This window comes from Barbus barbus (genome assembly GCF_936440315.1).
Source record: "Barbus barbus genome assembly, chromosome: 1".
Lineage (NCBI taxonomy): Eukaryota > Metazoa > Chordata > Actinopteri > Cypriniformes > Cyprinidae > Barbus > Barbus barbus.
In genome coordinates, this window is record NC_136729.1 from 43,677,832 (window position 1) to 43,749,920 (window position 72,089).

At 35.2% G+C, this 72,089-nt stretch overlaps 3 protein-coding genes across 9 annotated transcripts in view; 1 reads left to right on the forward strand and 2 right to left on the reverse strand.

The window, feature by feature from the left end:
* Positions 1-1,101: 1,101 nt before the first annotated feature.
* LOC306872058 (excitatory amino acid transporter 3-like) lies at positions 1,102-15,290 on the reverse strand (the record flags this gene model as incomplete). Its single annotated transcript, XM_079420401.1, has 12 exons — positions 1,102-2,445; positions 4,465-4,599; positions 4,701-4,895; positions 6,047-6,169; positions 6,756-6,863; positions 7,867-8,051; positions 8,137-8,241; positions 8,318-8,360; positions 9,185-9,299; positions 9,379-9,471; positions 11,346-11,486; positions 15,191-15,290. 12 exons carry the CDS (start codon positions 15,288-15,290, stop codon positions 2,205-2,207), a joined length of 1,584 nt encoding a protein of 527 aa, XP_079276527.1. The 3' UTR covers positions 1,102-2,204.
* A 3,022-nt stretch (positions 15,291-18,312) lies between these two features.
* On the forward strand, positions 18,313-60,680 carry LOC306869272 (rap1 GTPase-GDP dissociation stimulator 1-like). Of its 2 annotated transcripts, XM_079415960.1 has the most exons (15): positions 18,313-18,677; positions 22,601-22,711; positions 26,067-26,189; positions 31,615-31,740; positions 36,263-36,409; positions 42,872-43,000; positions 43,121-43,246; positions 48,783-48,926; positions 50,743-50,874; positions 52,159-52,293; positions 53,172-53,297; positions 55,277-55,416; positions 56,566-56,692; positions 57,770-57,898; positions 59,773-60,680. In XM_079415960.1, exons 1-15 carry the CDS (start codon positions 18,674-18,676, stop codon positions 59,898-59,900), a joined length of 1,827 nt encoding a protein of 608 aa, XP_079272086.1. In that variant the 5' UTR covers positions 18,313-18,673; the 3' UTR covers positions 59,901-60,680. The 2 variants fall into 2 exon arrangements, with proteins under 2 accessions (XP_079272086.1, XP_079272087.1); XM_079415961.1 differs by lacking the exon at positions 36,263-36,409.
* Positions 60,681-65,608: 4,928 nt separating this feature from the next.
* LOC306875904 (tetraspanin-5) overlaps positions 65,609-72,089 on the reverse strand; it is a 26,115-nt gene continuing 19,634 nt past the window's right edge. For 2 of the 6 annotated variants that reach the window (XM_079426704.1, XM_079426705.1), the window contains 4 exons: positions 71,770-71,886; positions 71,641-71,702; positions 68,156-68,198; positions 65,609-67,258 (listed from right to left, as the gene is read on the reverse strand). In XM_079426704.1, the coding sequence (XP_079282830.1) occupies positions 68,186-68,198; positions 71,641-71,702; positions 71,770-71,886 (192 nt within the window). In that variant the 3' untranslated portion in view covers positions 65,609-67,258; positions 68,156-68,185. Of the gene's footprint in view, positions 67,259-68,155; positions 68,199-70,131; positions 70,313-71,640; positions 71,703-71,769; positions 71,887-72,089 lie in introns of those variants that run through there. The other 4 variants (XR_013784776.1, XR_013784777.1, XM_079426703.1 and 1 more) reach the window with 4 other exon arrangements.

Sequence of the window (72,089 nt, forward strand, 5' to 3'; positions counted from 1 at the left end):
TTACAATTATAAAAACATAATGATTTAAAATGTAAAGTAAAATGTTTGACATTACTACAAAGTGCACCTTTTAAAAGTGTGTTAAGAAACATACTTTAAGTGAAAATGATAAAATTACAATAAAATATTTTACTTAGTCAACACATTAAAATAGTGTACTTCAAAGCACGACAAAAGGTTATTGAAACATGATTTAAAAGGACTTTAAAGTAAAATGTGTAATTTGATAACATTACAAAGTGCACTTTTTAAAAGTGTGCTTAAGTGTGTTCAGAAACATTAATTAAAATGCCCTCTCTTTAAGTACACTTAAGTGGTCTTTTATTTCATTAATATTATAATATCTGGAAGTACAGTTGTTTAAATGTACTTTTTAAGGTTTGATGTGCACTGGTTTGCGTTTAATACAGACTCAGACTCATTTAAATACTGTTCTTTTTAATCCACAGATGAATCAGAGGACTGTGTGATTTCCTGTGGCATTGCATTTTTTTCCAATCAATTACGAGTGTGTTTGTTTGTAGTTGTGTTTGTATTGCAGCTTTGAAATGAAACAGTATATTTCTAGTGAAATGTGTGTTTTAGTGGAGACAGAGTGCAAAACGGACTCTTTTGACACTTAAAATAGTACATGTGCTTAATATAACCCTCATAACAAAAAAGGTTGGCTCCCTTGTTGGAGCTGTGGTGCAGCAATAGAACATAGTAAGGTTTGAGACCAACCTGCATTGTGTCACAATGCAAGTCCTATATAATGAAGGCAAAAGTCCATAAACAAAGAACTCAGCAAAAAAAAAAGAAAGAGAGATAAAATCAAAAGTGACAAATCAGTAGTGCTTTGATCACACATCCTTTGTTCCTCTTTTTAGCCTTTTTTTTTTATAAATGCTGCTCGTTCATTAGCAATTAAAATGAAATACGTGCTTTAGTTGATTGTCAAGTTCAAAAGGTTTATTCTGTTTGTATCAGGGAGCCGCAGGTGTGTTTTGTCTATGGCATTTCCCCTTAAGACTGAGTATTAAATGAAGAACATCTATCCATCCATCCATCTATTTAAAGTGAAAAATAAATGGAAAAAAGTCAGTTCTGGGATTTTTTCAGGTGTTGACATATTTGTCTTTATTATTTTGTGGATACACATACAGTACATGTTGAATCATACAGTATAACTAATTTGACTACTGTACTGTATAAATACAGTTGTACAATGATGTGCTTTACAGTGTTTCAGAACCTTAAACGCAGACCATTAATGCTTCACATTGATCGTTTTCTCTCATTTCTGATGTAACCCAAAGTATAAAGTAAATACTGTAAAAGAAAGTTCAAACTGGCTCAATGGCAGAAATTTGGCACTGACAACATCATCGGTGCAGTCTTTTCAAAATATTCTCCAGAATAGCTCTGATTCAACAACAAAAGAAGAAAATAATGAATCAGTGGCTTGCTGAAGAAACGATTAAGGCTTGCCACCTTCAGTATCATGACAAAGTAATTGTGTACAAAGGATCTGATTTTCATTCCAAAGGCCATTTCTGTACCCCACATCAAGGCCTTATCATGCAACGTTTGTATAAAAATGTTCCCCTTCATATCAACACATTCAATTTGGCACAAATCTGAAACGAAAGACACGCAAAGCTCATAAACATTTGGCTTTCAATAGCAGCAAATACAGAACATTTCACACATTAGGCTACTGAATTTGAAACTTGAACAAAATTTCGATAACCTTAAAATCAGCGTTTTCTGAGTACAATAACATTGGCTAGTCAGCAACATGCGTACGTTACACTAATCTGCCCGGGTTTCTTTCAAACCGATGCGCGATATTGCACAGAGCTCCTTCTCAAACACAAATACGAAAATCGCCTACAGCTAAAAAGCTATTCATTAGTACAAAACCAAAGGAAACAACCGCCGTTAATAAAAAGAAAATAGCAATTTGCATAATTCATGGCAACATGTTAATGAACTGTGGAAGCACAGTTTTCTCTCCGTCTAGCGCACATGTAAGTTCAAGAGCACGGTTGGGAAAATGAAGGAAGGAGAACCGCAAGGGCAGGTATTGCTAATGTCCGCACTCAATCATGTCCTCGCTAATCACTTTCCGTCTTAGTCATGGCACTGGTTTTATGAATGGCTCCTACCTCTCTGAACTCCTTTCACACCGTCACATGTTCAGCAGCGACCACCGCTCGCCTCTAGAACTGGGAGGTCTCGGTGAAGGAAATGGCGTCACTTTTGTCGATGGTGAATCCACCGTTGACGTAAGATTTCTTCTCGCACTCGTCGTCGTCCAGCGTGGTCTCTAGGGCGAAGGGGTTGGCCGCGTCCACGTCTGAAGTCAGGTCCATCCTCTCTAGTTCTCGCTTTGACAGCTTCTGGACTATTCCAGCGCCGTAGGCGTCTCCCAGCACGTTGATCATGGTACGGAAGCGATCGCTGGTTTGATGGGAAAAAACAATGGAAACTTCACACTATAGCAGCTATAGGGTTTTAGCAGCCATCACTCCAGTCTTCGAGTCACATGGTCCTTCAGAAACCATGTACTTCAAGTCATGTCAGAAGTTCATGTGACCCTGGACCTACTAGTCGTAAGGGTCCATTTTTGAAATTTGAGATTTATACATCATCTGAAAGCTGAATAAATAAGCTTTCCATTGATGTATGGTTTGTTATGATATGACAATATTTGGCTGAGATACATTTGAAAATCTGGAATCTGAGGGTGCAAAAAAAAATCTAAATATTGATAAAATCTCCTTTAAAGTCGTCCAAATGAAGTGCTTAGCAATGCATATTACTAATCAAAAATTAATTTTTGATATATTTACAGTAAGAAATTTACAAATATCTTCATGGAACATGATCTTTACTTAATGTCTTAATTATTTTTGGCATAAAAGAAAAATCAATCATTTTGACCCATACTATGTATTTTTAGCTATTGCTACAAATATACCCCAGCGACTTAAGACTGCTTTTGTGCTCCAGGGTCACATATTTAAGAACTCCAAGGACACAGGTGTCAAAATCAGTTCCTGGGGGGCTGCAGCCTAGGAAGTTTGTATTTATGAGTTAGGAAGTCGTAATTACTATGTCAGGTGTGTTGAAGTTATTTGGTCAGAGCAAGATTGAGGCATTTTTTTAAATTGCCAGATATAAAGTCAGAATTGTGAGATGTTATGTGTGTTATAAACTCCCAATTGCAAGAAAAATTAAAAATTTTGGGAAGAAAAGTAGTAATTGTGAGATAAAAATTTGTGATTACTTCATTATTTTTTATTCCGTGATGGAAACAAAAATGTAAACTCAGAATTCTGATAACAAAAAGTCAGAATTATAAGATATAAGCTTTATTAAATTACTAAATTATATAAAGAATTATTAATATAAAAAAAAAAGTACAATTACTACATTTCTTCCCAAAATTGTAAATTTTATCTGCAGTTGCAAGTTATATCTTGCAATTCTAAGTTTACATTTCACAATTCCGATTTTTTTTCTCATAATTTGGAGTCAAAATTGTGAAATAAAATGTCACAATTACCTTTATTATTTTTTTTATTCCATGACAGAAATGGGCTTCCATAAGATGCCAATGTACCTTTTATACAAAAAAAAAACTACCTATAAAAAATTATGAATAAAGAATGTGTAACAGTGAGTTTGTCCATTTATATGTGTTCTATGGTAATTGTACAATATTATAATATTTCTACAATATTATATTAATTATAATAATAACATATTTCTACAATATTATCACGCCCACAACTCATGGCTTAAAGGGGTCATAGGATGCCCAATGGTAGTGTAAAAAACACCCTTTGTACCCTGTCAAAATCAGCTCTGGTTTCAACAGCCGGTTTTGTTGCATGTCTCTTTAAATGCTAATGAGCTCTGCTGACCCCGCCCCTCTCTTCCGTGGAATGACGAGCAGACTGTAAACTTTAGCCGCGAAACTTGCTAACTAGCACATTATTAGGAAAGGCGATTTGCAAAGATTCATAAAAACCTTTATACTCATTTCTTCTGTAGATGAAGCTGGATCACGAATGATTCGCGTGAACATAGACGCATTTAGGCAGATCGGGATCGGTGCATTCCCTTAAAAACTAAAGTAACGTTAATCCTCTGCATCTTCAGCGGCTCAGATGTCAGGAGTAAATGACGACTGCTATATTCATTATTACATCCAACAACAAAACACCTCAATCGCTTAATCAGAGACATCTTGTCTTTCCCTGCACCGGAGTCACAGTGATTTTGTATTTAAGCATTAAAATTCCATTTTGTTGGAGTTTATTTTTTGCAACAATCCAAAAGCAAATGGAAAAATCCTATTGGGTTTTTGTCGTGACAAGCTGGGTCATATGTGTTGGCCTACAAAAATACATCATCACTACTGTATCATATTAATTAAACCTGACACTTTGGTCATGAAAACCAGATACTTACAGCAGCCAATCGACAGCGACGATAAGGGTGACATCAGTGGCAGGAAGGCCCACTGCCGTGAGCACTATCACCATGGTTACCAGTCCAGCATTTGGAACACCTGCTGCACCAATGCTGGCGACTGTTGCAGTGATACTACGGAATGAACGTTTAAAGAAAGCATCATTCGGGCCTTCGTCCTTCATGAAGCCACTTAACTCTATTATATCACACCAATTGGCTTATATCCCACTTACCTAATGGTAACAATCTGGCCAGCGTCCAGGTCGTAGTTGTTCAGCTGAGCTATGAATATAGAAGCAACAGCTTCATACAGTGCAGTGCCATCCATATTGATAGTCGCACCAACTGGAAGGACGAAGCGAGTGATTCTCTTGTCGATCCTGTTGTTCTCCTCTGTACATCGGAACGTGACCGGAAGAGTAGCTGAGCTGATACAATAAAGACACTTGTTATTGCAAAATAGCAGTTTTCTTTGATTGCTGTGGATTTAAAAAGTCTCCTTGTTCACATAAAACTGGAATGGCAGGTCTTCAGGAGCAGCCTTGCTATAAAAAGCTCAAAATTTTAAAGATTTTTTAAAAGAATTATTCATAGCATTTAAGAAATGTATGCCTTTTGCTAGTGCAGAATCTAATGGGACACTCAAGGCCCATCTAAAATGTTTGAATTTATTGCATTAAAAAAACTAAATATTATTGTTTGTTTTTAAATTGTCTTTAAAAAGTTCACATTATTTTCTTAGTATTAATAAAAATTAACTAATTAAGTTTTATATATAAAATATCCTAATATTACTTAAAAAAATACTTAAGTGCAAACGTTTTGGGTCACTTAATTACATGTTAATTGCATTTAAATGAAAATGTATTAGATATATATATTACATGCAAATTGACTGAACTTTTGTGAGCTTTTTGATTCATTAAGCACATCTTTATTATGTAGTTTCATAATTAATTTATGGTAAATTCAAATATACTTTTAAGTCATTTCTGTTGAAACTTGAATGTCACGTATTTAAATAATATTTTTTAATTACACTTTTGTAATAAAGTTGCAATTCAGCAATTCAATGTTTAAAATATATTTACATTAAATGTAATACTGAATAACACTACATTTAAAATTATGATAAAGCTTCACATGTGCTTCACGACGTACTTCTTTAAAGCATGTGAAAAGCTTACTTTACATTTGATATTATGATAAAGCATACTTTTTAAAAATGTACTTAAGTTTATTAGGAAACATAGTCATTAAAATGCCTCTCTTTATGTTCACTTAAGTGGCCTTTTATTTTTGAAATACACTACAAGTGCACATGCAATAGAATTACGTGCAAGGCTTTCCGGACTGTAAATCGGGCTAAAAATCTAGGTTTGCCAAAGTTTGTGTGAATTTGTTGTGTTCAAAATGACTATAATATCTATTAATGTGTGATCCTCAGTCGTTTAGTGTATATAAGCTCTAGTTTTTCTCTGTACCCATTTGCAAACCCAGCAACTGTATGATAGACAGTGTTTTAATTCTCTTATAACATATTCTCAATATACCAATGCTAAAATATTCATAGACTCACCTTGAGGAAATCATGAGAGCTGTTAGCAAAGCCTGTGCCATTCCCAGAGCGAAGGTGAATGGATTCTTCCTCACAAACACAAAGTAAATCAGGGGGAGGAATACGATGGAATGGATGGCTAGTCTGTGAAAGGAAAACATATTTTAAAACACAACCCATTGTACATGATCATAAGCAATGAACATTAGAATAGATCTTTTAAAATATTATTAAAATATTGAACTCCTTCCCCACTAAAGTTTTTTTTTTTTTAAAGTTTAAAGAGCTACTGCCAACATTTTGATCATTTCACAGCCCCAGAATATTCTGTTGTATGAATATCTGAACATGCAATATGTCAAAAGAAAAAACACTGCGATCCACTGCTTTAAAGGCATCCTGTATTTTTACCAAGGACACTTGGATTTATATCCTCTCTATTCGTAACAGCTCCACTGTATTCTGTTTGACTCAGCAGTGTGCTTTCAGTTCATTCCACATGAGTGCAGATGGCATTGGTTTAACTGCAGCTACAGAATCTCCTGACTGATGTTCGGTCGCCTTTATCACTCAAATTAGTGGAAGTTTGGAGTTTATGAAATGTATAATAAGCACATCTGCAGCTCGAGCAGTTTTAAATGTCCGTGGCTCTTATCTGTGTGTGAACAGAGCCGACAGTAAATCTGCTCCTCTGCTAATCAACAAGGGAACATTTGAGAAGCTTGTTCACCCGCTGAGCACCGTCACCATATACAGGCCCATCTTCCTGAAGATCTCCCAGTCGTCCACCTCCATGATCTTGGCAGCAATTAGGAACAAGATGCCAACGGGCATGTAACTGCCAGAGAAAATTCATTACATTTATTTTCAATATTACTCATAATTTCAAGAAACATATAATTTGTTTACATTTTCTTAAGAAAAAGTGAGTCGTGCTTCTTGTGGGGTGGTTACTAGGGTGTTGCTATGTGGTTTCTAGGGTATTCTGAATAGTTGCTAAGGAATTGTTATGTGGTTTCCAGGGTGTTGCTATGTGTTTTTTTAAGGTATTTTGAATGGTTACTAAGGAATTGCTATGTGGTTTCAAGGGTATTCTGAATGGTTGCTAAGGAATTGTTATGTGGTTTCTAGGGTGTTGCTATGTGGTTTCTATGGTATTGTGAATGGTTGCTAAGGAATTGCTATGTGGTTTCTGGTGTGTTGCTATGTGTTTTTTAGGGTATTCAGAGTGGTTGCTAAGGAATTGCTATGTGTTTTTCTTGGGTGTTGCTATGTATTTTTAGGGTATGGTGAATGGTTGCTAAGGAGTTGTTATGTGGTTTCCAGGATATTGCTATGTGTTTTTAGTGTATTCTGAATGGTTGCTACGGAATTGCTATGTGGTTTCTAGGTTTTTCTAGGTTGTTGTAATGTAGTTTCTAAGATATTCTGACTGGATGCTAGATTGTTGCTGTGCGGTTTCTAGGGTAATCTGAGTGGTTGCTATGTTATACCTAGAGTATACTAGGGTAGTCTCTAGGGACGTTCTATGTAATAGCTAGTTATTTCTAGGTGGTTGCTATGCAGTTTCTAGGGTACTCTGGGTGGTTGCTAGGGAGTTGTTAAGTGGTAGCTAGGGAGTTCTCAATTGTAGCTATGTGGTTGCTAGGGTGTTCTGGGTGCTTGCTAGGAAGTTGCAGTGTGGCTGCTAGGGTGTTCTGGGTGGTTGCTAGGAAGTTGCGGTGTGGTTGCTAGGGTGCTCTGGGTGGTTTCTTACTGACCTAGGTTAATAGAGCCCATCCTCAAGTCTGAGTATGAGCAATAATGACAGTGATTCTTGCCTGTAAGGTGTAAGAACTAACCACATAATAATCTGAACAAGTCTCATGGTAGCCTCATTCAGAGCATCAAAGAACTCCAGCAGGATCCGGCCCCTTTCTCCCATCTTTCCGATGACCAGACCAAAAGTCACACAGAATACGATCAGACCGAGGACATTAATGCCATCTGCATATGAGCCCACAATCTTGTAGTCTTTGGTCAAATTCTACAGCAGAAAGAAGCCAAAAATCAATACATACATTCTCCATTCTCCATCTTTACCATTCATTTACTCTTCATCTTTCTCTCACCTGTGCAACTGTTGAAATAATGGTGGTGAACGGTGGAAATGTAGTCGTGTTACTTGTGCTTATGTTGGTTTTCGATGGTTCAATCTCTTTGCGCTGTGTCTTATACTAAAACACAGATGATGTTTATTTAAACTAAATAGTATATTTAAATGACTTAACAAAAGTTAAAACTATATTTTACCTGCTGAAAACAGGCTTGCACAAGATTTTCAGGAAACATATTCCTATGAAGAAATGAGATACAGATTCATGGTCATATTATTGGTCTCACTATTAACGAGTTGCTCACTAGCGTGCATATTACTAGCATATTGGCTGTTTATTAGCACTTATAAAGCACATATAAATGCCTTATTCTGCATGACCATACTTTATATCCCTTAATCCACCCCATACATAAACTTAACAACTAACTATTAATTAACCCCAAATTGGGAGTTTATTGAGGCAAAAGTCATAGCTAATAGTGAGAACCAAATTATTGTATTATATTATCTGGACATATAAGTCATGCCTAACATGGTCATCTCATTGCACAAATGTGTTATTTATTGCAATGAATATCATGCATTTTTAAGTATTCCAAGGGGTCATGAACTGAGAAACCAAAATTGATCCCCTTGATATTTTGATATATAAGAGGTCATTGTACTATAAAAAAATCCTGTAAGTTTGAACTTTCTTGTAAGTCTAAAAACAGCTTATATTGAAGGCAGTCTGCCAAAACAACATCTTTTGGAATGTTCTACTCTATGATGCAATAGTGTGGCTAAACCATGCCTCCGCAGAAGAAGATCAACGCCTGCTTCTACATCACTGCCTGTTTAGCCCCGCCCACTGATTTGGGCATAGCGTATTACTTCTAAATTATGATTTTTTTTTATGTAAAAATCTTTATAACATTATAAGTGGATCTCAGAAAACAATACAAAATAAAATACAAAGACAGTTTATGACCCCTTTAAGTGTTCAAATATGCATGCATGCATATTATGTATTTTTGTATATTATTATCTTTCATAGGTAGACCAAGGTGTGTAATTTTTACCTAACCAGGTCCAGTAAGGTGTCAACAGTGGTCACATTCGGGGTACTTCCTGCTCTCTCAATATTATCAGCACTCTGAGACACCCCGGGTTTAATCGTCGTCACAAGAACGATTCCTTTTAAGCACAACATCATTGTTAAACAATCACAGTTTATGTCTTTAAAGCTTATTGATGTCATATTTACGTGACTCACCAAGAATGACAGCAATGATGGTAGTGGAGAGGTAATAAACCACCGCACGCAGACCGATCCTGCCCGACACCTCCGAGTCCAGCGCTGCCACTCCTTCACAAACAAGGCCAGAAGTTAATACTACTCATTCTTTCTCCAAAGAACACACTTAACAATACCAACAAAGAATGTTAACCAATGCAAGTTGCATTGCAATTGGGTTACACAGCAACAAAAAAGCTCTAGCTACAGTTTGGAAGCGCTGTAGATGTGAGGTTTCAGACATTATCAATAGTGTAACTCTTACAGCTATTTATAAATGATCTCTAAACTGTGCATTGATTGGTCTATTACATACTAAGCTTACTGGCAATCGGTCAGATAAATAAACCTGGGCCATTTTAATCCAGCAATCAAGCATTAGATCTGCCAAAGGGGCATGTATGACTGTGACGTGTATATATTGCCATTATTACAGTATCTAATCAAAATGAAATCACTATTGCTGATTTGCATTGATTACTAGTAGAACTGCTTTTATGCCCAGAAATGATAAGGATGGTGTCCAAAACACAAACTCATATTGTCCAAAACTTTTAGACACATTTGGGATGGCACTGTATTTCTGTGCATATTTCAGCAATAAAATATTTGGCTATACTATGCCAGTGTTTTCTAAACAAGTTTTATGAGGAAGCTGTACCTTTAGTGATTTAATTAATGAAATCACAAAATGTAAAATTAAAATAAACCACTTACTAAAAAAGATAAAAGATGTTGAGTTTTTACCTGAATATAACCATTAACCAACATCAAAGAACTGCGAATGGTTTGTTAAATTATTGAAATATTAACTTAAAATCTATATGGTGGTACTTCAAGAAAATATTGTAACTCAATTGGGCTCGAACAGCAATGCAAAGCTGATTCTGCGCTAATTTAATCTAATATGTAATGTTATGTAGCAAATGGGAATCAATTAAATTATTGATTATATTTTGAGACAAACGTCTTGTTACTGTTTTTCAGTTTTGCTTAAGGTAATTAAAGCAACAGTTCTTCAATAACAGAAGAATTTGAAAGTATGGTATTTGGGGTAAAAAGCACAATAATATATAACAACATGATAATTAACATGACAATAATAGCTGGCTGACTTTTCCATTTGTTGACATGCAATGGTTAGATTCAGGTGGTAAATATCATATATTAAGTTGGGTGTCCATCTTAGAGATAATCACCATATTTATAATTAATTAAACAATCATATTTGAAAATATGACATTAATCATGTCACATAATAAAGTATCATGTTGTACCTGATGTATTGTTGTTATTGTTAATATTTATGTTTAAATTGCCTGTTTTCACTTTTTATTTTAGTTAAAGTTTTAGTAATTTTATTGTGTTTTTGTCATTTGTATTTAAAAAAAAATATGTTCATATATATATTTTTTTATTTGATTTTATTATTATTTTAGTTTATTTAGTTGGAGTTATTTTAGTACCTCAATTTAAAATGAAAAATGTGTCCTTGTAAACTAGCTGAAATCAAGTCTGTTTTTTCATATTTTATTTTTATTTCATTTGATGTTTATTTTATTTCAAGTAATGATCTTTTTTTTTTTTTTTTTTATTATTATTGATGTTGTAGTTTTAATTAACAACCCTGCTTGGCTGACATAAATGTTTGGAAGTCATAAATATATATGACTAATGTTTCACATATTTAATGATTTTCAAATATAATATATATAAAATATAATATAATAGTGTTTTTTTTTTTTTTTTTTTATAGTGGATGATTCTGAAATTCTATGTGATTGCAAAAGACCCTGGCAGGGCTGCGATCAATCGTTTATGGGTGGATCCTCGTCCCTGAAGTTGGCCCTGGACACTGATAACATAAGGGCAACATTTACAACCTCCAAATTTTCACAGCCAGTCATAAATGGAGATACTGTGATGGGCTGAAGAGAGAGCGATACCTGTTATCATGCTGGAGACGATGAGAGGCAGGATGACCAGCTTTAGCATTCTCATCAGGATTTCTCCTGGGAAGCCAAAGTACTGCTTCTCCAGCTGGGACAGAGAGGTGTAGTCCCGCACCAGCACTCCCAGCGCGATCCCTGCAGACAGAAAGCACGTCAAACCGAGTGCAAATGTCAAACTCTCCATTGTGCCTAATCTACATAAACCCCAAAACAAGCCAGTCTGAATGTACAGAGCTACATATTCCAATAATATCTCAAGATCAACTTCATTTGCAATTACTACTGACTGTATCGAAACGATTAAGTGTCATCACTGATCTGTAAGTGTAAGAGACTCCAAATCTTCAATCTCACTGACATTTCGAAAAGGGTGCAATGAGAATAGCGAGCTGTAAATGCTTTGTGATGCACAAATAATATTCCTGTATTTGTTGCCAGATGCACAACACGAGATGTGCTGTATTAGCTGCATCTGTTACACTAAATAAAAAACATTTCAGACAGATGTGTCATTTTGAGTTTTGGATCATCTCAGTTTCATTCTTTTATGAAGATGGATATAGTCAGTTATATCAAATAAACTAAAAAGCCTTCCAATACACTTAATGAAATATGGTCTACTGCACTGCAGATACAGCAAATGACATTTATATTTATGCGTCTGTTTCCAATGCCCTTCTATAACATCAGGCAAAATTTTCAAAACGCTGCACACTTTTATCAAAAATCAGATCAAATGTGTGCTGATATGCAGTTGTCATTATTGTCATTCTTAATGAAATAAAAGGCCATTTAAGTGTACTTGAAGAGAGACACTTTCATGACTGTTTCTTAAGTCACTTAAGTAGATTTCTAAAAACTGAACTCTGAATTAAAAGTTTTACTTTAAAGTACAATATTAATCATTGTTTTAATAACGTTTTGTTATGCTTTAAAGTACACTTATTTTGACGTGTTGAATAACGTACTTAAGTACATTTTTTAATTGTAGTGTGTTATTTAATATTAGGCCTACATTTAAAGCAAATATTTTGAAATGTATTAAATTGCAACTTCATCATTACAAATATTCAAAGACAATAGAAGGAATTATGAAATTATATATAAAAGTCCTACTTAAGTGACACCCTAAAGTTCAGCTAATTGCATTTAATATAAATGTAAACTATAACACAATTTAATTTAATTAAAAGTAACATGCAAATCTGAAAACATTACATTCACTTATATATTTTTTATTCTAAAATGTATTATTTTTGTGCTAAGTATGCTAAAATGTACAAGGGATGGCTTCACAACTATTTGTGTATCTCAAATGCAATGCCATATCTGATATGCGTCTTGAATGTTTAACGAGGCTAAACCAAACCCAGGTGACCACAAATGCCACAGTCAATTATATAGTCTCTGTTGTACTGTAACATGTCTTTATTACATTTGAGCATCGTAATGTATTATAAGAGTAAATAAAAGATGTTATGAAACACTGAAAGAGTGATTGGCTTGACCTGCCTTTTGTTTGATTGTAGCTGACTGCACAAGCTTGCATGGCATCAAAACAATCTGTGTTTTGACCAGTGCACAAATATGGCCATATAAATCCAGAAAATAAAATAAATTAAACATAGCATCATTTACTTTAAATATAAACAAGCACACGACTGAGAGTTTGTTATACATAAAACAATAACCGCTAGTTTGGCTATTTTTATAATATAAAAATGCAATCAAAATAATATTATTAGGATAGCAATATTGCATATATCATAAAAGTGTATTAATTTTAAATAAAAATAGCACATGCTGTCACTGCAGTCAAGACTTTTCTTATTGTCTTGTCAGTATATATAGCGTATAATCTATGACCGCTGCTTAGTTGCCTCACCGATCAGCTCAGAAATGCCTAATAGAGCAATAGTGAGATTTTTATTGGACAGCCTATAAGTTCTGAGCATTTCTCCAAGCATTAAACCATTAATGTTGTGATGACTAAGCCTTCACGAACTGGCCAGTTTGTGGCAAGGCAAATAACTACCCATTTATGATTATTTACAATTGAATATACCATGCTTTTATTTTAAGAATTGTACACATTTGCTATTATAAAGTTGTTGTCGTAAAGACTTTTTTTGTACACTTCTGCTCAAAAATGTAGGGGAGAATTGGCATTCTTGTCTCAGTAACTATAAAGCTATACATTTTAATTGCACAAATGCCTCATCAAAACTGTATTATATTATTACATGTCGTGAATACTGGCCTCGAGATGCAAAAAAGAAACAAAAGCACACAATTAAACCATGCTGGCATACATTAAGACAAGGTTCAACTATGATAAGGATATATTTTAAAAGAAAGGTTAAACTGTGTTCACAGAAACTTCTCACATGTGTTCTGTGTATTGTAATTTATTGATTACGATCATTTTGTATCACGTTTTGAATTGTTTTGTTTATCAACAGTAAACATTTTCATAAAAAGTCTGGTTTGTTGGTTTTATCTATGGGCTAATTCAAGCTGATTTCCCATTCTGGCCTGAAACCAGCCTGGCCAAACTCAACCAGCAATCATCTCAGGCTGTTTTGCACGTTTTCTAGCATTTTACAATACAAACATTTTGTAGAAGATCCTCTGCAGTGAATGGGTGCCGTCAGAATGAGAGTCCAAACAGTTGATAAAAACATCATAATAATCCACACCGCTCCAGTCCATCAGTTAATATCTTGTAAAGTGAAATCTGCATGCTGTAAGCAACAAATCCTTGATTAAGGTGTTTTATCATTAAACTGACGCTTTTGACCAAAATGTCCAAAATAAGCCATAATAAAACATATCCATCCAATATCCATAATAATGCTTTCTCCTGTGCAAAAGTCCTGTTATTGTCCTCTCACATCAAAATCTACTGACATATTTGTTTAGAACTGCTTTGGACTGTTTTCTCTTCTAAATGATGCTTGATCTGTGCATATTTCTCTCCTAATGACCTTTTCACTGGAGAAAGCCTTATTATGGATATCATAGAGGACTCCTATTTTAGCACAGAAGCAATGGTTGATAAAGTCGAAAACACGCAGCTTTTCGCTTCACAAGACATTAATGGACTGGAGCGGTGTGGATTATTGTGATGTTTTTATCAGCTATTTGGACTCTCAATCTGACGGCACCCATTCACTGCAGAGGATCCATTGGTGAGCAAGTGATGCAATGCTATATTTCTTCAAAATCTGTTCCGATGAAGAAACAAACTCATCTTGGAGCAAATTCTCAGCAAATACTCATTTTTGTGTGAACTATTCCTTTAAATTAAGATTTCATTTTTTTTTTTTAAAGGGCATGTTGTCACAAAAGATCAACATACTATATGTCCAATGAACTGTCTTTTTTTCCAGTAACTATGGGCATGTTCATTTAGCTTTTAGGAATTTAAACAGACTCTCTAAAAAAGCAAAGTCACTGGAGTAAAGTGTGACAACTAGCCCCGGTCTCTTTATACTTTATAATATTTGTCATTGCTTGTGTAAGATGAAACATGTGTCACTGGAAGTCTGGTCACGTTTCTCTGTGGCAGTAGTAAAATATGTAGACACACACACACACACACACTGATTCATCACATTCACCCATCAACACACCTGCAGATATGTGCAGCTAAATGCAACAAACATAAACACTTTAATTGCTCTTATTGTCAAACCAGCCAGTGAATGATATCACAACGGCGTTGCAGATCCATCTAACAGCAAGCACAGACAGAGCGAATTAAACAAGAGCACTGCATACATAATTAACGGCATGAGACGTGATGCGGAGAAATGTGGCGCTCCAGCCCATCTTACCCAGTATCACCGAGGTGATGGTTGCTATGAGAATCCAGTTCCTCTTCAACAAGCCCTTCACATCCCTGCCTCTCCGCTCTTTCTTCCCCAGCATATCCATGACAGACAGGCTCACAGGCTACACGGAAAGCCGAGTGAATCTGGCGAGGCTTGAGTCTTGCTCTCTCTGGTTCAGTCACGGAGCGCCGGAGGAGAATGATGTGAAGCTGCTGTTGGGAGGGGGATGTGATCTGCTGCTGCTTCTGTCTGTGCCAGAGTCTCCTGGCTCTCAGGATAACCTTTGATCGCTCGTTTATTGCAGCTTGACCTCTGATTTACAATCATTTCCTTTCATACGACTATACATGAGGTATAAAAATATTAGGATTTAGAAAGCACGACATGATGTTGCTAAGCCACATAATCTATATTGGTAGTAGGCTATATTGTTACAAATATACATTTTTGTATATGTCCTAAATAGCCTACTGTTTGGTCAGATTAACAATTAACACTCAGATGAAGAGGAAAGCACGTTCACACATTTGCTTTCTCAAATAGCTTACCTTTTTAGGCAATATTTGTCTTTATATGACTTTCAGTCTGTTAGTATAGCAGGGATGGTGTTGGTGCCTACATCTCCTGTTTAACTGCTGTAATCTTTGTTTTATGCCAAACTTTGAATTCTAAATGACAGTAAAGATATTATCTTAAAAATAGACCTTTTTTTGAGGCAAAATACATATTTTCAGGGATGGGCATGTATATTAAATAGGTTACATGTATTTCAAATACTATTTTGTATTTAAATACCTTTGAAAAATCTAATGTATTTTGCATTTAAATACATTTAAACTTAGTATTTATTAATTTTCAAAATAGGTTACTTGCCGATCAACCTCCTATTAGACTGCTGATTTCCTGGATATTTCCTGGATATTTCAAATACATGTATTTTGTATTTAAATACATTTAATGTTAGTGTTTTTGTATTTAGTATTTCTGTATACTTGTTGATACGGGAGATCAGCAGTCTAATAAAGAGGTTGATTGGCAAAAAAGTATTTTATGTATTTTGAAAATACAAAAAAAAAAGATTAAATTCAGATTAAATTCATTTAAATACAAAATACTGCCCATCCCTGCATACATTTGATGTATTTTTTTGTATTGAATGTATTTCAAATCATAGAAGTAGGCTACTTTTTAAAAAACTGTACTTTCAGATAATATAATATCAATGAAATAAAGGTGTACTTTCATGACTATGTTCCTGAACACGCTTTTTAAAAATACACTTTGTAATGTCAAGTTTTACTTTAACGATTACTAAGTTTCAATTATCTTTTGCCATAAAGAAATGCACTTATTTTGATATGTTGACTATCATACTAAAGCAATGTAAAATACTTTTTACTGTACTGTGGGTCAAAAAAGCACATATTGCACATACAAATGTATATGAATGTATAAACGTTAAAATAAATGAACATTATGAATGTTTTAATGCATATTATTTCTGTAAAGATTAGATATGAATTTCTTCAAGCAAAGGTGCAAAAAACAAAAACACACACACACACACACACACACACACACACACACACACACATGCATGAAGATTCAGCTTTTATATGAGTTATTGTGAGACACTGCAGTTTGGATATAAATGTACAAAAAAAAAGGTACCATGCAGTAATTGGTGGTAACCATTTAGATCCATGCTATGTATCAAAGTACCATCACCTTACCATAATACAGTAATGTAAGGGTAGTCAACAGTTTCAAACTACTTAAAAATAAAAGCAGTGACTAACAGTGTGTGTGCCAGACAAATATATCTCACCATAATTATCTGTATACTAAACACAGCTACAGTCAATACAGCGCTGCCATTCTGTGCTGAATGTTGTGTTCATTTAATGTCAGGTTACTGAGGACAGGCCATTACAACTGCATTGATTGTACAAATGAAATGATACAATATAATAAACTCATAATACAATATATATTGAACTTTACTAGTGTGTGTGTGTGTTGTGTTTGCAGCTGAAGAGCTAGTGCAGTGATAAAGAGAGCCTGCTTGATTTTTTAATAATATAATGTAATATAATATACATTAATTAGCTGGTCTAATTCTTTATATAAGTCCATTTTATTGCATTACATTACATATTTTTAATCACCCAGTAGGTGGTCTCCTTGCAATATATAATATGATATTAATGTTGTAATTAATAGTTAATTTAATAGTTGATAGCCAAATCGTGTAATATATTTAAATTGTTGACAAATAGCAACCAATCCCACTACACTGAATCTCAGGCTGAACATGTTGAAATGAACAAATAAACATTGCTTTCATCTGATTTGCTACAAATCTAACAGGTCATGAGTGTTTCATAGAAGGGTGGTAATCACCAAAATTAAATTATACATAATTATTAAATGTGTTTTTGTCTGATTGTCCATATATGACCATTTTAGGTACTGCTGAATTAGCTTGAATGGGTATGGAGCTGTATAATATATTTTAATAATACTAATATATATTATATCATTGTAATTTTTTATTCTCACAGTTACAAAATCACCAAGGAATATCGGGTATTTTCTAAACGCTAATTGCAAATTGCTTTGATCATTTACTTCACAAAAATGCCCAGTAGAGGGGGTAATATTATCATTTAGTGGTGTGAATAATACCAGTTGACGTTCTCCTACCTGCTGTTTTCTAAAATTGATCAAAAAGTTAAATCAAATGAAGAGGTGGAGGTACTGGTCTGCTCATTTATAATAAAACAGTTTTACTAATAAAACTTAATCGAAATAAAACCTAATCAACAGCTTTACTGACCACGTGATGACGTATTTACGTCATGACGCACACGAATCACAGATTTATTTATTTATTTATTATTATAATTTTTTTGTTTAACCGGTTATTCAAAGAACCGATTCGCGTAAACGAGTCAGACTTCTCATCACATGTTTGAGTTGTAACCATAGACTGTAAGGTTGTAACACAAGCAACATGACTCGAGCAAACCCTGAAAGGGCGTGGCTTGTTTTACCGACAACGAAGTCCACCAATCAGCGTCGAGACAAGAACCTTCTGTGCGGATCACAAACCAATCAGCTGAGAGGGAGGCGGGTCTGCTGTGCGGGGAATCATCAGACAGCTCGCGCACTAGAAGGAAGTGCATCTGAAGTGCCGCTGGTATTTATTTTGTTGCACATGAGCATTCATCTCTTCGTAATAAAATAACGTAATCCCCGACATCAGCACAGAGGGGTTTCGCCCAGTTGTATGCATCTCCCCGGTTCATCTGTAGCGGGAGCGGCTGTTTTCACCGGAGCAGCGTGGGTTAAGGTGGGCCTTGCCCGGATATCTGTCTGACAAGCGAACCAAAACCGATCCGGTACCCGCCTCAAGATAACCAGCGCACTTAGTCCTCCAGAGACCACACTCGGAGCCCGTGGACTATCACACACACTAGCCAGATGGGTAAGTAAAGCGAAACATGAAGATATCTGTGGAAGAATACCAATTCCTCATGAAAAGTATTTAATATTTGCAAATTATAAATGCACACTAGAGAGTGTGTGAGTGGCTAAAACTAATGGTTTTGAGGCACAACCAGAGCGTGCTCACATTATGTGCTTTGGACTCATTTTGAGAGCCCATCCTTCAGAGAGGCTGTGATGTAACGTTGCCATGGATTATTAACAAATGCACATCAGGACCACAACATGCTCAGCATCCTTCATTTTTGGGCTAATTATATTCATCTGGCTTGGTGAGATGATCAGCAGTGCCTGAAGGAAATGAGTGTTTAAATTTGCAGTGCATCTAGGAAATGAAGTTTGGTAGTAATAACACATCTCATATTTCTTAGACATCCCCAGTGCATCCCGGTGCATGTGTGATTGACAGCCTGTGATGTAATACTTGACACAAATATGTGAACTAGATACTGGGAGATCTTGCAGTGCATGTGTGGTGAACTGAATGTGCATGGCACTGTGATTCAAACGAATATGAACAATCTGGATCGTGAAACGGTAAGATGGTGAGTCTGCAGAAAAGGAGGTCACATATAAGCAGACATACACTGGATATTATGATGGAGGGATGGGTTGCGGTGTATGTTTGGGGCAGTGATTTCCAACCTGTTTTTTGGTCTTATTTACTCCCGCAGTAGGCACAAGTAACGTTATTCGACAGAAAATTAGAAATATGTTCTTCTTAGTGCTGTCAAACGATTAATCGCGATTAATTGCATCCAAAATGAAAGTTTTTGTTTACATAATATGTGACCCTGGATCACAAAACCAGTCATAAGGGTCAATTTTGCAAAATTGAGATTTATACATCATATGAAAGCTGAATAATTAGGCTTTGTTAAGATATGACAATATTTGACTGAGACTATTTGAAAATCTGGAATCTGAGGGTGCAAAAAAATCAAAATATTGGGAAAATCGCCTTTAAAGTTGTCCAAATGAAGTGCTTCACTTACTAATCAAATTAAGTTTTGATATATTTATGGAAGGAAATTTACAAAATATCTTCATGGAACATGATCTTTACTTAATGTCCTAATGATTTTTGGCATAAAAGAAAAATGGATAATTTTGACACATACAATGTATTTTTGGCTATTGCTATAAATATACCCCAGCGACTTATGACTGCTTTTGTGCTCCAGGGTCCGATATTATGTAACCAAGAACTTTTATTTTGGATGCGATTAATCGTTTGACAGTACTAGTTCTTATTAACTAACGTGGTATTATTATTAGTATCATATGTATTCTGCTGCGTTTGTCGTCTATGTAAGTTTTAGGGCTTAAACACATTATTTTGTTAAAGGGATAGTTCAACCATAAATTCACCCCCATGCCTTTACATACAGATCTGTGTGGCTTTCTTTCTTGAAAAAAGAAGCTATTTTAAAGAATGTTCCTTTGAATTCCATTTTAGGCACAAAAACGCTGACAAATATTTCAAAATATCTCGATATGAAACAGGCATTGCAACTGACTTTACTACCGCATTATGATGCTTTCCTCAGTGCAACAGCTCAAAAATCATATAAGCTTTTCTTTTCATTACAGATCACAAAGTAAAACTATGAAAAAATGCATGAATGAATAATTCACAATATGATCAGTAACATGCATCAAGAAAATAAATAGGATCAATTCGGATTTCATGCCGACTTGAAAATAGAGGTGAAAAAGTGAGATTAATCAGTTAATTTTGTTTGTTTGTTCATCTATTCACCTATTTTCTGAATGCATGTTTTTAATGTTATTGTGAATTATTCATCCATGCATATGTTTTTTTTTCCCCCAACCTTTTTTGATAATTCTTAATCAGAATATCTTAAATTGATCTTCTGGTGCCCGCCGCTTTCTTACGATCGACTGTAAGCTTGCATTCAGATCTGCCTCCATCCAATGGACAGAACCGAATTCCCGGCCCTATATTTTTTCTTTTACACTCAGAGGAATGTCACAATACAGCAGCCAAAACTGCTATAATAATACAACCATCTCTGGAAAAGGTTTAAAACTCACTACAGATATGCATGCATTGTTGATTTAATTAATTGCATTGTTTTCCTTTTAAATAAATGAGTTAAATGCAAATAAATGCAATCTGGAATCTGTTGTTCCAAACCTGTATAAATTTCTATCTTCTGTTAATCAACAAAGAACATATTTTGAAGAATGTTGATAACTGAACAGTTGCTGGTATCCATTGACTTCCATAGTGTATATTTTTTTCACATACTATAGATTTCAATGGGTACCAGCAACCAGCATTCTTCAAATGATCTTCTTTTGTGTTTAACAGGAGAAAGAAACTCAACTTTCAAATACAGGTTTGAAACAACATGAGGGTGAGTAAATGATGGCAAAATTATTATTTTTTTGTATTTTATTTGAACAAGATTAAGGTAATTCATTTTGTTTGCATGCTACTATTTTGGCCAAGTTTGGTATAATTGCAACATATTAATTTACACCAAAAGCGTGTTTGTCTGGATTCTGTTTTTTATTATTTTAACATGAAAACTTTTAAGTAATTTTATTAATTTGTCATTCAAATGAACTTTCTTGGTATCCAAACAAACACAAAGAAGTCACAACCATCTTGTGTAGAAAATTGCACCAAATATATTTAAATGATAAATTAATTTATTATTTTTAATGGAACATAGAGCTGGTTTAATTAGTATTTTGTATAGTAGTTATGCTTTATGCAGGAGTATGTTGTAGTTAATTGGCAGCTGAAAGTTCTTGGGAATTTGTGGTTTTATTTCTTTTTTCTCGACTAGCTATAAAGTAGACGGGTGATTTGATGATCTCTGTTGGCCTTTATCTCGACGTGATTTGTTGGAGTCTGTTAATGGAACGAAGGCTTCGCTGGCTTTAACCACCCCCAGAGTGACAAGTGTATTCGAGAATCACCATTCGCACTTTAATTGGCTTTTTTCTGCCCTTGTCGTGTTAGTTTAGCTCTTCTACCTATTAAAAGAGCTTCCAATCATACAGATGTTTCTGTGAATCAAACAGTAGAGCATGGCACCTGCAACAGCAAGGTCATGGGTACAGTTCCTAGATAATGCATGCAAACTTTGGATAAAAGCATCAGCGAAATGAGTGTATGTAGTATGATGAGTCATGGGACCCGAGATCTGGACTCGACCCTGTTAATCTCAGTGCTTACTGTCAGCCGTTGCTCTGTCCTAATGAAGTTAAGGCAAAAAGGCAGTAACTTAGGAGGAAAAAACATACAGATTGTAAGACAAACCTTTTTATTAGTAATTCTAATATTGCTATGTACAATCATCAAATTAACCATGTAAAGCATGAAATAACTCTGAAAAATTACATTTTTAAAAAATGGAGCAGTTTATTGAACTTTTAGGCAAAACACTGAAAAAAAGTTTGCATATGTTTTTTATTGAATATCGTATTTGATACATAAGGCTTTTATGACTCGTATAGTATGATATAAGAAAGTATGGAGCTCAGTTTTGTTTAGAGGCCCAAACTGAGCAAAAATATGAAATTAGGTGCATTTTTTGATATTAATATGGTCAAAAATTAACATGGAATTATGATAGTTTGAGTAAATCAAATGCATGTAAATATCATGTGTCACTCTATATCTCGTTGTTAGATGTAGCATGTAGTAGATTGTCTACAACAGTTTTTTTTTTTAGCAAAGTTTTGATCATACTGATCATTTAGAGGCAAATATGATGCAGTCGGCTTTATAGGGTTAATATGTTCATTGATTTGGACTCCTTGAGAACACTGCGCCTTTACAAATAGGTGTTTTGTCGTTTCATGATTGTGTGCAATTGTAAACTATTGAAGAGCTAAAGCTGTTCATTATTTCTTGTCCATCAGCGGATAACCTGAGCGAAGCCCTGAAAACGCTGAAGCTTTCATCGGCAGACAGCGCTTCAGACAGTGTCGAGGGCTGCTTGGACTGCCTGCTCAAAGCTTTGGCCCACAATAGTAAGTCTGCATTTCTTTTATAAAGCTGTTCATTTTCCTTATTTCGCTGAAATGAAGAATGATTGAAAAGGGCAGGAGTCTTGACTTAAGGACAGCTTGCAGGATTGAACTAAATCCATTTTGTTGATAAAAAACTCGCACTTTTTATTCTGCTGTGTCACATTGGCAAGAAAAATGTAGCCAACTTGAAATGTGATTAAAAATCTAATAAATGGAAAGCGTCAGTTAAAATGCAATTGAAAGATCAAGCTTATTGTTTCACTAATGACGGTTTCAGGATGAGGCAGTATTACTTGAATTCTGCCCAGCTTATTCTTACACAAAAAGGCCCATTTAGACCGGAAAAGACTATCTGATTAAGTTTTATATATGGCTTCAAATCACATCGCGTCTGCACTATAAGCCAGCTGCACAGTTGTCACAAGGGGAGGGGGGAAGTGGTGTGTGGCCAAGTATGGTTACCCATACTCAGAATTTGTGCTCTGCATTTAACCCATCCAAGCGTACACACAATAGTGAATATACACCCGGAGCAGTGGGCAGCCAATGGGAGTTCGGTGCCTTGCTCAAGGGTCTCACCTCAGTCGTGGTATTGAGGGTGGAGAGAGTGTTGGTTATTCACTCCCCCACCTACAATCCCTGCCGGACCTGAGACTCGAACCCACGACCTTCGGGTTACAAGTCCAACTCTCTATCCACTAGGCCACGACTGCCCCGGAATTGTCTCTTGCTCAATATAGGCAGTCTCGTATCATCAATAAAGTTTATAAATTGCATTTCTATTTAATTTTTGCCGGTGTTTAAACCATTCAGGGCTCACGAGCTCTCCTGGAGACTTGTGCACTCATGCACACTTGAAGCGCACACACATAACGCCAGGTTCACACAGAAATCCAAGTTACTGACCGCGAGCGATATGATGGTCAAGATGGCGAACACTGTTACACACTTTGAGGATATTCTAAGAACCGAGTTGACGGCAATGCGTAGTCCGCTTCTCACATGTCAGTTGTTCAGTTGCTTTGCTCTAAACTGGATCTTCTTACAGGGGAGATGAGAGAACAAAAGAAAGTTGTCGCAGATCATGATAAGCGCGTTGCCACGCTCGAGCAACAGGTTGTGGGCTTGCAGGATCGCAATAGGCGCAGCAATCTGCATCTGGTCGGATTGCCTGAAGGATCCAGAAAGGATGGCCCTATGGACTTATTGAAAAGATCGCTACTGATGTGGCTCCCGTCTCTGGCGGGCAAAGAGATTGAAGTGGAGCGAGCGCATCGCGTGTACACAAGGCTCTCCTCAGATCGCGCTCATCTTTAAACTGCTGCGGTACACGGACAGAGAGCTCATTCTGTGGACCGCCAGACTTCATGTCCCGGTGAAAACTTCAGACGGAGCAACGCTGTCTTTCTTTCCAGATTTTTCTCCAGTCACCGCAAAAAGAAGTGCATTTATGCCAATTATGAAGGAGATGAGAGACGCTGGCATCCAGAATTTTGTATTTCTTTCAGTTTATTCCCCTTGTACTCATGACACTACTTTTTTCTTGAAATCTCTTGAAATCTCTTGAAATTTTTGGATTTTGAAATTGTATTGGATGCAGATATGAATTCTGTAAAGTCGCATATCCTTATAGATTTGGACCAAAGGAATCACACTCTCAAGGTTTTATATATATATATATATATACGAACCTGGACTGTGTGTTTGTTGGACACAAACATGGACAAATGTGTGTTTGTCTCGATAGCACTCTCAACTTCTCGTGTGCATGGATCTAGTGTGGAAACTGTAAGTTTGTATCATTCAGCGTTTGATGTTGTGTCATCTTTTCTGGAATCCATGTGAAAATAATTTTACTGTGGGTTGGGGCTGGGTTCTGAATTTGCACAGTTATTTTTTGTTTGTTACTGCTGTTTCAGGAAGAAAATGTGTTAACAAAAAAAGGAAAAGAGCACTTTTAGACAAACAAGGCAATAATAGATGGCACTCGTGGAGGTAGTAAAACAAAGTTTGGTAACACTTTAGAATAGGGAACACTTATTCACTATGAACTACGACTTTTCCCTCAATAAACTCCTAATTTGCTGTTTATTAATAGTTAGTAAGGTAGCTGTTAAGTTTAGGTGTTGGGTAGGATTAGGGATGTAGAATAAGGCATTAATATGTGCTTAATTAGTACTAATAAATGGCTAATATTCTAGTAATATGCATGCTAATAAGCAACTAGTTAAGAGACCCTAAAATAAAGTGTTACCCAAAGTTCTTTATGAAGCGTAGGATTGCTTGTAATAAAGATTTAAATGCAAAAGAAAAGGCAGTAGTGCTGACTGTTTCTGTCTATGGTAAGTTTTCATTTAGAATGTTTGTGATAATGTAAGAACGGTAGTTTAATGGCAACATTTAAAATTTTATTTTATGTTTTTAATATATAGTGTTTATTTTTTTTATTTCAGCTATATTTTAGTTAACTAAATTTTTTTTTAGTCTTGGTTAACAATAACAAAACTATTGTAAATATGACTTTTTTTACCAGGCGGCTAAGAACCTGTTCCTAGTTTTGATGTTCTTTTAAAATGAATTAGTTTCAGCAACTAGTTATTGCTCTTTATATGTGGTTGTGTAAAACCTCCCCACAAACCAACATCGGTGTTAACATCTGGTTGAGAGACTTAATATTCTTGTGTAGATGCATTAATTCCAAAGATTAGTGTCTGAAATGAAAATCTATCCCACCAATCTTTTCTAGTAATCATGAATGACTTTAAAGGACATGTACGTCGTGGAAATTCATTGTTCAAAAAGTGAACCCTGTGTTAGTCCTAAATGGACCATTTTCACATTTCTGGTGCTCTCAGAAGAGGAAGTCGTCATACAAGGATACATTTCTATAGTGGTGAATGGAAGATTACAGCAAATGTTATTTTTATGTTTCCATTTGCTCTAATAGTGAAATTTACAATAGATTTTGATTATGGCAATCACAAGAGCGAAATATGTCAAATTTACCATTACAACCTCAGGTAATATGTTAGACACACTCTTGCAGTAGTGTAAACTAGATTTCTGTAATTTATTGCCAAGGTACTGTAGCACAAAGGCAAAATTTACTAAGATTAACTAGATTTCTGATATTATAACTGGCAAAATAACCATCTATGAAAGCGTTTCAATTGTTCACAGGTTCAATATGAACATGTCAAACCAAAATCACCATATCTAGACTATATGTCATGTTGGAAGTGTTTTATTTCAATGATGCTTCACTTCCTGGACTGAATCTGAAACCTTTGCGTTTGCAGGTCAGATCCTTTCTGATTATCATATAATTCACAGATGTTCCTCGCTCTGTTTTCAGATGTTGAGACCAGTGGAAAGATCCAGGAGATGGGGGCTCTTGCCATGATGCCTGCTCTTCTGTCTGCGCAGAACTCATGTACACCAAAAGTAGCCAACATCATTGCAGAGGTGGCCAAAAATGGTAAGTGCTCCTGCATCGCCAGTTGTTGCTTCCTAAATCATTTTGGTGGTGTGGATCACCTAGTGGTGTGGATGCAGCTTCACGCACAAGTCAACAATGGCATTGTAGAAATGAGCTAAAAGCAGTTAGACATGATTCATTTATTCCATAAACATTAAGTGTCCGATAGTAGGAGGTGTCACCCAATGAGGCGACCCATTCAGGGTTATTATAGTAAACTAAAGCCATAAAAAAATTGCTTGAAATAAAAAACAATAACAGTGTTGGGGAGTAGCTAGCTACAAGTTGCAACGCTAGTAACTTAACTACATTTTTCTGTAGCGTGACGGTAGCTCCGCTACTTTTAAAACAGTGTAGCTTTTCCAGTAGCTAACTACTTTTTCCAGCAAGTAGCGGTGTAGCGCGACCCAACGCTACATTCTGTTTTGCGTTCTGACGAGTCACGAGCCTGTAATGCATTGAAGTAGCTTAGCGTCGTCTTCTGACGAGATGACAAACTAAATTTGTTCATTTCCGCCTTCTGTTGTCATATCGTGCATCGCAAGGCTTTACAGTCAGTCCACCGACAACAGATTTTCTGATGATTTTGCAAAGGATGTACAGGAGTGAAATATTTCACATGAATCAAATTTATGCAAAACAAAGATTAAAATGCGGTCTACGTCGAAGACTTTATGCACGTACAGGAGGTGAATACTAGCCTTTTTAAACTGATGAATTTTCCTGCTTTATTGCACTGTAGAAAAAAAAAAGTGTCCCAATCAACCTGAATTCACCCTAGTTTCAATGTAGCTAGCTACTTTTTGATAGTAACTTGTAGTGTAGCTCGCTACTTTTTCAGAAGGGTAGCTTGAATGTAGCTTTACTACTTTAATTTACGAGTAGCTTGTAGCTGGTCAAGCTACAGTTTCAGAGTGGCTTCCCCAACACTGTACAATAAAATATAAAAATTTAATTTAAATTTAAAATAGTAATAATATAGGGCTATTCAATTGGCAGCCCCACCAATCATCTTCATCCGGCTCGAGGGAAGAGAACGCGCAGGTCGCACATAAGCCTTAAATAATTTTTGCAGTAATGAGTTTGTCCACAAGGTGGCAACGTCAACAGACAAAAACAGTCAGAATTACATCAAAATGCGTGTTTTTGGCCTCGTAAACACGGTCTTAAATGGGTTATAAAGTCCGTAAAGAGTTGGGAAAAAATCGGATGCAGTTCAGATCAGCGTCACGTGTGTCAGGTTTTAAAGAGACAGCGCTGCTTTTAAAGTGAAACCTGCTGCAGTCTGTCATAGATGTAAATCAAAGAACAAAAGAAAAAATAAATCACTCGACTGCTCTAGTCGCTGATGAACTTTTGTAGCTTGAATATGGATTAATCTATATAGTTTATGCACATACAATTTATAATTTATTTGTTTTAAGTTCACTTAAATTGAAAGTTATATTTTTCAGAGCCTATTAAATGTTAAATGCCTAATGGCTATAATTAATGGATAAAATTGAGGGGAAATGCATTTAATAGAGACAGCAGTAGCATTATTAGTTGGTATCAATGATACTGGTCTTCATTAATAGGCTACTTGGTGAAAAAGTTGCTTAAACATATTTAAAATATACTCTGTTTGTTGTTTCTACATTAATTTGGAGGTTCAATGTGAAATTATGGCAATATAAATATATTAATATGTGATTTAATCACGATTAATTACAGGAAATGTGCAATTAATATAAAAAATGAATAAATCGATTGACAGACAGCACTAATGTTAACCTTTTATAGATGTTGGTGTTGGTAATATTCATTTTACTGCAGAATAAGCATTTAAATTTCATTTCAAATTTTATAGGCCCCCGAAAAAGAGATCTGGACGGCCCTCCACCCCCTTGGCCCCCTTCAAATTTTCAATTTAATAATCCAGCCCTCCAATGAAGCAAATTGAAAAGCCCTGCTATATAGTATCTCGATAATAAAATAACACTGGGCACGTTATGCTATTTATTTAGGCTACTGATAAAACAGAACCCCCCCCCCCCCCCCCCCCCCCAAAAAAAAAGTACTGTTCAGTTCTTCAGATATTTTTGTAATGAAAAGAAAAAAAAAAAACCCTGAGTGATTCTTTAAGAAAGATTTAGGTCATTAAAAATAACTGACTTTGTAATAACCAGTGTCTTAATTTTTGTGAGTTCAGAGCCTTAATATACTGTCTTCATTTCACTAGCCTTAGTACAGCTCTATATTATCATTCCCAACAGAAACCGGTTTTAAAATAATAAAATAAACCTGTTTTGCCACTCAGGTCTGTTTGATTGTCTCTGCTACTCTCTGCTTCTTCTCCCCCAGATTCACTGACGCTGCAGTCGAGTCTGTGGCCGTTCATGCATGCTTTTATTACTGCTATTGACAGCGTGAAGGAAATGATAGGCTCTCATGTAAGCTATAAGATCAGCGCAGCAGAACCAGTCGATCTCAAAACAGACAAACAGATTAAAATTGAGTTGACTCTTAAACACACCGCGTGATGCAGTCATGAGATAGGCAGTACTATATGAGAAAATAAATATTTATAACTGCAGTAAGCACTTTTATTTTACTACTCTTATTTCATTTGATCATTCATTGATTATAATTTGATCAATTATATGGCTAAAAAATAAAATATGTGAATGTATGCTGCACAGAAAATTTTAAATTGAATTTTAAATATAAACGTGTTATTAATATCATATATTAATATTAATTGCATGTAGGTTTTCTAATTAAAAACATGCATTACTTACATTACACGATTTAAATATAAAAGTGATCATTTTTATTAGCTATTTTATTACACTGCCTGTAAAATATTTTAAATATGTGAAGATATTAAAGGGATAATTCACCCAAAAATGAAAATTCAGTCATCATTTACTCACCCTCATGTCGCTTCAAACCTATAAGACTTGCGATCATATTCAAAACACAACTGAAGATGTTTCTAATATTCTGTGCACCCATTAAAAGTCTAGGTAATTAACATTTTCAAGCTTCAAAAAGTACATCGCGATTAATTTCAGAAAAATGTGCGATTTAGTTTTTTTTTTTTTTTTTTTTTTTTAAATCAGTTGACAGCATTAATATTTATAATATTTCACATGTATTTTGCTTGTACCATTTGCCAGTTTTACTGTTTTTAGCAACATTATTCTGCGTGGATGTCTTTCTTTTCAAAATCCAATCACAGATGTGATGTTAACAGGGTTGAATAACAGCTTGGCTGACTAAACTAGAATACAGGAGAGCTTTCTGTGTGGAGCGGAGAATGTATTTATATGAATTGTATCTGTTTTTGAATTCTGTTTGACAACCAGTCGTTCGCCGTAAGTTACCTTGTTTATGCAAATCAGCAATTCAATTTATTGTGCGAACGCACCAGCGCAGCAGGAAATTCTGTGTGCAGCTTAATTAGTCTCCCTGATCACTGGTTTTTAAGTACTAAATCGTTAAAATTATATATATATTTTTTTATTTAATTAACTTTTATTAAATATTAGTATATTCAAAGAAAATAGGCCTGGAGAAAAGCAGCAATTACTAAATCTTGCCCAAATCGCCTTTTAGAAGTCACTGGGCTTTTACGTCTGCGTTTGTAATTACAGATCTAACAGATCAACCTGCAGTCCTGCAGAGTCCGTGCGCTTCTTCTCCTAAAGCTTTTAGTCTAATTACACAAGTGTTTCTTTAAAGCGCACTTCAGACAGATAGAGCTGGGGTTTGGAAGTGTATGGAGAGTGCTTGAGATAAAAAGGTTAAAATAATGAATGGCCTTTTAGCAGTTTGCTAGGTAGCTAATGACAGTGGCCTGCTGGTGTGCCAGATCTCTGGCAGCTCTTGCTGGCATTCGGCTGTCAGCGTTCCTCGGGGAACATCTGCGTTTCATCTGCAACGTCTCCAGCACTTTCTAACACGAACAGGATAAATTTGAGTATTTAAGTGATGCTTTTGCTACTGCGCTGTGAGTATGGTGCATTGATTATGGCAATTCCTTAGTTGCTGTTTTTATTGTTGTTGTTAACTAAAACTATTAAAAATTGTAAAATAAATAAATATAATTTAATTGTATTAATTTTAAATGTAACATATTTTTTACATTTAATTTTTAATGAATACTAAATATATTAAAATGTATTAATTGAATTAAACCTGAAATAAAATCTACATATTAGGTGAAACACTTGAACTTGTGCACTAAACCTTCCATAAGAAGCCATTATTTACATGATTTCTGTGGAAATTCAATCATTTACAAACATTTAAACATTCAAAATCTTAAATATTTTTTGGTTAGTTTATGGATATCTTAAAAAATAACTAAATTTTTTGAAAATGTGGCTGCTGCTGCTTGTCAGTGTTGTTAATGTCGACTCGACTAAAATGAAAACGGTTATTTATTTATTTATGTATGCTTTTATATATTAAGATAAATCTGAAATAAAATAAAATATAAATATTAGATTAATTAAATTTTTTTTTTTAAATCTTAAATGTTGCATTGGCACCTAACTGAAAAAAAAATACTTTTTTTTTTTTTAAAGATGAACTGTTTTTTTTTTCCAAGCCATTGGTTTCCTGTCTTAGATATGCAAAAAAGTTATTTCAAAAACGGTATCATAGCTAAACAATTTCTTGTATTGGTTTTAAATCAGTATTTAACCTCAGAATGATTTCAAAGTAAGTCTGATTTTGTGGTGGCTGTGTAAAATTAAATAATTTTATCGGCACATCGGTTTTGAAAATGACCGAGACCGATTATCATAAAAATGCTCAATATCGGTGCCAATAATCGGCCAGGCCGATAATCGGTCGACCCCTAGATGACACACAAGCATATTCAAACAAAAGCCAACACGAATAAGTTGTGTGAAACGAAGCAAAATCAACGTTACTCTCCTATCAAGATAAAAAAACAACGCAACCTCGGCATCCGATTCCAGGCCTTCCCGCTCCTTGAGTTCTCACCACCGCTGGAAAGCTGCTCCGATATTTACGCGGGTCCTATCTCTTGCCTGATTGTAATCCTTCTTTTTAACGTTTTGTTTCGCTGATATTTTCCTGCTAATATCCGTCCTGTGCACTTAAACTGAGCGCCCTCTTCTCTCTGTCATTACAAGACACGCCCCCTTACTGCTGATTGACTACAAGTGTGTTTTGCGGATTCGGTATAAAAGCATTTTTATAATAAATTTTAATAAAGCAATTGAAATAGTTACACTACGTCTTACATTTTAGATTGGGTAACTTGTAACCTATTACATCTCCAAAGTAACCTTCCCAACACTGGTAAATTATCATCAAATTTTTATTCTGGAAGTGAACTTTTCCTTCAAGTCAGTTAGGGTTTGTCTGATAATGTTTTATTGAGCTGAAATGGTTGCGTTTCTTGCAGAATTCATGAGGAGCCCGTGTGTGGAAGCAGGACTCATTCCTCCTCTGGTTCAGCTGCTAAACTGTAAGGACCAGGAAATACTGCTCCAGACGGGACGAGCCCTCGGCAACATCTGCTACGACAGCCGTAAGTGCCCATTATCGCTCCCTGAGCCTCTCCCGGCCCCGCCGCATCGACTGTGAGATATCTCCGAGTGTCTGGGGTGATCTGAAGGGGAGCTGCTGCTACAGTTGTCTGAATGAGTGACATGAGGCAGGCAGAGCAGCTGATAGTCCCAGTAGTGTTGGGCGATATGCTCAATTTTCATATCATCCTATCGTCAGCCTGTGAGATTGCCGCTACACTACATTATCATGCTAATTTATTTAATTATTTATTTACTTAGTTTCATTGCCGGAAAGTGAACCAACTCCAGTGTAAGTCTTAAAGCAGCCTAATGTTTTTAATATGGCTGAATTTGTATTTAACATAACAATTTAACAGAAACATTGTAAGTTACTAATTATAATTCTTACATTTCCTCAAAAAGCAGCGGAAAACGAGCAAAGAATACGATAACTGACTTCAGTCTAGCGTGAGTTAATGCACTTTAAAAAACACTCCCGTTATAATCAGTGAAGCTGTCTACACTGTCTGATGAATAAATCTCTTACACTTACATCGCACATGCATCTACACGTTGTTTTTTATGGTGAGAGAATTCGTGAGTCAGCGTGCACTGAACAACAAAACTCCGGTGTTTCCGGTGACTCCTCTGAACGCCTCTGATTGGCCACTGCATTCATAAGCTCTGCATAATCGTGTGTGATTGGTTATAACGTGCAACACTGTAAAAACTCGGAAAAAGAAATATAATGCAACAACTAAACCCTAATATTAATTAGATAGTATTAGTATTACTAGCCTGATAATAATAATCGTCTTGCTATCGTCAGGCACTATCGTCGATACATGATACTATCGGCACACTACGTCCCAATGTGAATGTGGTGGAAGAGGAATAATTTGACTCTACACTTTTTAATTATTGAATTCATGCACACTTTCGCATCAATAATGAACTAGTCCACTGGTAATTATTTTGTTCATGAACCATATTGATGACCTAGCAGTGGTTGATAATTGAAATTATATCATATTTTTCTCACCCTTCGTTGTAGAGAGAGTGAACAGATATTTTATGGCTGTAATGTTTTGCTTTATTTGCCCGCTTAACAGTACAGTGGTGTGAGCCGGACTGACATGTAGTCATTGAGATGTCTTAAACCTTTGGGACGAGTCGAGTTTAGGGAAATGAAAAGAGCTTTGTCTGGATGCAAAACGGGAAGAGTGACGATCCCGTCGAGGAGCTCTCAGGATCGAGCGATTTTGACTGATGGAAAGACGAGGACGCAGCCATTTTTCTTTAGATTTATTGAATTAATCCAGTGACTCCCATCTGTGGCTATTTAAACCTATAAAACATAAATCATATCTTAAAAATTAGTTTCTCAAAGTGTACTCTATTTGTGTTTATATTAGTGTACTATTATGTACTAACATTTGACAAATTCAAATTTACAGTTCATCCTGCACTGCATAGATTGTTTTTCAATCAGATGCTCTCTAGAGCGAGGATGTCTCTCCCCTAACACCACCTGCCACCAATTAACAGGCAGCAAATCATGCTTCATTGCTGTGAGGTAACTATAGCCTGTTGGCTTTTAAAAAAGGCACGAGCATGTTATAATGCACCACCTAAACTTCATGTTTAATAAAAAGTACATCAAAAATGAGAAAGAAAACTGCAGTTTTATTATGCTGCTGCTGATATGAGTCTTCACCTCATGTGAGCGCGCTCAATATTTTTTACAGTGTACCTTTAAACAGTTCATTTATTTATGTATGTATTTTAATTGTTAATTATGACATAAAATCAAAATCATAAAGTACTAAGTAATAATTTTGACAGTCGAAAAGTCTCAAATTCAATAAAGTAAAAAAAAAGTCATAATTGTATTTTAGATTTGAATTGTCAATTGTGACTTTGTCATATTTTCATTTTTTCATAATTATGTAGTTTGAATTTTCATTTCAAAATGGTGACTTGGTATCTCGTTTGTTTTTACTTTCTATTTCAAAATTATGACTCCTCCTCATCTCATTTTAACTTTTTACATCCTAATCCTAGACTTTTTGTTTTATAATTTAGTATATCATAATTTAAAAAAAATTATGTCATGCATATGACTTTCTATATATTATGAGGACGTCAGCTAGAGGTATATTTCTACAGCAGTGACAGCAGAGACATTAAAGGGTTTCTCCACCCCAAAATGAAAATTTTGTCATTAATCCCTTACCCCCATGTCGTTCCAAACCCATAAAAGCTTCGTTCGTCTTGCATTAGGAGCCCTTGGCAAATGGACACAGATGTGTTTAATGGTGAAGCTGAACTTTGACACTTTGACAGAGATGACACCGTCATGCATTTCACTCAAGGGCTTCGTCGACATGCAAAGCCTTCGCAGTAGCTGTCTTTTTCACTGCACAGTGTCCAAAACCAATCAAAGGAGCCAGTTTGGGAATCGTTCAATGTCTCAGTATTCAGATCTTTTACTTTTTGTTGCGTCTCAATCACGTTCTCTTCTTGTCCTCTGTGTTCCTGATTTGTGTGGTAGAAGGCAGTTGTCGTAGACTCTGCGTGGGCAAGCATCAGTGTAAACAAACCTGAAACAATGTTCATACCAGCTAAGCTGACTCATGTCTGACACACAAACACCGTCCTCTGGTCACAGAGCTTACTGGAAAACTTAGCTTAAATATAAATCTCCAGTGTAGGTTAAGACAGCGTTTAGTTTCTGTGCAAGTATGTCTAAAAATGGAATTAAAGTGCTGGTAAGAGACTGATTCATGAATAAATTTAATTTAGGTTGTCAAAGCATGTTGTAATGCATGACAGTGAAGACAGGAGACTTGGGACTTTTTGAGTTTGGCTAGTAAGCAACAACCATCCCACCAAATAGCAAGATGCTAAAACATCAACAACATTGTAGTGTTGTGCCTTTGAGTTTTGCATTTTGCCTTTTGTTTCATTTATTTAGTTGCAAATGCTTTCATTTAACTTTTGAGTTTTTCATCTAATATTGTATTTTATTTTATTTTAATTTTTTTAACTACCAAAAAATATTTTATTTTTTTCTAAAAATGTAATTATTATTTTCTTAAAGATATCCATAAACCAGTCCGTGAAAAAAATCTTGAATGTGCTTAATGTTTACATTTCCAGAGTAAATGATGTAAATAATGGCTTCTTGTGGAGGTTTTAATGCACAAGAACTTGTTCCTTTACTTTGTGTTATAACCTTCATGTTTTTTTGTGGTTATTGATGTTGTATAACCTTGGTCAGCAGTTGATACCGTAGGAGTGAGATTCATCTGTGCACATTTTACACATTATTAAACTGCAAGATCTTACTGCACACTTACCTCTGAAAATGACTTTTGGGTTTATCTGACATCACCGCTCAAATCCTAGTGTAAGAAAAATATATTTTTTGCTCATTTTAAATCTAGGTATGACCAAGTTGTTTTTACAAGGTGTCTTTTAACACATGGATATTTATTAAAAGGTGAGGAACCACCATCATGCGTTACTTGCCAAACAAAAATGACTGTGAAGCATATTTTATTAGATTGCACTGTTTTTAATGTAAGTAGACAACGGTTTTATTCAGAGGTGTGTTTAACTGATTTATTTATAAATGTATCACCTGAATGTGTTTTATAATTTTTGTTAATTGTATACCTTGTGTAATTTATTCTGAGATGGCCATGAAAATAGCCTTGATGCTGGCATGGCGTAAATAAATAAACATCACCACACCATAACATTTCAACGTTTCCAGATGCTACTGTTGTGTTTTTCCCAATGTATAAGGTCGAGTCCCATCCTACATTTGTTTTTCTCGCTGAATAGCATTTTTTTTTCTCGAAATGCATCATGCTACAAAAGTAAATTAGGTTGTATATTCGATTTCATGTTGCTTTTGAAACCTTTTGTCATAAAATTTTTGAGTACTCGTAATTTCGAATTTTTATTTTGCTGCTTTAACCACCATGTAGCTGACCGTCAGAAGATCCAGTTACGCTCGTGACTTTGATGCTCTGTGTAAATAATGCTGGACTCCGCTGGACCTCGCCGTCTCTGGATCTTTTAACACCTTCCCTTGTTAGTGATTTTGCTGCAGTCTGGATTTTGTATGCTGTGCTTCTGCTGCACTTCTGGTCTCTGGTTGTGCCTTTAGTTACGTCTGCATCTCATGACAGCTGTAAACAAATCCAGTGCTGGAGGAATGTGCATTTTCAGCAGACTTCTTTTATCTCAAAATGCTTATTTTCTTGTGTTCTCCATGTAACGTTATCAGTTGTCATATTACATTCCACAAGGATGCATTCATGAAAATCCCAGCCTGTCCCTCCATTAAAGGAATAGTTCAACCAAAAAGGAAAAGTCTGCGACTGAATCATGCGAATCGTTCGGGAAGACTTGAACTATTCCTTTAACACCCTCTTTTCTGTCATTCTGTTCCAGGTTGATGTTTCTTTGTGTCATTGGTTGCCTTTTTTATTGTTTATTTCTTTTTTATGTGAACTCTTTGTTTTGCAGATGAGGGCAGAAGTGCAGTTGACGCAGCGGGCGGTGCTGAGATAGTTGCCGAGCACATTAAGTCTCTGGCCGAAAGCACTGACCCGGCCACCGGGAAGCTCTTGACTGTCTTTTGTGGCATGCTGATGAACTATAGCAATGATAATGGTAATGACCGATCCCCCAAACCAGGCGATATTTTTGAATGGTCCCTTATTGGTATAGTCTGAGAAGTTCTCTAAACTATTCACGTGTTGATCAATACTACATAGATAAGGCAACTTTTTATCTCATTCTCTATCAAACAGACGTGTTTTGATTTGAGTCTGACGACAGTATTTCCTCACAGTTGAACATTACCGGTAATATCTGTAGGGGACCACTCTAAGAAAGCCTGTGTGTTGTTTAACTTCTCCTATGTATTCTGAATCTAATGTCTTTCACCGATTTGACATAAGTTTGCTAAATCTGGTAATGTTTAGTAATCTTATGAATTCAGCTGTCTTGCTTTTTTTTTTAAATGACCGTCCAGCATAAATGTAGTTATTTTTTTTTACATGCAGTATCAAAAAAATTAAATATTAATTTTAAAATTATTTAAGCTTAATTTTTAAAACAGTTTATTTAAAATAATTTAATTAAAATGTTTTTAAAATATATATTTGGATTTTATTTTCAAAAGTAGCTGTGTATTTGACAAAAAATAAATAAAAAATGCATAAAAAATATATATTTTTTGATCAGTCATTCACTGACCTGATGTAATTTTACTGGGGATTGGCTTAAAAATAAATCCCTTTATCCACCGTGCAGGTTTACTACTTCCAGAGCTGAATGCTCCAGCTGAGCGACTGCCATTGAGTTGAATGGATATGATAACATATAGCTTTCCACCAATTATCTCTTGTTTGGACTGCTTAAACAAACAGAGCAGTGTTTTGATTGGCTGTTAATATTAAACTAGGATTTTACCATTTAAAAAAAATGACACTCTTCACATTTAAAAGAATAGTTCACCCTGTATACATATTTGGGACACATCCTATAGTTTTCAGTGTCCGTATCATGCATGCCCAGGAGGTTACATAAGGCTCTGGCCTTGTGCTATTCAGCAGTGCATTGTTTAATATTTAAGGGAGTGCAGGCAGTGTATTTACATCTTTGTGAAAGCAAGCCCTGCCTCCCTTTGCCGGCAAGGCTTGAAATGGTAATAGCTTTTTTCAATCTATTACACCTCGCTTCCAGAGGCTAGTGCAAATCAACAAATTTAGGTCAGGCGTTTTTGTTTTCAGTTTCTTGATGAAAATAAATGGTGAGATATGATTCTAATGGAAGAGAACAGCCAGTGGGTTGCTTATTATTGCTGCATATCATCCTCACGCTGTTTTGAACCAGTCTTTTCTTTCCCTCATCTCTCTTTCGCAAATGTTGTGTCATGTAACAGATTGCTTTTCCTTGCAAAGTGTATCTGTTTTAACTTGAAGCCTGTCATCATGTTTACTAAGCCACCAAGATAAATGACTCATCTAATCACATAAGCTTATCACTTGGGAGGTTTTATGTACATCTTTCACTGTACTTGCCTGGTCAAATCTTTTTTTTTTTTTTTTTTTTTTTTATCTCGGCAACCAAAATACTTGTGAACCGTCATGTCTCTCATTGCTGATTCATTCCCTTGTGAAGAAGCAGCACACTTTATCATGCTTTTAAAAAGAGTAATTCTTACAGAAATAATATTCTTTAAAAGGATATATGTACGTGTGAACTGAATGTAATGTTAATTGCAATAAAATTTTAATGTATTATAGTTTAAATTTATATTAAATGCAATTAGCTGAATTTTAGAGTGCTTAAGGCTTATTGCTTTCATGAACACTTAAGGAACAAGGCATATTTATGTACTTGTTGAACGTTTCATATCTGTTTTTCATCTATTTTAGCATGCCTGAGAGGCTATATTGACCTCTCAGCATCCAGGGATGGAATTATCCTTTTAATTGCATGTGTTTGTGTTATTTATATTGTAAAGAGTAAAGTCACTAATTATTCAGTTATTTGGAATAATCTAGTTCTGTTTGTAAACTGTCAGTGTTATAGCGTTCTGCTCTACTGAAAAAGTAAAGTACTTCAAGCATTTAAATCTTACATGAGCTTTAGATGAGATGTACTGTAAATACTTTGCAGTTCTTTTAGGAAACATGACTCATTCTCCATCAGTGAGATCTGTAGGTCTACGGTTGACATTTCCTTGGCGTGATTTGTGCTACGATTACTGGCAGGAGTTCCTCAATGATTTCTGGCTAATGTCCAGTTTTGCCAAGGCTTGTTATGTTGTGTTTTCTCATTTGATACATTTAGCCAATAGCTGTTGCTCAAATGTTCTTCTTGCTCAGACCAACAAAGCTTCTGTGGTCGATAAAGCAAATAACAAGCAATTATGTAGTAGGGAAGAAGCATTTTGGACTGTCAACTGTTTATTAAATGTGATGAAGGGACTTCTGTTGCATAAATGTTTTAAAGGTTATGTGCTACAATTCTTTGTACCAAACTCTGCTTCCATGGTCTATCATACTCAATAACATTTTCTCCTTTTTAACTGTGGATGTTGTCCTATGCCTGGGCCGTCTTCTTTAACACCGCTTTCTGCTGTCTCAGCTGCCGTCTCCTCTTTGCTTCGTTGAATTTACTGATCAACATCTGCTTCCTGACAAATTGATGGCACCAGATGTGTGCCGTGCCGCCCACATCTTTGTGTCTCATCGAGACATTTCTAGACAAACTGAAACATCTTTTCACTGTGCATTTAAGGGCTTACTTGTGCAGCGTTGCAAAATATGACTGTTAGTAAACATAAACAAGACAAAAATTTATACATTTAGTGGGCTTTAAGATTAAAATAAGTAGTGGTTGACTAGTATTTATTTTTATTTATGGCTTATAGTGATATCTTAGAGAGCAGGGTGGCCAATGGGTGATATAAAGCCTATATTTAAATAAGTAATTGTCAACCGATATTGATTTTTATTTTTATGGCCTATACCGATATCATTGAGAGCAGAGTGGTCGATGGGCAATATAAAGCCAATATTAAAACAAGTAGTTGTCAACCAATATGTATTTATTTTGTATTTTTCATAGCTGATACTGATATCTGAGAGCGGGGTGACCAATGAGTGATATAAAGCCGATATTAAAATAACTAATTGTCAACCGATATTGCTTTTTTTGTATGCATGATGCCAATATCTTAAGAGAGCAGGCTGACCAATGACTGACATAAAGCCAATGTTACAGCGAGGGAAACAATTATTTGATCCCTTGCTGATTTTGTACGTTTGCCCACTCACAAAGAAATGATCAGTCTATAATTTTAATGGTAGGTTTATTTGAACAGTGAGGGACAGAATAACAAAAAAAAATGCATTTCAAAAAAGTTATAAATTGATTTGCATTTTAATGAGTGAAATAAGTGTTTGATCCCCTATCAATCAGCAAGATTTCTGGCTCCCAGCTGTCTTTTATACAGGTAAGGAGCTGAGATAAGGAGCACTCTCTTAAAGGAAGTGCTTCTAATCTCAGCTTGTTACCTGTATAAAAGACAACCTGTCCACAGAAGCAATCAATTAGATTCCAAACTCTCCACGATGGCCAAGACCAAAGAGCTGTCCAAGGATGTCAGGGACAAGATTGTAGACCTACACAAGGCTGGAATGGGCTACAAGACCATCGCCAAGCAGCCTGGTGAGAAAGTGACAACCTTTGGTGCGATTATTCACAAATGGAAGAAACACAAAATAACTGTCAATCTCCCTCGGTCTGGGTCTCCATGCAAGATCTCAGCTCGTGGAGTTTCAATGATCATGAGAACGGTGAGGAATCAGCCCAGAACTGCACGGGAGAATCTTGTCAATGATCTCAAGGCAGCTGGGACCATAGTCAACAAGAAAACATTTGGTAACACAATACGCCGTGAAGGACTGAAATCCTGCAGCGCTCGCTAGGTCCCCCTGCTCAAGAAAGCACATGTACAGCCCCGTCTGAAGTTTGCCAATGATTCAGAGGAGAACTGGGTGAAAGTGTTGTGGTCAGATGAGACCAAAATCCATCTTTTTGGCATCAACTCAACTCAACTCGCCGAGTTTGGAGGAGGTGGAATGCTGCCTATGACCCCAAGAACACCATCCCCATCGTCAAACATGGAGGTGGAAACATTATGCTTTGGGGGTGTTTTTCTGCTAAGGGGACCAGACAACTGCACCGCATCAAAGGGACGATGTATGGGGCCATGTACCGCTAGGGCATTGAAGCCAACCGGGGCACTGAAAATGGGTCGTGGATGGGTATTCCAGCATGACAATGACCCAAAACACACGGCCAAGGAAACAAGGAGTGGCTCAAGAAGAAGCACATTAAGGTCCTGGAGTGGCCTAGCCAGTCTACCTTAATCCCATAGAACATCTTTGGAGGGAGCTGAAGGTTCGAGTTGCCAAACGTCAGCCTTGAAACCTTAATGACTTGGAGAGGATCTGCAAAGAGGAGTGGGACAAAATCCCTCCTGAGATGTTTGCAAACCTGGTGGCCAACTACAAGAAACATCTGACCTCTGTGATTGCCAACAAGGGTTTTGCCACCAAGTAGTAAGTCATGTTTTGCGAAGGGGTCAAATACTTATTTCACTCATTAAAATGCAAATCAATTTATAACTTTTTGAAATGCGTTTTTCTGGATTTTTTTGTTGTTATTCTGTCTCTCACTGTTCAAATAAACCTACCATTAAAATTATAAACTGATCATTTCTTTGGCCTATACCAATATCTTGGAGAGCAGGGTGGCCAGTGAGTGATGTAAAGCCAATGTTAAAATAACTAGATGTCAACCGATATTGTTTTTTTTTTACTCAGTAATCTGGTAAATTTGTGCACACTGGGAATTATATTTTCTCAAATGAAGTCCAGGTAAGACTTATTTGATGTAGTACACCGTGACATGACATAGTGGCAAACTGTGTATAGCGCAGCATACAGTCATTTGAAATCATGGAAAGATTACTGGAAAGAGTTGCGCTGTCAAAAAGCTGCTTTTAACACTTATTGGCCAAACAAGCCGATGCAAGTAATTTAAAAATGCCAAATATCGGTTGATAAATTGGTCTCGTTAATATATTAGTCAACCACTAAAATAAGTCAAAAGATCAGTCAAACAGAAAAACTTATAGGCTGATGCAAATAATTTAAAAAGGCCAAACATCGGCCAGTATATCGGCCCTGGTAATGTATGTGTTGACCACTAAAATGTCTGCCAGAATTACCAACAAGAGAGTCTATAAAATATATAAAAATTTGATGCAAGTTTAATTCTCAGGAAGATTTCTGTTCTAAAAACATTTGGATATTTCTACAGGAAAACAAGTCTGGTTGAACCGAGTATTTTCAGTGGTGAGGGACCTGTGCATGTACATGAAATGTGATGGCTAAGCAGTCCTTTGTTCCACTGTGGTCTTGATTTATCTTTCACATTTTCAGGTCAAGACTATATTTTCTGTGCTAGTCTCAGCAAAGCACTTTACAAAAATGAAATCAGAGCAGTATATAATGTCGCTGTATTTTATGTACGGTCTCTAATACTTTGAGCTGGTAAATTAGCTCTTTCGGCCTCTGGCCTGTTTTCAAACTTTGCAGGATATAAACAATGTTGAAATCACTCATAACAAGTGATTCATTTTCGATTAGAAGATTTGCTGAAGAAATGAAATCATGTATATAAAAAAAGAAACTTTGAGTCATAATTAAAAATAAAATAGTAAAAGTAATTAATTAATAATAATAATTATTAATTAATTAATATATTTTGGAAAGCAAAAACCAAAATTAAATTTTAGCATTTTACAATTACACTTTTAGTTAATTAAATATTTTTTTATATTTCTAATTGTAATTTTTTTTTATTTAATAATTATTTTTTTTAAATGAATAATTATTAATTAATTAATATATTTTGGAAAGCAAAAACCAAAATCAAATTTTAGCATTTTACAATTACACTTTTAGTTAATTAAATATTTTTTTATATTTTTAATTGTAATTTTTTTGTTGTTGTAATTTTATCTGCTTTTGTCGTTTTTATTATAGCTTTTAACTAATTTTAGTTTTAGTAATTTTAATACTTAAAAATATTTATTTCTATTAATTCCTAATTTGTCAATTTCAAATTTTTGTTCAAGTGTTGTCATTTTGTTTTTGTTTTTCAATATTTGTATTTCTTAATATTTTATTTAAGCTTTATTTCAGTTACAAAAATGATGTTTAATAGTTTTAGTTTCACTTGTAGTTATCGATAACAACACTGATACAAACTTATTTTTGATGACAGTGGTGGCGGATAGCAAGTTACCACATTTTTATTCATTCTGAAAATCAATTATTGTGTGTGGCATTTGATAGAAATATTTTTAATTAAAATAAAAATTGCGTTTGGATAAACTCAATTTATTGCAATGTAATTGCCAGAAGAATGATGAATACATAATACTTAACCATTAATGTAAATGACTAATATATTATCTATGTTGTCAGAAAAAGATCTGCCTGAACCAGCATAAAGAGAATCTCCTGTTTTGTCTCTCCTCTCTAGACTCGTTGCAGGCTCAGCTGATCAGCATGGGTGTGATCCCGACACTGGTCAGACTGCTGGGAGTTCATTCTCAAAACACTGCGCTCACCGAGATGTGTCTCATTGCCTTTGGCAACCTGGCAGAGCTTGGTGAGTTACCGATTCGATTCAGTCATACTGCCTACTACATATCCAGATTTTCATATATTAAAATACAAAAGAACATGTTGGATAATGCTTGCACGTCTCTTTTTCCTGATCCTCAAACAGAGTCCAGCAAGGAGCAGTTTGCCTCTACGAATATTGCAGAGGAGCTGGTTCGACTCTTCAGTAAGCAGGTGGAGCATGAGAAGAAGGAGATGATCTTCGAGGTGTTGGCACCACTCGCTGAGAACGGTGAGAGTCGCAGTGACCAACATTAAATAATGATTGAACACTCATGAACCAGTCAGTATAGTAACTTTTGGGTAAACACTTACAAAAACTACATTACTTCTTGTTTGAGCATGGTACCAGGTTTTTTGTTGTCAATAGTGTTATTTGTTCTATGAAAGAAAATGTCTCTGTTTGCGTATTTTTTGATACCTTGAAAAAACATGATTATTATAGAAAATAGAAAAAAAAAAAATATATATATACACACACACACACTTACATTTCAATTTTATTACAGAAAGTTAAACCAAAGAAGACTAAACTAATGAGAAATGTTGCTTTGGCAACTAGCTCAAATAGGCCAATTTTTTCATATTTTATTTGAAGTACAAAAAATGTTTTTGTGGCTTTCAGTTAACTATAATAAGCCTGATTCACCTAAAACATGTCTTATTATTTTGTTTTAATTTGACTTTTTAAATGCATTGCAATCAATCAATCAATAAACCTTTCTAATGAGTGTCTTTCTAGTTTTTGAGTACAAAATCAAACATTATTGTTCTCACACCATTGACGAATGGATTTGCCCCCCCCCCCCCATTTTTCCTGATATTTAAATAATGCAAGTATAGCATGTAAGATGGACATAAATAGCAAGAATAAAGCAATCTTTTAATAAAATGTAATAATAGAATAAATATATATATATACTTATTTATTTATTTATTTAACATATTGATGGCAAACATCAGATGGACACAAAATTGCTAAGATATTATACAATTGTACTTATTTTTTTAATTTATTGTTAGGCGTTGAAATTTATGAAAAAATTATCGGCCAGTGCTGATAAGCTCAGAATGACCAAAAACCGAACCTGTAAGTATTATGGAAAACCTTATTATTGGAAAGATACTGTGTATGAATATGGTATACATGTAGTAGCATAGCAATAACTATCACTGTATCTTGGTACGTGTTTGTAAGGAGTTTTTGTTTTATCTTTTGCGTTTTAAATTACCACGAGTGTTTTGTTAATTCACAGTTGATGTATTTCTGTTCTGTTATTTCCATAACGCAGGTTAAGCTTTCAGTTAGTCATGCTTCTTTTGCTTTCAGCATGAGTTTAGGGTCTGCAGTTGTTGATCAGGCTTGAATATGGATATTATGGCTGGTGGAGACCCACTGACCCACTGACTGAGTGACTTGGGCGGCAGCGTTCAGCAGCTCAAAGGCTTGTCCTCCCAGCTGTGAGCGTGTTGTGTTACTTATGTAGAAAGTCATACTCCGCCACCTGTTGTGGTTAGAAACAAGACACTTTATGAAATGAAAGCATGCGTTTGCAGCTGTGTTTTGACTTAGAAAGCTTGAGCATGAGCCAATGAAGATTTTACGCTCAAATATTATGCTTAAAAATCATCCATGTTCCAGGTTTTTTTGTTTTTATGGAAGCTGGAACATCAAAACCGGCCAAGCTATAGAGAGCGACATCTCTCACAATGCAAAACCTGGTTTATTTGATGGTGAAAATATCTCAAAATGAATTTTCCAAGACGCTGGCTTTTGCCTGCGCTTGAGTCGTAGGAGAGAAAGCTACAATTACTCAGATGTGTGAGATTTCTCAGCTTCTTCTCTGTTTGGATAATAAGTGTTATCACTGCCATTGCCATCACCATCGTTTCCTCAAAATAGGACTCTGGGGTCTGCTTACAGCTGCGGTCTGGACTTGCTTATTTGAAGGCAAATCCTTCAGCCGCGGTCAGCTGTTCTTTGTGCCTGCGAGCGCGTCTGAGGATTTGAAACAGCATTAAAATGTGCGCCTGAAAGAAAGCTGTGTGTGAAAGAGAGCGAGTGTGTGTTTAGATGGTGAAACAGTGTGTATTGAAGGGAAACAGATAATGTGGTGTTATTTGTTTTGTGAATAAAAATATCATTCAAAGATATCAAAATAAATGCATCATTCATTCATTCATGAAGAGGTTTGTGTTTGCCAACAAAACATCCTTAACATCTATCCGATAGATAGATAGATAGATAGATAGATAGATAGACAGGTAGGTAGATAGATAGATAGATAGATAGATAGATAGATAGATAGATAGATAGATAGATAGATAGCTCTTTTCTTAAAGCCACTTCACTAATTTGTGAAGCTCAATTATCTTTTGCTGCACATCAGAAATATATTCTTTGGTTTTTCTCATTGTGATGGATGATTAAGGGAATTTGGGCTTTGTTTTCCCTCCTATTTATATTTCTGTGAAACAGGAAGCCATGGCTGGATAATTTCATGGTTATAATCACCCTGGTGTGCTAAAAATTGTGAATATGAATGGGAATATAATCCAACGTGTATTTAAGAAAAACATTTATTTCATAATGATATTTCCCCCCATTTTAAATTCTAATTATCCAATGAAAGGTTAGATTTTTGTGAATTTTTTAAATAAAAGATCAAAAGGATTTACAATGCAGATTCATTTTCACAGCCTTCTTTGGTCATACTTGCCAAGGGTGCCAATATTTTTGGCCATGACTGATATATATATATAGTTAACGTTAGCCAGTTAACGTTAATATCAAGTACCAAATTTTTTAAATGGTTTTCGTTAACTATAATAACCCTGATTATTTTTTAGTCTTAATTTTCCCCCCAGTATTTGATTTTATTCCATATTCAGATTATTTTACTTGTTTTTAACATGTTTTTTACGCATGTATTTATTTCATCTAATTTATTCTAATCTAATCTTTTTAACAGCTCTTTTTGCGGTGTACTGTATGAGTGAAAAGTCGTATAAAATGTATAAAAAAGTTGAACTGTAAGAATTCCTGTATGTTTTGATAAAAGCAGCGGGAGAGCGAGAGCAGACGTGGGAAATGGAAAGCCGACAGCATCGAGAGCATGTGTGAAAACGCCGCTTTGGTTGTTAGCATTCAGCGCATCGCTGCTATCCCATACTGCCAGTCTCCAAGACAACGGCCTACTTAGAGCCACTACACAGCACTACAGGCGAAGCTCTGCGAGTCACGTGGGACGCAGGAAGAGCGGTTTTGTGTGTGTGTGTGTGTGTGTGTATGATATAGAGGGGGAAAGGGTGAGCTGTGCTGTACCTGAACACTGCAGGCGTTTCATAACCAGCCAAATGCGTAGTGAGTCGGCCATATGTCTGCGAACACTCTGACCTTAGACATCCATCCTTGCAGGATTTTCCCCTGGGTTGTTGTGTCATTCGCTGATACTGTATGAATCATCAATATTTGGTCTGTTGGATTGTTATCCGGCATTTTTTGGAATCATACGAATTGCATTTATTTATATCTTAGAAATTGTGTCATGGTGTAAGGTTTGTTGCATCAGTTGTCTGGTTTAGTCTTTTTGGGTCAGAGAATTATGTAATTCAGTCTGTTATGCATTTGAAGGGGGAAATGTGTATTAAAAAGCACCAGATTTATGGTCTGCTATATTTGTCAACTGAGGGTTTTTTTTCTGGGGGTTAATGGCTGATGCCAATTTCTAGCAAAAAGGGTGGTCTGAAGGCTAAATAATGCAAATGAATGATTGCTAAAATCAAACAACCTTTTATCCTATTTATTTTATTCATAAAAAAATGGAAAAAGATTATCCGTAGATTATGCATTAGACTAATGCAATGCTGATATATAAACAATATAATTCAATGATAGCAAGTAAGATCAGATGTACACAAAATTGCAAAAATCAAATGTAATTATTTTGTTTTAATTTTATAAAACACATAGAAATCTGACAAAAAGATCATCCATAGACAAGACTGTTGTTAGGCTAATGCAATTCTGATAAGTATAAATAATGTAATTTATTGATTGCAAATTAGATCATATGTACAAAAAACTGTTAAAATCAAACCGTATTTTAGTGTATTTTATATAAACATTGAAAACTGAGAAAGATTACCCATAGACAAGGCTCTCATTAGACTAATGCAGTGCTGATATATAAATAATATTACTTAATTATGGCAAGTAAGAGCAGATTTGTACGAAACAAAAACAAAAAAAAACAAATGTTTTTTTCTTTTTTTACTTAAAAATCCCCAGAAAACTGACTATATCTTGTGCATAGACAGGACTGTTGTTAGACTAATGCAGTTCTGATGTATAAATAATATGATAGCGAATAAGATTATTTATTCACAAAATTGCTAAAATTATTTTTGTTTTATTTTACAAAAACATTGAAAACAGTAAAATATTTTCTATAGACAAGGCTGTAGTTAGACTAATGCAATTCTGATATATAATTTAATAATAGCAGTTAAGATCAGATGTATACAAAAATGGCTAGAATCAAACTAAATTTTATATTTTATTTTATAAAAAATACTGAATACTGAAAAAAATGATCCTTATACAAGGCGGGCATTATAAATGTTGATATATAAATAATATAATTTAATGATGGTGAATAAGATCATATATAGCCTACACAAAATTGCTGAAATCAAAAGTTTTTGGTTTATTTTACCAAAATGTAATGCTGAGGTATAACTAATATAATTAAATGGCAAATAAGATCAGATGTTCTCACAATGGCTGTAATCAAGCTATTTTTTAAACAAATTATTTTGGGTAGCTGTGAGCACAACTGCGCACTAACCACAACGCTAACTTTTTTCTGCTTCATTTTACTGCAATCCAACATTACAGCCTGGTTTTGGATGAGCAGGTTTTGGTTTAGTTTCTGTGGTTCAGTTTAGCCTGGGTTTGAGTTGAGTTTTGTTTGTCTGATATTAGTCTGTAGCAATGTTTCCAGCCAAAGATGCGAATTTAACTTGTGCGCAAAACTGGAAAATCGCATAAAACATTTGCAAATAAAGCACCGTTTCCATCCAATGAGTCAAAGAGAACAAAATCGTCACTTCCTGATAAACTGGCACTAATTATCTCTAAGAAAACTAGGAGAAAGCACTGAATATAATCATTTTCATATATAATAAACTACTTGTGCCTCAGAGCGAGCAGATGAAACACAATAAATGCAGTCATTGCTTTCGGAGGAGGATGCTGCTCTTTGGGAACACAGTCATGAAGGACAATTATACAGAAATAGCCTACTTTGATGACAGCCTTTGCTCAGGCATTTTAGAAGGACCCAAACAACATTTCAGATGCTGTGCAACGAGATCGGGCCGCTGGTTAGTCAAGTTATCCCGTCCCATCATGCAAAGTCACATAACGTTTTCGATGCACATGGTGGAATTTTTCTAGTAAATGTGTTTCCATTGTTGTTTATGCACATTTTTTCTTACCGGATAAAAAGTTTATTCTACTCAATTGTGCGCATATGGATTTTTTTTTGCACATTTTTAGAATTTATGCACACCTTGGCGTTTCCATCCAGCGTTCTTTTTATGCAATTTTCCAAAATGCACTTAAAAATAGGTAGCTTGTGTCTGATTTCGACTGTAACTGATGTGCAGCCATAGGTTGTGAAATCCCTGTTAGACATGAAGGTGTTAGTGAAGGTGTGCTGTGAAGCTTCAGATATAATAAGGATCTGTCTTGTCTCTCTCAGATGTGATCAAGCTTCAGCTGGTGGATGCTGGTCTGGTGGAGTGTCTGCTGGAGGTCGTGGCTCAGACGGTGGACAGCGACAGGGAGGAGGATGTGGCTCAGCTCAAGACGGCCTCAGACCTCATGGTCCTTCTGCTGTTGGGAGGTACAGGACCAAATCTCTGACAGAACTCAGATTACCCTTAATTAAATGCTTTGAAAGAACAAACATAGGTGCATGCAACAATAATGCATCTTGCATGTCATTTCCTCTGTGTGAATAAAGCAAACAGAGCCTCATAAAACAGAATGACATAGTATCAAGCTATGACCTCATACAGTGTGTTTAATTAATGAAATGTGCTATTCCTGTGAACGTTCATCATTTAATTTAGTCCCCCAGCAGGTATATCAACTTATTACCGGCTAAATAGGGATGCATGTCCTTTTACCTGGAGAAGAAAAGGCTGAAGTGAGGCTTTTCTGGATGATGTGTAATTCACTTAATATTAAACACTAGCTGAAAGAATTGTGGGGCATTAAAATTACTTTCACTGAATGTTTTTTTATGCTCACCAAGGCTGCAATTATTTGATAAAAAATACAGTAAGTAATATTGTGAAATATTATTACAATTTAGAAGAAATCTTTTTATATGAAAACATTTTAAATTGTAATTTATTTTTGTGATCGAAGCAGAATTTTCAGCATTATTACTCTTCAGAAATCTATGGAAGCAGAATAATGACAATAGTTTTTGAAACATAAAGCATGCTGAATTCCACAAATCGAAAAAAAAGAGATGCATTGCAATTAACAGTGCTTGCATTTTTAGGTCCTGAAATTTAACATTTAAATTTAAATTTAGTTGATTGAAGCTGTGGATATTTCAATTCAAAATATTTTTCATAATTTTCATAATTAAAAATTCAATAATTCATATTCACCCTACAGAATTCACTACCAAAATATTCAGTCTGTTTAAGAATACGATGTATGATATTCAACAGGCAAATTTCAGTCATTTTATTTCACTTTCCAAATTCGCTGCCACAAATTCAGTGGTTAAAATTCGGCAGAAAATTGAGCGTTGCACATCCGGGACCCGCAGGAATAGCAGTAGAGGACCGATGCATGATCTCCAGCTGATGTCAGCCCCTCACCAGCAGGTGACGCAAGCGGCTGTTGATGAAGGCCATATGTGGATCAAGTCATTCATTTACAAAAACTGATTTGCAGAGATGGAGCAAGCGCTAAGTAGAAGTTTTGATTATCGGGGGCCAGTACAAACATGTGGAAACACTGATAGTGTGTATGTTTAATTTAATTTTTGTTTAAGGATTTTCTGATTAATAGAAAGTTCAAAACAACAGCATTTATTTGAAAAAAAATATATATATTTTGCAACATTATAAATGTATTTACTGTTGCTTTTAATCAATTTAATGCATCCTTGCTGAATAAAAGTATTAATTTAATTTATTTAAAAAAAAATCTTTCTAACCAAATAATGCTCTGAAAAGGCAACTGAATTGAAGAAAAAATGGGTTTCGGAAGATTTTTGAGAGTTGAACTATCTGATTAGGCAGATCATACTCCGATTTCACTCGTAACTTAAAAATGAACAAAATGTGTAGTTAATGCGTTTTGCCTTTTTTTAAGTGTGGCATAAGTTCACTGCACTTTCTGCTGAATAAAACAGCCAAAACCTGCCTTGCGTGGTTCATTGATATCATGATGAATGATACAATCATTAACAGGCAGTCAGAATCCACCCTACTTCCAAGAGCTCAAGCATTTAAAGCGGTAGACGACAAAACTGCAGCATGTGCTTATAATAAACAGAACGTTATCATCTGTTGATTTGGATGCTAATAGTTATCGCTCTTAGTGTGAATGGCTTTAAAGGCTTTGTAATTTACTTCATTCTGTCATAGTAATGCATGTGTGTTGTCGCTCATGTGTTATGTGTTTTCCTGTAGATGAGTCGATGCAGAAGCTGTTTGAGGGGGGTAAAGGCAGCGTGTTTCAGCGGGTCCTTTCATGGGTGCCCTCCAACAACCACCAGCTCCAGCTAGCAGGAGCGCTCGCCATCGCTAACTTTGCCCGCAACGGTGAGGCTTCAGCAGTGTTAGGGAAGGTTACTTTTAAAAGTAATGCATTACACTGCTGCCTAAAAAGTAACTAATTGCATTACTTAGTTATTTTTTAATAGAAAGTATAGCATTAAGTTACTTTTGTGTTCCTTTTTCTCATCTGGGCTGAGATTGTTTGTTTGTTTTTAATATAAAAAAGTAATATTTTTGGCAAATATTAAAGTTATAGATTATGGCAAATATATTTGGTGGCAAATATCACACCAAACTTGAAATGAATAAGTCTCCGGCTGAATGAAATGTAAATGCACATCTGTACATTACGGGCACAGCCAACCTTACAGATGTGCTGCCATTCTGGAAAATTAAACACAAATGTTACGATTGTGCTCATAAGTTGCAGAATGTGCAAAATGTTAATAATTGAAACAAAATAAGAGAGCTCATGAAAATGGCATGTTATTGTTTATTTAGTCTTGAATAAGCTATTTCCCATAACAGATGTTTACATATACTCCACAAGACAAAATAATAACTGAATTTATAAAAATGACCCCATTCAAAGTTTACATACCCTTGAATCTTAATGCTATGTGTCGTTTCCTGGATGATCCACGACTGTTTTATATTTTTTAATGGTTGTTTATGAGTCCCTTGTTTGTCCTGAGTAGTTCAGCTCCTGCACATGATTTGGTTTTCCAGCATCTTCTGCGTATTTGAACCCTTTCCAACATTGACTGTATGATTTTGAAATCCATCTTTTAACACTGAGGACAATTGAGGGACTCATACATAACATGCACTGATGCTCAAGAAGGGCCACACAATGCATTAAGAGATGGGGGTGTAAACTTTTTAAATCGGATGATCAGAGGAAATTTGACTTATTTTGTCTTCTGGGAAACATGCAAGTATTTATGTAGCTTCTGAAGTTCAATAATAAATGAAAAAATATGATTACTAAACAAAATGAGAGGAATTTACACATCATCATCATCCTGTTCAAAAGTTTACATCCCCCCCCAGCTCTCAATGCATTTTGTTGTCTTCATGTTTACACAGCGCACTTGATTTTTTTTCTCAACATGGGGACAGGAGAGCTGTCCGTCAATAAATGAGAAAACAAAGTAGCTGGTGTTACTTATTTGAAAAGTAATTTGAATATTTTCTTGTAAATTAAAAAGTAAGATTACTTGAAAAAAGTAATCTGATTACATAACTCTAATTACTTGTAATACGTTACCCCCAACACTAGACGATCGCTGTGTTGAGAGTGTAAATAAGGGTTTTTTTCGTGTACAGATGGGAACTGCATCCACATGGTAGACACTGGTATCGTACAGAAGCTTCTCGAGCTGTTAGACAGACATGTTGAAGAGGGGAATGTGACGGTGCAGCACGCTGCCCTCAGCGCTCTGAGGAACCTCGCCATCCCAGGTCAGTCTGAAAGTTCACTCAATCATTGAATAATTCACTCACCTGTGTCTTAAAGTCCCCCTGTAGTCAAAAATGTTATCCCTTAAAACTCATCTTTGATCATCAAAATTACATATTTAAATGTTTATCTTATGAAAATATTTTTTTCATGCCTTAAAATAGCTTGAATGTAACTCTACACCCTTGCCTCATTTACAATACGCAGATTTATGAATATGCAAATCATCCCTGCTTCCACTCAGAACAGCCAGGCTCTTCTGATCCACGGATAATGACTGATAAAACAGTTTTTACTAGCGGACAACTACAGTGGAGACTGCAACAGTCGTTAAAGTTACTTACTTGACGATGTTGTGTCCTCAAAATGCCTTGAAGACTCGAATGCAGCCAAGTTTGTGATTCTTAATTCGTGCTCGCGAGCGATGCGTGTGAAGTGCAGACGCCAGTGCGGGAGAGATGGGTCTGACTCCGGGCTACTTTTACACTGTTGCCGCGGGTTATTATTCAAGTTAGCAGTTCTAAATTCACATTAAACCACGGCTTCATGGGTTTTTTGCTCTATTTTATTTTTGGTTTTGTGCTGGTAATCCGATTGGTATATTTTGCATGCGATCTCTATGCGTGCTGCGTTTGTATAAATGGATATGCTAATGATAGGAATCTATCCCTTGACGTGATTGGTTATTGAATATTGAAACCAAGGGCTGTTTCAAACCGCGTTTCTGGGACTGCCTTTGGGAAACTACAGTTTTAAGGAGAAATTACTCAGCTATGGTGTTGATTAATGGATTGGCACATGGTTTGTCTAAAAGCAAATTAAAAACTTGATTTTCACTACGGGGGACTTAATCTGCTCCATCTTCTTCTCTCTTCTCCAGTGATCAACAAATCTAAGATGCTCTTGGCTGGTGTGTCGGATGTAGTGCTGAAGTTCCTCAAATCTGAGATGCCTCCAGTCCAGTTCAAGCTTCTGGGAACATTACGGATGCTCATCGACACACAGGGTATTAATGAACTGTTCCACCCCAGAATCATGCCATTGGTTGAGCTGGTGTTGCTGTGCTGACTGGTTGTGTTGCTCAAACTAAATTTGATGTTAAAATTATACACTTACCTATAATTTGAACTATATATAAAAAAAAAAAACTATGTGATTATTGTGTATTATTATTATAATTTTTATGAAATATTATTGATTATTAATTATGATTTTCAGTATATCCTTTTGAAACCGTAAGTTGGGACAGGCAATCCCTTTAGTTCTTTAGGGGGCGGGACAATACCATTCTAAAGAGGATGTGATTGGACAAAAATCGGCCACGCCCATGAGTGCAGGTTGCATCATCAGTTTTTTTGGTCCTTTTTTTCTGAAAGAGATGTTTTTTTTTTTTCCAATTGTTAAAAAAAATTTTTTTCTGTAAAATATGGATATTCATACTTGTTTATTTTCATTAGATAAGTATGAATATAGTGTATGTTATTTATGTTTTATTTATATTTTAATTACTTCTATATATAATTTGAATTTAAGAAACACAACTATACAAAAAACATCAATTAGAAAAGCTAAATTGGCAACTAAATGAAATAAAATACGTTTAGATTGAAGAACTAAAATTGCTAAAACTGAAATAAAATTAATTAAAGATAACTTTACTAATACTGAAATAAAAATATACTAAATATATATACTAAAATATAAATATTCATACATATTGATTTCATTAAACAAGTATGAATATTATATTATATATATTTTATGTTGTTAAATTACTTATTTACTAATACTAATAAAACTAATAAAAATGACAGAAGCTCATAACAAAATGACTAAAACTTAAACTAAAATTAAACTGAAAGTATAAAAACAAAAGCTAATTCACAATCATTAATAAAGTATATAAATAAAACATTAAAATAACACTGATTTAATTGTAGCTTCAAATGTGTACGTCTGTGACCACATACAAACATAAGCTAAAACACACAAAAAAGCTCTTGATTAGCTTACAAGTCCCTGTATGTGTTACAGCTGTTTAGCTCAGTCAAAGACGGCATGTGTGATTTGATCTGAGGTTCAGGCCTGTCCCAGCTGCTGCCACACAGCAGTCAGTCTCTGATATTAAGTGAGCGGAGGATCGATGGCACTCTGTCATTTAGTAACTATGGATCTACAGACTAGGGCTCTGCTACGGACGAATTTGCATTGTCTTTCAATGGCAACGGCCCAGCCGTGTTAGCTTTCAGTGACAGCTTGGGTTTAAAACTAATATTCCAGGGTAAATACAACTTAAGCTGTATCGACAGCATCTGTGACAGGCTGTCAGTTACCACAGAAAATAATTTCAACCCATCTCAGAGGGTTAAAAAAACCCAAAAACTGAAATATGTGTACAACAATGAACGCCTAACAGAAATATGCATCTTTTACAGTGTTTAGAAAGTACACTACTAAACGTTTGGTGTTCAATCAGCATATTAAAATAATTTCTGAAGGATCATGTGACTCTGAAGACGGTGTAATGGCTGTTGAAAATTCAGCTTTGCATCACAGGAATAAATTACATTTTAAAATATATTACAACAGAATGCATTTATTTTAAATTGCAATTATTTCTGGCCAGCCCTGGTGAGCATAAGAGACTTCTTTCAAAATCATTGAAAAATCTTACTGACCTCAAACTTTTGACTGGAAGTGCACAGTTTAATAGGAAAGGTTTTACAATCGGGTTCACTTTACAGCTCGTACATAACACATTTTTCCCAAAAGATTTCATGGAAGAGCTTAAGCTGTCCTATCCTAAGATGTGATTTTTGAGTGTTAAATGGTGTCTTGTGGTGTTGGTCCTCATTGAAATCATACCTTATATTTTATATATATATATATATATATATGTGTGTGTGTGTTGTAGCATGTGCTCAGTCTATGGTGGTTTGTGTTCAGTAGGTTATGTTTATCGCTGTGTGTGTGTGTGTGTCGCAGCTGACGCAGCAGAGCAACTGGGGACAAAAACAAATCTGGTGGAGCGTTTGGTGGAGTGGTGTGAAGCGAAAGACCATGCCGGAGTGATGGGAGAGTCCAACCGCCTGCTGTCTGCTCTCATCCGACACAGCAAGTCAAAGGTCTCGCACTCTAGCACTTCTCTCATTAGGGCTCTCATATGATGTCTGTGGTGCAGAAACACGGACGGAAAAAGTGTCATAAAAATTGAATTTACTGTATAACGCGGAATGGCATGGAATTTGTCAAATTTTGGATGAATAAATCAAAAGTAGGTCAGCGCACTTAAATCAAATCAATGTCTGTGAATATTAAACCGCAAAAAGACTATTTATATAGGAGTCCTGCATGTTCTGCATGAATGAACTGTCATGGTTTTGACTACTACACACATACGGAAGCATATGTGATGCTCATGCTTTCCAGTGTCTGCCAACTCACAATATAAGCACTCTTCATCTCCAGAGCTGCTCTGAGAGTCACTTCATGAGCATTTCAGAAAGTCTATCTTCATATCACATACACACAGAAGTTAAAGGTCTTCATGGCAACCCATCAAAATAAAAGTTTGGTTTAACTTTTGAAGAAATTGAATATATTACTATTGTACATTACGTTTCAATATAATAATAATAATGTTATTAGATGTTATCAAAACTTATTTTTTTAAGGAATAACCACACAATTTTTCATCCATGTTTTAATTTTAACAGTAAAACTCTGTTGTGCAGCCCTTTGACGAAAAAAAAAGTTTCCTTAATTTTTGTTTAAAAGATAAATTAATATTTTATGAATTTCTACAAAAACAATCATAGAGCCCTATAATTGTAAGTAAATAAATAAATGGTTATTTTTATGATTACAATTAATTAAACATGCATTTTGATTGCTAACATTGTATTTAAAATTTAATCAAGAAAAGTTCAAATGCAAAAAAACTGATTTTGGTTAAACAAATAAACAATAAAAGCAGATTTCATAGGGTCTTACTCATTTCAGTGCAGCACTTTGACCAGACGTGCGTCATGAAAAATATTGTGCAAGTGAAAATTCCATTCGTACCAAGTAAATCTTTTGTTGAATTAAACGTGAAGTTTTAAAGTATAAAGACTGAATAGTATTTTCTTGGAAAACATGCTCCAGTAATCTTTGTTTTATTTCATCTTGAATGCATGTTCTGATTTAGTTGTTTCATGCTGTGGATGATTTCTCTTACTGCAGCAGATGCACATCGTCTGGAAGCTTCTGACTGCTGTTTTCTTTCTGAATAGAACGTGGTCCGAACAGTTATACAAGGTGGAGGTGTTAAGCACTTGGTAACCATGGCGACGAGTGAACACATGATCATGCAGAACGAAGCGCTGGTGGCCTTGGGTCTCATAGCAGCACTAGACCTGGGTAAAAATCAAAGACTACTGTATGTTAGGGTGAATTCAGGTAAACTCTGGCACTTTTTGCCAATGAAATGACTGGGAAAAATTGCCCCAATTATCCTGAATTAACCCTACATGTATTTTTAATGAGATGCTGACATACCTTTACATAAAGTCTCTTACATAAAGTAATTTTAGTATTACTTTATATAGTTTTCATTTTAGTTTTAGTTCATTTCAAATTTGAGTTATTTCTCTGTGCTTTTGTATATATGTTGCGCTGTGCTTTTGTGTATGTATGTGTGTATATATATATATATATATATATATATATATATATATATATATATATATATATATATATATATAAAATTATCTAATATTTATTATTTTTATATATAATATTATAGTTATATGCATATTATTTTAGTTTTATTGCAATTACTGAAAATTAATTATTAAAAGTTTTAATGGTTCTAGTTAACCGTAACAACCCTGCTAAACTGGTTCACTTTTGTCTTTGTGATGAATGGCAAAAAGAGTCCTAATTGACCTAAATTCACCTTATTTGAACAGATTCAGGGATTCAGTTGCAATTTAGTGAGGTCGATAGCCTAATAGAAATATATTATATATTATATATATATATATTATATAATACCGAAATAGCTAAACTTACAAATTAACACAATTTGTAGTATTTTTTTTATTTTTATTTTTTTAGTAAAATTGTTGTTTTGTAAAGATATTTATATATATATATATATATATATATATATATATATATATATATATATATATATATATATATATATATATATATATATGCACAATTTATATTTGTCTTACAAAATTGATTTAAATAATTTAAGCCTTTAGTGACATCAGATTTACATTTATGCATTTAGCAGACATTTTTCCAAAGCATCTTGCAAAAGAGAAACAAAACCAATTCCAACAATATTCATAATACACAATGCCAGGCTTTTAAACATCTAGATTAGGAAACAAGTAAGAGAAGAGGAGAAATGCAGAAACAAGTTTGTAAGTGCATTTGTTTAAGTTATTCATAACTTTTAACTGAGTCACTTCATGGTTTCAGATTGCGCAGAGAAGGACTTTGTCGATGCTAATCTGGCGCAGGTTCTACTCAAACTCCTGACAGATGAACACAGTGCACCGGAGATCAAATACAACTCCATGATTCTCATCTGCTCCATCATGGGATCAGGTGAGTCAAGAGATCACAGAAACAAATGACTCAACACATTCACAAGTGTGGGAACTACTGAACAAAAAGAAGCCTGAAACTATACTTCCTAAACCAGTGTTATTGTTAAAGGGGTCATATGATACGATTTCATGTTTTCCTTACAAGCTGTTTGTGCATATATAAGATCTGTAAAGTTGCAAAGATTAAAGTCTCAAATCAAAAGAGATATTCTTTTTAAAAGTTAAGAGTCTGCCACGTCTACGTCACGGTGTGGGAAGATTTGCATAACACCGCCCAAATGTTCACGCAAAGAAAGAAGGCGTAACTTTTATTCTCGCTGTAGTATTGTTGTTGCTGCCACCATGGCCTGGAGACACTGTGTGTTTCATTGTGAAAGCGAAAGTAGTTTTGTTTGGCCTTCCAAATGAGTACACAACTAGAAATCAGTGGTTAAGTTGTATTTACAACACTCCTGATCCTGGGAGAGAGCAGTCTACAATGTGAACACTATGAATGGCTGTGAACACTATAAAGTGAGGCCAACGTCACAAGGACAGTTTGGTGCTTCTGACTCACAGTTTCGCTATTTAAAGAATTTGCTACTGACTATTCAAACGCGAGTTTTGAGCAGTGTAGAGTAGTGCTTGTTTGGCGTTTCTACAATCACAAATGCAGACATGGTAATGTTTATGCGGCGCAACGACAGTATAAGTCATTATAATCAGTAATTATGTCCTCACTGAATGCAACAAATGCCTCGTTTATAATGGGTTTTATTGTTTTCATGTCGTCGCGTTGGGATACGGCATCACAACATGGTAAGGGGCGAAACATTTCCGTCTCATGCTTGAGGTATTTGGCCAATCACAATGCACTGGATAGCTGGCCAATCAGAGCACGCCTCGCTTCTCAGAACGATGAGCTTTGTAAAAATCGACGCGTTTCAGAAAGGCATAGACAATAATGTACAGTATGTGGAAAATGATGCGAACCTCGTAAACACATTGCATTACACCAAATACACCAAATAATGTTCTTTTTAGCAACACCACGTGACCCCTTTAACTAAAACTATTAAAAATTATTATAATTAACTGAAATAAAGCTGAAATAAAATATAAATATTAAATTAAAATGTTAAACACAAATTTTAATTGTTTTAGCAATTAGCTGTAATAAAATAAAGCCCAATAAAAATATTAAAAACTAATAAAAAATGACAAATGCAACTCATCAAAATGACTAAAACTGAAATTAATAACAAAAAAAACTGAAATTAATAACTAAAAAAAAAAACTCAAAATATTAATAAATACTGTAATAGCATAGAAATAATAATAAAAAGCACTGACTTAAATACTTTAATAGTATAGAAAAAATATTAAAATAATACTGACCTAAGCAACCAATATTTGGATTATATTTAGTTGTTTAAATATTGTTACATCATAAACATGTAACATATTTACAAATTACAAGGTTAAAAATGCAATATATGCACTTTAAAAATGTTTTTAAGTTGTAAATAAAACAATAAAATTAAGATTATCGGAGTGTGTTTTACAAGAAAATACTATTTGAGTCATTCTGCTTCCAAATTTCATTTTAATTAATGTTTTATTTGCGGTTTCTTTTTCATTAATCGTAAACGTACTAACAATCTTTGAGTGAAAATTGTTCCTAGACCATTTTTTACATGGTGACAATTTTGAAAATTAAACGTACACTGTTTACTTTCATAACACACATTCCTAGTCTTATTGTGAACGATTCATCACTACCTTATTCCAATTTTGTTATATTTGTATAACCTGATGTGCCAAACTACACTCTCATGAAACTGTTTCTTCTATTTGAATGAGTGATTTGTGCATTTTCTCCTCTCACCTCAGAGCCGCTGCATAAAGAAGTGCAGAGCTTGGCCTTCATCGATGTGGTTTCCAGGCTGCGCTCACATGAGAACAAGACGGTGGCGCACCAGGCCTCTCTCACAGAGCAAAGGTTAACGGCACAGAGCTAAAGGACTTTTCCACAGCATCTCCCTCTGCCTGCTTCCCCTCACACACATATCTCTCGTTGTCATGTGCCAAGCTGTTGTCCCCTCCGCATTCCCTGCTACAGACTCTCAAAGCCCTCTGTTTGCTCCGCACATGCAGAGATGTGTTACCCAAAGGCGGCCATACTTCGTAGACAGCCTTCTTCAATAGATTCATAGCCGAACAGCAAAATATTTTTAAAAGACCATAGCTGTGATAACCCCCCCCCCCCATGAAATTCACCTATAAAAGTTGAGATAAAAATAGAACATGAATGGAAATAGTGCAGTTGTGCTTTCATGACATGTAAAATCACCAACCAACTTGTGCATGTTTTTTTTAAATCGTCCAGTTTGTTGATGTATCTGTGTTCAGCATTCAAGCCACACCCATATGATATGCCCCGCCCCCTCTCCTTCTGCTTACTAATTTACATAGAAGAGTAGAGATCAAATGTGTTTGTACTGTATAGGGCACCTCTGGACCAGCATGGACCTTTTCATATTTTGCCTCCTGGTCCTTGTGCCGCCCATGATCCATATCTACTGGAAAGAGCTAATTCCATATCATTAGTGTGTTGCATTTACAAAAATCGATGATTATTGTCATATGGATGTGTGAAGAAGTAATATATCTTGATACCGAGGACTACAGTCGTTGTATGTGATGCTCTTGGAAACACGATTTTTATCATTTCAGGACCTCATCAAAAGAAGTGACGTCATTATAGTGTAGTATCAATAACTTAAAAAGGATAGTTCACCAAAAAATAAAAAAATTCTGTCATTTATTCACATTCATGTCGTTCCTTTTGTACGGAAGTTCTAAGCGGCCATGCATTATTATAATTTTTCTGTCTTGTTTTCTCGTGATCACGACCTAATTTTCTTGTGATCTCGACATAACGAAAGTTGTTTTGTCGTTATCACGACTTAATTTTCTCGCGATCTCGACATAACGAAAGTTGTTTTAGTCGTTATCACGACTTAATTTTCTCGTGATCACGACATAACGAAAGTTGTTTTGTCGTTATCACGTCTTAATTTTCTTGTGATCTCGACATAACGAAAGTTGCTTTAGTCGTTATCACGTCTTAATTTTCTTGCGATCACGACATATCGAAAGTTATTTAGTCGTTATCACGACTTAATTTTCTTGCGATCTCGACATAACGAAAGTTGTTTTGTCGTTATCACGACTTAATTTTCTCGCGATCTCGACATAACGAAAGTTGTTTTAGTCGTTTTCACGACTTAATTTTCTTGTGATCTCGACATATCGAAAGTTTAGTCGTTATCACGACTTAATTTTCTTGCGATCTCGACATAACGAAAGTTGTTTAGTCGTTATCACGACTTAATTTTCTTGTGATCACGACATATCTAAAGTTATTTAGTCGTTATCACGACTTAATTTTCTTGCGATCTCGACATAACGAAAGTTGTTTTGTCGTTATCACGACTTAATTTTCTCGCGATCTCGACATAACGAAAGTTGTTTTAGTCGTTTTCACGACTTAATTTTCTTGTGATCTCGACATATCGAAAGTTATTTAGTCGTTATCACGACTTAATTTTCTTGCGATCTCGACATAACGAAAGTTGTTTTGTCGTTATCACGACTTAATTTTCTCGCGATCTCGACATAACGAAAGTTGTTTTAGTCGTTTTCACGACTTAATTTTCTTGTGATCTCGACATATCGAAAGTTGTTTAGTCGTTATCACGACTTAATTTTCTTGCGATCTCGACATAACGAAAGTTGTTTTAGTCGTTATCACGACTTAATTTTCTTGCGATCTCGACATAACGAAAGTTGTTTTGTCGTTATCACGACTTAATTTTCTCGCGATCTCGACATAACGAAAGTTGTTTTAGTCGTTTTCACGACTTAATTTTCTTGTGATCTCGACATAACGAAAGTTGTTTTGTCGTTATCACGACTTAATTTTCTCGTGATCTCGACATAACGAAAGTTGTTTTGTTGTTATCTCGACATAACGAAAGTTGTTGATCTCAACGTAAAAACCGTTTTCTCACGACGTAAATGTAGCTATCGTGAGAAAATCAGGGTCACTATATTGTCTTCGACGATAAAGTTGCAGACCCGACAGCCTCCTTCTCAAGTGTCCAACACTTATGTGTAAGTCGTCAATCACTGACAGACACAGAGCTATTTCAGTTTGAGTGAGTCCCTGATCAAAGTAATAGCGAATACGATCATCCATGATGCTGCTTCTATAGCATTTTCTCATGCCGAATACACAGAGAAAATTAAGTCGTGATAACGGCAAAACAACTTTCGTTATGTCGTGATCACGAGAAAACAAGACAGAAAAATTATAATAATGCATGGCCGCTTAGAACTTCCGTACTTTTGTAAGAACACAAAAGAAGATATTTTGAAGAATGCTGGTAGCCAAACAGTTTTGGGTCTTGTTGACTTCCATAGTATTTTTGTCCATACTGTGGAAGTCAAAGGCACTTGGAACCATTTAGTTACCAACATTCTTTAAAATATCTTCTTTTGTGTTTCTGAGAAGAAAGAAATGGCAACGTTCTGTGGAAGATATCTTGAAGAATTTTAGTATCCAAATTGTTTCAGATCCCATTGACTTCCGTAGTATTTTTGTCTATACTGTGGAGGTCAGTGGGACTGAAATGTTTTGGTTACCAAAATTCTGCAAAATATCTTTTGTGTTCCACAGAAGAAAGGAATTCCAACATTCTATAGATCCATTCAAGATACATACAAATCCAAGATACTTTGATGAATATTGGTAACCAAACAGTTTTGTGTCCCATTGACTTCCATTGTATTTTTTGGCCATACTATTGAAGACAATGGGAATGTTGTTTATCAAGATATCTTTTGTGCTCCAGAGAAGAAAAGCAATGGTTTGGACAACATTAGGATGAGTGAATTGTGACATGTTTTTAATTTTGGGTGGACTATGCCTTTAAAACGTGCATTCCTGGTCAGGAAATGACTAACATGACTGCCAGTACGCCATTAGCACACACACACACATACAGTAGGCATCATGGCAGATTACTGAGGCATGCAAGGGCTGGGACAGGTTATGCGTGTTGCTGAAACCGCCACAGTTACGCTGAGCAAGGTAACCGAATAATAATAATATACTAATGTCTCAGATGGCAAACACTCGTTGTGAATGTTTCTTTTGAGAAAGTGTCTTTTTTGCATGTGGAGCTGCCTGTCCTTCTTTCCATCCTCTCCAGTATCCTCTGAACATGCACCTCCTTGCATGTCCGATACTGTGAAAATCACTGTTATGTGGCCATTTTATGTCAGGTTAATAAGCTCTTATTTATCATGTTTGTACCCTCGAGGAACCACATGGCAATCCAGTATATCTACAGTAGGAACCGTACAAATATAAACGGAAATAATTGTTGTAAATGTCATTGATGAACTGTACATTTCAAAGATTTAAAGTTATTAAAACAATTGCTGGTGACAAATTTATGCTCTGTGATTCTACCTTGACTTCTTGTCAAAGTTAATTTTAGTTAAGGTGGAAATGTTTTATTAAATGTTGACAGGAAAGACTTGAGCGAGCCGATTAATGACACACTGAAGTGGACTTTAGTCTTTTCCATTTTGATGTCAAGCGGGAATAAAGTGATTTGAGAAAGCGGACTGAATCAGCAGAGCACTAGTGATGCATTGTGGGGTAAGAAAATCTATCATTGTCAAAAAGGATGTTGAAATATTCTAAACCAGCTCTAATAAAATGGCAGGTACTTTTTTTGTTGTGTATATATTAAATAATTGTAAAAATACATGTATAAACACACATACAGTAAAATATGGAAGCCTATATCTACCACATATGAGGGGGAAACAGAAGTAAATTAGATAAATCGAAATTATGACACACTGTAGCCTACTAAAGCATAGTTTATATAACTATATAATATAATAGTAATAGAGTAAATATAACTATAAGTCAAAACTATTGTGACAAAAAGTTGAAATTATGTCAGACAAATTTAAGACAAGTAGAAATTGAGATGTCAAAATTATTGAATGTTGAAATTATTGGATAAAAGTCAACATGAGGTAAGTCATAATTATAACACAAGTTGACAGCTATGACACAAAATGTCAGAATTATGAGTCGTAGGTTTGAGATTTAAAACTTAACATTGTGACATGTCACAATTATGTCAAAATTCTAAGATAAAAAGTAACATTTATGAGATCTTAAGTCAAAATTATGACAAAAAGCCATAATTATAATACATTTATGCCAATTATGACATAAAAAGGCAAAATTAAGTCAAAGTTATGTTACAATTCTAAGATAAAAAGTCTAAATTGTGAATTGAGAAGTCATAATTATGAGAATTACAAAATTATGAGATCATAAATCATAATTAAATCTAAATTATTAAAAGTCAAAATAAATTGAGAAATCCATAATTATGACAAAAATGGCTTTGTCAAAATTTTTACTATTTAAATTGTAATTTTGAATCTCGTTATTTCAACTTGTGTCTTGTTTTTGAACATACACCCGAAGCAGTGGGCAGCCAATCCTGCGGCGCCCGGGGAGCAGTTGGGGGTTCGGTGCCTTGCTCAAGGGTCTCACCTCAGTCGTGGTATTGAGGGTGGAGAGAGTGTTGGTTATTCACTCCCCCACCTACAATCCCTGCCGGACCTGAGACTCGAACCCACGACCTTCAGGTTACAAGTCCAACTCTCTATCCATTAGGCCACGACTGTTTTTAGTTAGTTAGTTAATTTGAACTTTTTTGTCTTAATTTTGATTTACCAAAGCTGCTGAAATGGCCGTGTGTGTGTGTGCGTCTTTGTGTGTGTGTCTTTGTCTGTCTGTCTGTGTGTGTGTGTGTGTCTGTTTGTTTGTGTGTGTGTGTGTGTGTGTGTGTCTGTGTGTGAGTGTGTGTCTGTCTGTCTGTCTCTGTGTGTGTGTGTCTGTGTGTCTGTCTGTGTGTGTGTGTGTGTGTCTGTCTGTTTGTGTGTGTGTGTGTGTGTGTCTGTGTGTGAGTGTGTCTGTCTGTTTGTTTGTTTGTGTGTGTGTGTCTGTCTGTTTGTGTGTGTCTGTGTGTGTGTGTTTGTTTGTGTGTGTGTGTGTGTGTGTCTGTGTGTGTGTGTGTGTGAGTGTGTGTGTCTGTCTGTTTGTTTGTTTGTGTGTGTGTGTGTGTGAGTGTGTGTGTCTGTCTGTTTGTTTGTTTGTGTGTGTGTGTGTGTGTGTCTGTGTGTGAGTGTGTGTGTGTCTGTCTGTTTGTTTGTTTGTGTGTGTGTGTGTGTCTGTGTGTACGGACTTAAACCTAAATACACAGACTCATGGGGACGTGTGTCACGGTGGGGACCTAAATTGAGGTCACCATGGATACAAAAGCTTATAAATAATACACAATGAGTTTTTCAGAAAGTTTCCTGTATGGGGTACGTTTAGGTGTAGGGTTGGTGTGGGGCGATAGAAAATATGATTTGTACAGTAAAAAAACCCATTACGCTTATGGAGAGTCTCTACAAGGATAGCTGACCAGACGTATGTGTGTTTAGATTATATTAAATTGTCATTTTGGTATCAGTTTAACTGGAAATTAACAGCCGTCTTTACTGATGCATGACTGTTTTTGTTGCTTGTGACTGTTTACTATTTTTAAATGCTTCTAAGTAATTATACAGAACACCCATTACAATGCTGACAAATAATTTATTGAAAATATTTGTTCTTATTGCTGGAACATCAAGTAAATGTATGACACACAGCCTAAATAACTGCTAATATTAATATCATCACACCTCCAGATCGAACCCTCTCTCCCTTCTTTTCATAAGCATGAACACATTTGAAATGCATTGTAACTGTAAACGCTACATCAGAACGTCCTTAAAAGAAAAACCATGTTAAAAGCAGTTTTAGTGATGTACAATTACACGAGTGCTACATACAGCAGTGTGTTACGGAGTGTTTGCATTGTGAAAGTGCTAAAATATCACTCGGATATTTACAACAACCTGCAACAAACAAGCTTCTGATTCGTCTGTACGTTACAGAAAAATACTGCCACGGTACATGGTTCTCTTTATCAGAAATTGCTTGTGAAAGATAAACATCTGCATAAGAAATTTTCCAGGATCTCGAATTTGTTAGTGCAAGGGCAAAAATACATTTTACAAAAAATAAAAACAAAATGAAATGTTTGAATGACTTCCTGACTGTTTTAGTGAACTTAAGCTGCAAGATTTGCTTCAAATGTTTATACTTAAGAGTGAAATGTAATATACAACTGAAATGCATGAAACGGTGTTAACAGAATAATTAAAAAACATTGTGAATGAGAAACTCGCTGACTGAGCTTCACACGCCACTGAACAAACTGTAACGTTTCCAGCATCAGTCTATTTCTATATGTTTAGGCCTAGATGTATATCATATAATCTTAATATGGTCAGTATTAATATTTTTAAGAACTGACCTTGTAAAGCCAGACATATGGAATAATAGTCATTAAAAAAAATCTAATTTTTTGAAATGCAAGAGTTTAAATAAGCATGTGTTTTTCATATTTGATACATTAGGATCATATAGTATGAAATAGTGGAATATAGAGCTCATATTCAAAAAGGGAAAAGCATTAAACATTCAATTTGGTGCGGTTTCTGATATTTGTATGACCAAAATATTAAATTCTGGTACCTTGTAATATAAACCAATGAGACCCTTACAACCATATGACCGAATACTTTCTTATAAATATCATGTGTCCCGCTGCATTTCTCAATAATATGTCTCAGATGACATTTAAATGCTTGGTTTTATGATCAAAGCTCTGTAGTTTTAAAACATATAATGCAATGATGATTGAGAGATGAACAAAATAAACGTTCTCCAAAAGCCTGATGTTAACACTGACTGTAGCTTAATAAAATAAAGTCATTATGCCAAAATAACCTCATTTGTTGTTATTAATATGTTTATGTGATATTTAACATTAGTTCACTGGTTTTTACGGTGCATTGTGGAAATTTTAGTGAGCAAGCGTTCGGTGCAGCAGACATCCTTAACCAGTGTCCTGAATACTGAACTAACGAGCCAATTGTGACAGACCCTGGTTTCAATTATGTTTGTGCATGTTATTTTTTTTTCAGGGTGATGGAAAGTGTTTCGAACGATGCTTTTTGTAATGCTTTTACAGTCCCGTTTTGACACATAAACCACTCCAGAAAAAGTTGCACTATTTACAGATGGTAAAAGGTTACGGTGGAAACGCATACACACACAATCCAGTGCACTTGGCATCTTGTGTTCATCATTCGCTACCTTGATCGTGCTGGCATAGGCCTGTTTACAAAGAGAAAGAAACACAGTTTGGACTATTTCACGTCAAATCAGATCTTTCTATTTAGGTTGGTATTAAAGGAGTAGTTCCACCAAAAATTAAAACGTAATCTCTCTCAGCCCATCAAAGATGTGGATCAGAACAGATTTGGAGAAATGTAGCATTGCATCACTTGTTCACCAATGGATCCTTTGTGAATGGGTGCCGTCAGAATGAGAGTCCAAACAGCTGATAAAAACATCACAATAATCCACATGTCTCCAGTCCATCAATTAACATCTTGTGATGCAAAAAGTTGCATGTTTGTAAGAAACACATTCATCATTAAGACATTTTAAACTGTTGCGGCTAGAGTTAATAATCCATAATAACAATTCCTGCAGTTCCTCTTGTCCGCTCACATCAAAATCCATCCACATATTTGTTTTAAACTGTTTTCACGGTGCTTGATCTGTGCTTATTTCTCTCCTGATTCAGACCTTTTCTCTGTAGAAAGCAATATTATTTATAGAGGACTTGTATTTTAGCCAGAAGCAACAGTTCGAGGTTAAAAATGTCTTAATGATGGATTTGTTTCTTAGAAACACACAGCTTTTTGCTTCACAAGACATTAACTGATGGACTGGAGTGGTGTGGATTACTGTGATCAGCTGTTTGGACTCTCATTCTGACGGCACCCATTCACTGGGTTCATCTGAAATCTGTTCAACAAACTCATCTACATCTTGGATGGCCCGAGAGTGAGTACATTTCTTTAGCAAGTTTGCATTTTTGGGGGAACTGTTCCTTTAAGACTATTAAAGTTAGCATGAAATCAGTATTATATTAGAATATTTACTTCCATCATATTAATGTTCATTTCATTCATTGTGTGTTATGGAAGTGTGTGTATGAATTACCTGTGAGTGTCTGAAAGACTAGCTGCCACTTCATGTGAACAAACTGCAGAAGACAAAGATATAAAAAGAAGACATGGGTCATAAACAGAAGTCTAAAGCCAATTGTGTAAGGCCTCATTAAGAGTTGGCATTACTCCACTCACTGACTTTTCCAATAAAACCAAAGTAGAGCTTTTATTTTTTGTGCCAACTTGACAAATGGGGCCTTGCATAAGAGAAATCAGCATTGCAATCTACAGTGTGACTGACTGATTTTCATCTAGAGAGAACATGACTGATGTGGGATGCATGGAAGGGTTGCAGCAAGGCCAGCTGGCAGATGAAGGTTATAATGAGGGATGAGGCTTGATGCCACACAGTACACAGCTCGAGGAGCTAAACGGGACTAGAAGTGGGAGAGAGAATCTGAGGAGCAAAAGGACGGGGTTAAGATGACAATGATCATGGAGACACATTCACATTTACTGCACTCTTCCTGCAGTAGATCTCTGTGGGACTGGAACTGTGAGGATGCATGACAGGGTCTTACAATAAGGCCATGCAATTCTTATTAAATTATTCACTTTAAAAACATATCACAATATACTTTGTAGAATATATGATGTAGTATATTTCATATTTCACAGAACATATTTGTTGGAGAGAACAGAATTGAAGAAAATCATACCTTATGAATGAAATATTATTTTAATTTTAAAATGGTCATTTTTTATTAATTTTTAATGAATTAATTGTTTGTTTGTTTGTAATATACAGTGGGCTCCCTACAGGGTTATAATAACACATAACCAAAATTAAAACCATAACAATTATTTTAGTTTTTTAACTTACAATACAAAATAAATACAAACATATAGCTGCCAAGGCAACATTTCTCATTTTCATTTAGTGTAACTTGCACTAAAATAACAAAAACTGAAATAAAAATGAATAAAAATAGCAAAAACGAATAAAAATGACTAAATTACTCAAATACATATATATATAAATATATAAACTGTAATAATCAATGATATACAAAAACAACACTGGCTCCAAGAAGGAAGGTAGTAATTGAATTTGCACATAATTTAATACAAAATATTTAATTACAAATATTATATTATGAGTATAACAATTTATGTGAAAAGCTGAATTTAAAAAGTAAAAAAAAACATTAGTATTTGATGTCATATATGATAAGTACACTAAAAATATAAAAATGTACAATCTTATAAATAATGTAAAATACAATCTTAAGTACTTACTACTGTTTCTTTTTTTTTTTTTTTTTTTTTACACTTTAACCATATTTCCTATAATTTACATATAAAGATGGTCAGCTACGGTCAACTTATTGCATTTAATTTAAATTAAACTATAATACATTTTCATTTAATATCAATTAAAATGCAATGAAATGTCTGAAAAACATCACATTCAGTTTGCACTTATATGCATATTATTTTTCTAATAACTACTCTTATTTTTTACAAGGGTATAAAAACTTCTTTCTTAAGGTGAACTGCACTTGAAACTTTGAAAATAAACAAATCAGAGAATCTCATCCAGGTGTAAAGATGGTTAAACATGTGAAAGTGTAACTGGTTTGAATGTTAGTGAATGCCTGAGGAATATTTACTGTCATGGAGGAGGATGTAAGGGTGTATTCACACCAGGAAAGCTTTGGACCAAATACAATGTTGATTTTTTTTTGGTTTGGTGTGGTTTGCTTTCACACTGCCCTTTTTGCAAGTGAACCAGAAACTGTAAACAAAACCACACGTGTGCTTAAGATCATCCATTAATTTGTTCATCCATTAAACCATACCAGAGTTTGTTTGGAAGCGGACCGAGACCACCTCTTCAGCTGGGTCTCGGTTCGGTTGTTTGGTGCGCACCCGAGTGCGATTGCCTGCCCAAAAGATCTGCACCAAAGGGGTAAGTGAACTTGAGTTTGATTCAATCGAGCCAAACAAGACGTGTGAATACACCCTAAGAGAACATTGACTAGCCCTCAGTGGAGGAAGAGCAGAGCGCTGATGATCTAGGAGAACACACACAACACAAGCAGGCACGTTTCACACCCACCAGGCCAACCTCCCTCAGGAGTACGCCGAGGCTTTCTTGCTGTAGTGGGACGGGGGGCGGCGGGCGACGTAAGAGGGGGGCGGCACCCTGATGAAGGCATGTGGAGGAGAAGTGAAGTTGTGAGGTGAGTCGGTGTGGATGTGACAGAGAGGAACGGAGGAAAGTGAGTGGAGAGGTGGTGTGTGTGTGTGTATCGCGAGGAGATAAAATCACATTCACATTAGCCTAGAGAGAATGACTCTAAAGTGAACGCTAAATTATTACACAGCCATGAATCATAAATAAATGCTCTAATATTTTTCTAAATGAATATAAAAAGGGCTAATATTACCTAATTTGATGATGCTGAGTTGAAAAAAAAAATTCTAGTGTTTCTTTTTTCGCACAAAATCAGATATTTTTCTAATTATTTGTGCATCACCTAAAGGAAAAGTGAATGGGTGCCGTCAGAATGAGAGACCAAACAGCTGATAAAAACACAAGTAATCCACACCACTCAATTAACATCTTGTTGTGTGTTTGTAACACATTTTAACGTTTCTGGCCAAAATACAAGTCTATAATCCATAATAACACTTCATCCAGTGATAAAAGTCCATTTTCTGTTGTCCTCTCACATTAAAATCCACCCACATATTTGTTTAGAAACTGTTTTGACTTGTAAACGGTGCTTGAACTGTGCATATTTCTCTCCTGATTCAGACAAGATGACTTTTTCACTGAAGAAAGCAATATTATAGATAGAAGCTTCAAATGTCTTGAAGGATTTGTTTCTTACAAACATGCAGGGTGAAATTTTTGGGTGAACTATTGCTTTAATGCTCTTTAATGCAAGAGTCAAATGTCAAAAGTTTCAGTTTTAAAATAACATGTTCAAATAGGCTACTGTTTACTGACTTCACTGATATTTAACGTCGAAGAACTATACATAAACAATAATATAATGAGAAAGTGACATGCTAAAGCAAAATACACTTGAAAAAAAAAAATTTAATCAGCACCCCAAATTAGTAAGAAACAAGTATTGGATTACATTCAGCAAATATGATGCTGGCCGGTTTTATAATGAATCTTCATTTGATGTATTTTAACAGTATTTTTTTGTTTAAGTGATCTGACTCTGATAGTTGGGAGAGTTTTGATCAAACATCATCTTCGTCTGGTTCCTGTTTTGTCCACATGATGGCATTTCTCGAAGCAAAAACGGCAAACTAGGAAAGGTTGTTTTGAGTTTTTTAAGACTCCAGAAATACGCTGAGTCGTTAATGTGAGTGAGACATCAATGTGCATTATGAATAAAGTTGAAGATGTACAGGCATCAAAGCACTGGGGTGAAAGAGAAAAGCTGCTTGCCGTGGCAGTATGCAAAAGTGGAGCAGGAAAAGAGTTGTGAGTTTGCATGTGTGTGTTCTTACCAGCTGGCTCTCACAGCTTCAATATCGCTGACTAAATTTTGCGCAAGGCATATTCCAAATATCTGTGGAAAAAGAGACGAAGTATAAATAGTAGAAGCAGTCAGCGATTGCAGATGAAGGTGTTCTCACCTGCAGCAGAGCGATGCCGATGAAGATCCCAGCCACTACTGTCAGGTTGTCCTGTAGCCATTTCTCAAACTGCGGCACACAGCCTTTGACATTAATGTATGTCTTCTGCTCTGCATCCTAATGATGAACACATGAAACCAGGATCTATGCTTTGTCCTCTTTCTACACATGCACACTAAGAGTCTAAAGTTTGAACACACACACTTAAGTTACTTCCCATGTCATCTCACAGATCCTTAATCTAAAGGACCATGCATATGTTTTGTTTACATTATATATCACAGTAAAAAAAAATTTTTTTAGAAGAAAATACTTTTTCT

Excerpts from the sequence above, each read along its gene's own strand:
- LOC306869272 (XM_079415960.1), top strand. Across the intron at positions 26,190-31,614 it reads TGCAGAGGTGGCCAAAAATG|AATTCATGAGGAGCCCGTGT; the intron begins GTAAGTGCTCCT and ends CGTTTCTTGCAG. Across the intron at positions 48,927-50,742 it reads GGTCCTTCTGCTGTTGGGAG|ATGAGTCGATGCAGAAGCTG; the intron begins GTACAGGACCAA and ends GTTTTCCTGTAG.